At 35.7% G+C, this 72089-nt stretch overlaps 6 protein-coding genes across 7 annotated transcripts; 3 read left to right on the top strand and 3 right to left on the bottom strand.

Moving 5' to 3' along the window:
- Window positions 1–1981: 1981 nt before the first annotated feature.
- On the bottom strand, window positions 1982–15105 carry LOC132275148 (protein phosphatase 2C 70). The gene is made up of 13 exons (XM_059776557.1): window positions 14879–15105; window positions 10679–10868; window positions 10367–10552; window positions 10072–10247; window positions 9825–9983; window positions 9323–9466; window positions 9177–9238; window positions 8288–8423; window positions 5607–5701; window positions 2870–2985; window positions 2652–2781; window positions 2301–2355; window positions 1982–2207 (listed from the first exon to the last, which is right to left on the bottom strand). Exons 1-13 carry the CDS (start codon window positions 15014–15016, stop codon window positions 2052–2054), a joined length of 1743 nt encoding a protein of 580 aa, XP_059632540.1. The 5' UTR covers window positions 15017–15105; the 3' UTR covers window positions 1982–2051.
- Window positions 15106–22529: 7424 nt separating this feature from the next.
- On the top strand, window positions 22530–23841 carry LOC132275149 (protein FANTASTIC FOUR 3-like). Its single transcript, XM_059776558.1, has one exon. The coding sequence runs from the start codon at window positions 22819–22821 to the stop codon at window positions 23728–23730; it is 912 nt and encodes a 303-aa protein (XP_059632541.1). The 5' UTR covers window positions 22530–22818; the 3' UTR covers window positions 23731–23841.
- Window positions 23842–28682: 4841 nt separating this feature from the next.
- LOC132275152 (peroxisomal adenine nucleotide carrier 1-like) lies at window positions 28683–34342 on the top strand. Its single transcript, XM_059776562.1, has 5 exons — window positions 28683–29038; window positions 31730–31961; window positions 32746–32892; window positions 33197–33357; window positions 33639–34342. The coding sequence occupies exons 1-5, from the start codon at window positions 28896–28898 to the stop codon at window positions 33925–33927; spliced, it is 972 nt and encodes a 323-aa protein (XP_059632545.1). The 5' UTR covers window positions 28683–28895; the 3' UTR covers window positions 33928–34342.
- A 377-nt stretch (window positions 34343–34719) lies between these two features.
- Window positions 34720–37668, bottom strand: LOC132275154 (uncharacterized GPI-anchored protein At3g06035-like). Its single transcript, XM_059776563.1, has 2 exons — window positions 37512–37668; window positions 34720–35572 (listed from the first exon to the last, which is right to left on the bottom strand). Exons 1-2 carry the CDS (start codon window positions 37591–37593, stop codon window positions 35067–35069), a joined length of 588 nt encoding a protein of 195 aa, XP_059632546.1. The 5' UTR covers window positions 37594–37668; the 3' UTR covers window positions 34720–35066.
- Window positions 37669–41218: 3550 nt separating this feature from the next.
- Window positions 41219–47026, top strand: LOC132275150 (glucose-1-phosphate adenylyltransferase large subunit 3, chloroplastic/amyloplastic). The gene is made up of 15 exons (XM_059776559.1): window positions 41219–41568; window positions 41794–41907; window positions 42286–42459; window positions 42651–42743; window positions 43840–43923; window positions 44000–44055; window positions 44578–44671; window positions 44755–44867; window positions 45034–45106; window positions 45309–45389; window positions 45758–45844; window positions 45950–46054; window positions 46322–46428; window positions 46527–46587; window positions 46750–47026. Exons 1-15 carry the CDS (start codon window positions 41344–41346, stop codon window positions 46849–46851), a joined length of 1569 nt encoding a protein of 522 aa, XP_059632542.1. The 5' UTR covers window positions 41219–41343; the 3' UTR covers window positions 46852–47026.
- LOC132275151 (DEAD-box ATP-dependent RNA helicase 58, chloroplastic) lies at window positions 47011–53259 on the bottom strand. 2 transcript variants are annotated; one of them, XM_059776560.1, is made up of 10 exons: window positions 52909–53259; window positions 52021–52114; window positions 51299–51412; window positions 51054–51176; window positions 50196–50300; window positions 49581–49739; window positions 49411–49479; window positions 49129–49218; window positions 48039–48179; window positions 47011–47472 (listed from the first exon to the last, which is right to left on the bottom strand). In XM_059776560.1, exons 1-10 carry the CDS (start codon window positions 53178–53180, stop codon window positions 47209–47211), a joined length of 1431 nt encoding a protein of 476 aa, XP_059632543.1. In that variant the 5' UTR covers window positions 53181–53259; the 3' UTR covers window positions 47011–47208. The 2 variants fall into 2 exon arrangements, with proteins under 2 accessions (XP_059632543.1, XP_059632544.1); XM_059776561.1 differs by lacking the exon at window positions 52909–53259 and having other exon boundaries at window positions 51299–51408; window positions 52021–52116.
- Between the last annotated feature and the right edge of the window lie 18830 nt (window positions 53260–72089).

Genomic DNA, 72089 nt, shown 5'->3' on the forward strand with positions numbered 1-72089 from the left:
TGCTTGAAAATTGGATCACAGAGATGACAGAGATAAAGTTCGATAGTGACAACAAATGAAAAGTACCAAAGTCACTTTAAACTTATAAACGTAGATATCGATCACATCGAAATATCAGGGGTCAAAGCAATCATAATGTTTCATAAACCGAAGCACATTAACAAGGCTCGGCCGTACACATTCTTGCACGCCGTCACGTCTAATCATAACCCACGTCATCATCATTACTTATTAATCTCGCCCAAATCATTATGGCGAAATTAAAGGGGCAAGTGAAAGGTTGAGAAATGTCGATGGCCTAAGCCGGGCCAGATACAGCCCAATACATCCGACCGACTAGGTTCCTCACCAACCAAAAGGTCTAAATGTCAGGCCCAGTGCAGGGAGAGTCCAAAACAGTAAGAACAGACCTCCATATGAGCCACTATGTATAGGTGGATCGCCCCCACAAAGGAAGAAGGCCCATCAATCTTCAACTTAGAGAAAACATATAGAAAAATATAGTAAATGTAAACTTCTATAAATAGAAGTGAGAATAGCCGCACTCACTAATAAATAACATGTATGTCAGGAGAGCTTAACTATGTGTTCTTGAGTTGTAACTATGTGTATGTATTCCTCTTCCCGCTAAATACTAGTGTCACATTAAAGATAGCACACTATAGTGTGTATGCATGAGAGCTTAACTATTTGTTCTTGAGTTGTAACTGTGTGTATTGGGAGTATAATAATATATGGACCTTTGAAATCTGCATATGTCTATGTTTCTGATTTTATTTATTTTTTTCTGGAGTGAATTAAGTATGAGAATATCCTTTTAAAATATGACTCTTCAAATTTCTTTAAACCGAATAACTCGACGATTTCTTATTTTCTTCAATTTTAATTTCAAGACACTAATTTCATGTAACCAAACATAATGAATAATTTAAAAATTATTTGAAATGTTTATTTTTTAATATATTATTATTCATTATGATAAAATATATAACAAGGGCTATATGTGGTACTGTATTTTGTATGTTTTGTCGGGTAAAAAATGAAAAATAATGATGGTTTGAGTGTCCTCTATTCTCCACTTAAATTTTTAACTCAAATTATTCTTTTTAAGTGGTACTTAAATATTTAATATATTAAGAATTTAATAATACCAATTTGAGTTATTAACAATAGTCAGGAATAAAAAAAAAAAATAGCAATTAAACATATTAGTTATGTGATTATTTGAACAACTATGGCCCAAATATGACAAAGAAACAACCCCAAAAAAATCCACATACCATAAAATATGCATATTTTTTTTTTTTCCTTTTTTTCTTAATAACCTCAATTTTAGACAAGTAAATTTTAAATCAGATCTACCTCATGACACTTCTGATAAACTCTCTTTTAAATTACATTTGATAATATTTGTTATTGCCACAATTGGTTTGACTTTAGGAGGAACATAGAGAAAGGGAGGTTTGTTTTTTTTTAATTTATTTTTTTTTTTATTTTTTTTTCTGAAGATTCAGACAAATGTGACAATAGGATCAGAGGAAGGACTCAATTCTCTCGGTTAGTTCTCCCTTGCGCAGCAAATCGACTGGTAAATGTAACGGTAAGTTGGAGACTTTGTTTGATATCTGCTATTTTGCCTCAATATCATTGATAGCATCTGGTTATCCCGTGTATACACTTTGTTGGTCATTACAGTGAGTTCACCTGGTTTAGCTTTCAGGATTGGTATCCACATCTTCAGTAACTTTTACACCAGTTTCTGTGACTCGTAAGCATGATCCACTCCTTGTCATACCAAACTTATCCTGCAGCACTTGGCGTCCCTTCTACTCACCACTGTTCAAGGTTAGGTTTTCACAGTTACAATTAAGATTTGAAAAAGTCGCGTGACTTCAGAAGGTGTCAAGACTTCTGCATTGCTCGTAATGCACTCATCGGTTGGGTTGAAATCACTACTTGACGTGAGCATAAGACTAGCATATCAAACTAATTTCAAAATTAAAAAATAAATAAAACAATGAGAGATTGTAATATACACCTTGACACTTGTCCTAAGAATCAGGTTTACACGATATTCTACTTGTATCAAAATCTAAGAAAATTATAGAGGTGTTATCCTTTGTACGCTGTGATCTGGCCTCACTTAACAAAAAGTTAGCAATCTTTTCTGCCGTATTCTCTCTGCCTGTAGCATCTCTCTCCCTTGTCTGTGCAGTTCAAAATTAAGAAGCTTCAGGATGTGCTGGTGAGAAATTTCCAGAAATATTTGTAACCATAGACAAACAGTTGAGTGAAAATACCCGATGAACAAGATGAAATGCCTTCTTGAAGTTAACGACGTCCCAAAATCCATCACTGCATCTCAAGTCATTTCCACTATGTTAGAGATGAGAAATATGAAATGAAGTATGTGCACGAGACAAACTTTTAGTGCCTGTCATTTACAAACTATGTATCCTGGACTCTGCTAGTGCACACCCATCTAAAATAATTTTAACCAACTGTAATTCCTCAACTATGATTCATCATTAACCAGAGTATCAGGCATGAGATCAATCACAAACTAGAGAAAAATGAAAGAGCTATAAGGACAATTGGTGCTGAAAGACAGTCCAGGACATAACAAAGACATTAGTTGGAAGCAAGATCACCTCGCTAAAAGGGCAAAGCCCCTGCTTTCTTGATTTATGTACACAACTTGACTAATATAAGGCTCTGAACTGAAGCGAACATCCTGCTGTTTCAGAAATTTGTCTCCAAGCATTCGAGCAAGGTTCAAACCTGAAGAAGGGGAGCAAAGAAATGAAAGAATCATTACTGACATTCTGCAAAGCAAATCATAAATTAGATAAAGCAGTGTTTCCCTCACCGCATAGGCGTGTTTCCCCATCTTTTAAAGGTTCTCCTGTTTCTTGGATACGGAGTCTTTCAGAATAACTGGTTATTCTATGATCTTCTGTCATCTTAATCTGCTTCCCATCAATACTGCCACATCAGGATCATAAAACCAAGAGTGTAAAAAGATGATATCAGAAAAGGGCTATTTCAATTTGACTAAACCAAAACTTGTGGATTTTAATTTTAATACACACAAAAGAAGCTATAACAAAGTTCATATTACAGTTGTTGGTTTGTATCAAAATGGTAAATGGCTCATTACGTTCACCTTTGTTGGATAGTGATAACTGAATAATGCTAAAGTGACAATTGCTGTTATTAGCAGAGTTTACGGTTACACAATTCAATAACCAGTTAATTCTGCCCCACTACTTAGTTTTTTTTTTGGTAAGTATAACTTTTTATATATATATATATATATATATATATATATATATATTCCTAGTTGGTACTCTCACACGCGTCTCTTCTGAGACTTGAACCCCTAACCTCCATTTGAAAAGTAAGAGGCTGATACCGCTACCCCACTACTTAGTTTAAGAATTAACAACACAATTTCTTCCAAATTTTAAATATCAGATTTGGGAACAGAGAAGTAATAATAATTATTACACTTAAATTACAGCTAAGCATCCTTCTTCACTTGCTTGAGCACCAAAAACTCCAATATCATGAGCCACTATAATCTTCTTTCAAACAATAGGCGATAATTAGACAGGTGTTCCAATAGCAAGCACGGTAAGTAAAGATGACAAGAGAAAAGAAAATAATTGTGGGAGAGAGGGAAAGGTGGGCAACCATTTATATAATGGGAATCCACCCAATTCTAACCACTCAGCCAATAATTATTGAAAATGCTAGTAAAACTAGAACAGTTGACAGATCAAAACTATAGTCAACTAAGGACATTCAACAAATAACATGTTGTCAATTATCAGAATAAATAAATAGACAAATAACATGTTGCCCTAAAGAGCAAGCATGTATTGTTGTCACTGACCAGATTGAGGTTGATGAGGATGTTTCTGGTAAATCAAATTGAGATGGATTAAGCAAAAAAGAAAAGCATCTTAACAGTTGAGTGGGTGGTAAATACCAATAAAACAAAAGATAGTTTAACTAGACAGGTGAGGCCATCACAACGGGTCGGTGGCCTAGCGGTATCAGGCCCTTCCTTCCCAAAGGGAGGTCAAGGGTTCAAGCCGCATGTGTGTGTGAGTACCAACTATGAAAAAAAAAAAAAAATTAAATAAAATAAAAGAGACAGGTGAGGCCATCCATGCTTAATGCTGGGCAATCAAGATGCAGCAGCATAAAAGAAGCATCCAAATAATAGGTTTATTTTTAATAAGAATGTGAGATGGACAAGCATATAAAAATAATATTATAACGATGACGATGATGACGATCCTAGCATTAACAAGAAACTAAAAACGATTATAAGCAGCACCAATTGAAAATGAGATGAGAGAAAATTCATAATGGTTTGGTACTGTGTGGAACGATGAACAACTATGTATCAAAGAGGAAATTACAAAAGAAAGAGGCTGTAGAAAGTATATGGAATGCAAAAGAGAAAGTCAGTTGAGTCAGTAAAAAAGCTACAATCCCTAAATTTAACAGAAAGACATACTGGTCAAAAAAAAAAAAAAAATTAACAGAAAGACATGGTTTTGATTGAAGTAAAAATGGTGAGTTGTTAAACTAGCATATGTAGTTTAATTATATGGCATTATGGCCATATTAGGTTGAGAACATAATCCCAGCAGTATAGGTTTTACTGTCAGCACAGGAAAATTGTAGGTATTAATAATTCTCTTCTACAGAAATTGTTGGAGTGCAGGTATCTGTAAGAACACCATCTTCTTTGACCTCACACATAAAGATGGCAAATAACAACATCCAACTAAAGCAATATGATGTCAATTTGAAATAGTAAGATATGACCCACAGCTGAGATCCTATTTTACAACCCATGTCAGACCCACACTTAATTATGGGATGGAATGTCATTTACATATTTTGTTCAGCATGTAACTTACATATCCAATTATATATATAATAATAACTAACCAAAAAAATTTAAATAAAAGTCATTATATAATTGGACATAGAACTCTCTTATAATGCTACTCCGTATAGCACTGCATCATCATCATCCTTTCGTATCGTATTGCTTCAATATGTGTATAATGCTTCTTTCATACATAATATTCCATGAAAATATATGAACTTTCAAAAACGAATATCCAGTTGTGTTTCTGTGTCTTTCGTTTGAGGAATAAATCTGCCCTTTTAATATTCACCTACAACCTGTACACGTTTCCAAGTCCATGTAACATAGTTGAGCTCTGGGTACATAACATATGTGACCATTAAACATGAACATCTCAAATCTTCCAAGTGTTTAAACACATATGAACATACATACACACACACAAATAATATTCTGAGCAAATCAATTTATATATAGTGAACACAATATATTAAGGGATCATTGAAGGTATAGAGCATGTGTAGTAGCCTCTACTTAAATGTTTAGGAACAGCAGACGAAACGCCGTGAGGAAGTTGAGGTTGCTATATTTCTTCATGGACTTAACCTCAAAAATACAAAACAAGATGATATAAAGAAATTCAAGCTAAACATGTACAAATTCTGACAATTTATTTATAATAGTTCAAGAATGATAAAGCATGAGCACATACTTTATGACACAAGCTGAATCTCCAACATTTGCACATTGCGCAAAGAAATTTTCATGGCCATCAGCCCAAACCAGAAGCACTGTTGCAGTACAACCCTGAAAGATTTTGATTATTATAGCAGACACCATAACCTTAGCCTTCTCACAACCACCAATAACAAAATAAAGAACAAGATGACGTAACTGTTGTCATGGTCACAAATAAAATAATATAATACTCCAATTAAATTTAAATCTGAAGCAAAATATCGAAGCTTTTAACAAATCGGTGTGTCATTAAAAAATTACGTTCAATACAAAGCGTTAAATCAATTTATTCCCATGCTTAAACATTGAATCTTAACAACCACGTGAGAGGCTAGACATAGGACAGGCTACAGACAACAATAAGCACACAGGATACGTTCTTTTCTCCTTTTCAGGTGTATTTAAACATTACAAGCTAGGAAACCCCAGAAAGAATCTCATGATTCTAGGTTGTAATTTACCTTATCAAAGATTAACATACTGAAGTAACAGTCTTTCATTTGTTATAAATCAGTTCTATACATGAGAGAGAGCAATTTTTTTTTTTTTTCCCCTAAGAAAAAGATTTTTTCCCTCCCAAGTACATACAGATATTTTTAGTACAAATCAACTGTCTACGAAAGGAATGCATATAATGGCTGACCATTTCTTAATTCCTAAGGATGACTACAGTAGTTTGCAACTCCTTCCTGAGCACTTGTCTCTTGCTCATAATCTTTTACCATTATAATGTTGTCCTTTTTTATTTCGCTTGCTCATAATCTTTTACCATTATAATGTTGTCCTTTTTTATTTCGCTTGCTCAGTATCCCATATATATATTTTTAAATCATCTAAAATCTATGCTATTTGGACAAGTCTTAATTTCTATCCATATGTTTTCCTTTTGACACGTCAAGGATTCTGACATGAAAATGAAGAGAAGATCCAGGCCACACACTGTTCGGAAATCAGTACAGTGTTTGCTGACATAAGCACATACAGTGCCAATAATCAGCCATTTAGTAAATGTAAATTCTGAATCTACTCCATTGAATAATCTTGTGAAGTATGTTTAAAGGATTTAAGTCCCTATGTATAACCCGAAGTGCCGGTCGGTAACAATATTTTTTGTCCTTTTCTGTTGCGTATTCAGGTCACTCTCTGTATTGTAATTTCTATTTTTTCTTTCTGAGATGGGCGATGAAAGCAGCTGGTAGCAATTGTTTATTGGCACGTCTTTAACACATCATTACACTCCTCAAATCTAAATCCTGCCTTTCTACTTGCAAGGGCAGCAGGAAATACTTTTTCCTAGTTATGCCCATAGGAAATAGTGCCACTTATAACCAGGAGACTTGCATTCAAGATAAAATGAATGTTTTTCGCTCATAAAAATAGGTGAACGTCAGCAGTGACTCAGCACATCTACAACACACAGAATTACAACATTGAGAATTTAAAGAGAGTATCCCAAGTAGAGAGAATAATTACCCCATTCTCTTCCATAGTTCCCAAAGAGAAATTCTACTAAACTCCATATAGGGTCCCATGTTACTTCCATGTGATCAGGATTCCTCTTAACCTTCTGCCCTTCATTCTGTATTTCATTTCTAATTCACTTACAATAGGTTCCAGTAACAATGATCAACTCAACTCAAAAAAGCCTTTTCCAACCTACTTGGGATTGGCTACATGAATCCTATTTTTCCATTATGCTCTATATACGGCCATAACCTTGGTAAACCACATGTTACCATATCTTCCTTACTGTGTTAATTTTGGTCTCCAAATTTCCCTTAGCATTACCCTCAATGTGGACCTTGTAAATCTTTCTAAATGGCGCACTTATTCTCCAATATCAGAATAAGACGACAATTTCACAGAGAGCTCACAGACCAATAGTAAGAACTATAAAATCTGAAGCAGGAATCCATGTTTGCTGTTCTATAAACACATTTATCATACCATATACATCATATCCAGATAAATTATTGTATGCTTTCACCATAAAGCAAAATCGCTTATCCAAAATATACAATAATGCTATTACATGTTTTGAATCTTTTGATCACAGGAGAAGCAAATTAAATACATGATAAACAAAAAGTCACTGCTATCTTTTTTAACTGACTCGAACTCCCACTTTTGGTAGGTAAGTCACCACCACAAACAACCCACGCACACACATACCCACTGTGGCTCCTTTGAAGACTTGAGCCCTCAACCTCCCATGTGAGAGGAAGAGTTGATACCATTAAGCTAGAGTCTTGGAGGTAACAGTCACACTGCTATCTCATATGGCTGAAAAAAAGAATTTTTTATTTACTTATTTTTGGTAAGTGGCTGAATAGAATAATAAGACAAAGAAGACATAATACTAAATATTCACTATGATAGCATTCAGATATCCGGTACAAGTACACAAGCAAACAGATGAGAATTTAAAACAGACTATATATGAAAACAAGAACAATAACAAGTAACTTATGTATCAAAAAATAAAAAGATGAAAAAGAGAAAAAACCACAGAAAGGAAAAGGAAGTTACTGTGTTGAGCATTGATCGACAAACCGAACTACAGAAGCATAGACTGATTGTTTCAATTATACATCAACAAAACACATCCAGAAATGAAGACAAACAGTATAAGTATAACTATGCTGGATGAAAAACCTCATAGTAGTGATTCATGCGTGCTTCCGTTTGTAAAAATGCATCCCTAAGAACATCTGAAGCGTCACATTTTGACAAAACCCTTGTCCTTCTGCCCGTATCTGACAAGATACTTGCAACCATCTCAGGCAGTAATCTGGAAAGTAGAATTATTAAGAATAACCGAGAACATATGCAACAGCAATGAGGCACTGATACATCAACTCATAAGAAAGGATTAAAATTTTTGACAGGATACTAGTAGTAGGATGGAACATTAGCTTCTTGACACATAACGGATAAGCATCATAGAAGTGGATGCTCCTCAAAAGGCATCATCTACAAGGTCAGAAGGATTATAAAGGAAACACAAATATCAGGCATTCAATCTGCAGCCTGACTCAACTAGGTTTTCCACTGTCTACTGCAAATTCAATCAATTGCTGCTGTTTATTTGTTTATCTTCTATAGAAAATCAGTTTTTGCCGGTCAATTAGCAGGATAAGTATAAACAGGTCAGAAGATCCTGAAAATATAGTATATCAGCGTGCACACACACAAAAAAACAAAAAGAAAAAAAAAAAAGAAGCATGAATTAGGTAATCACTTTCTCATCCTGTCCAAACAGATTTAAGGCCATAATTAGCTGATCTATTTTCAAAGCTTCCCAACTGGCTTTGGAAATTGTTTAAATTAGTTGTTGTAAGTATTAGCATTCTATATAGGCAAGAGGGACTTTCTTACTTGTTCAAAAATCTCATAACAATTATAATATCATAGCTCAATAACAAGAGTATATTGAAATTGCGTCCTTATTGTTCAATGCAAAGTCATATGTTGTGGGAAACTTGGAAGGGAATTTAGCCACAAATGGAAATAGCACTTTTAAAGTTGGAAACGAAGCACTAACTTGCTTGCAGATGTGGCAGCACTTGCTCCACCATGTCCATCACATATACCAAACAATCCAAACTGCAAGTTCAGCAATTGCACAAGATTAGCCATTTTCAGAAAAGTGGATAAGACAGGCGGGATGAAATCCAAATAGCTCTAGACCTGATCAGTCCCAGGAATGGGCCACTGGTAATAGCAGACATCTTCCATAGGCAGCTTCTTTCCTCCTCGGCGCAAAGCCATGGGATCTGATGCAACAGCAACACCAAAAGGGATCTGGTATTCAGTTCGAGATGTGATGTGAACCTGTGACAATGAAAAGAAGTAGCAAATGCACATTGATTTTAGTTTACATGGCAACAAACAAGGGAAAAACACATTCTCTAGCCTCAGCAGAATAATGCCATAATTGGAAAATCCTATTATTATTGCAAATGTTCCTGATACCCTGAAACTTAGCATATATTACTCAATCTTCTCCAACTCTAGAGACTGCAAAGAGCTTAGCAGATTCTCAAAAACTACAAGAACTTCATGCTGCTATAAGAGTACTCGATGTGCTTAATCAGAGTTGAATTCTCTTGGTCTGAACATATTAAAAAATTGTATGATAGGAATCAATCACTTCTATATTGAAACATGACACAGGAGCAAATAGACGTACTAATATTTTTGAGGTGGTGCCAAGAGTTATCACGTCTCCATTTTCAAGTCCAGTTGGCTCACCCCAATGTCTACTCCCAGAATCAGGATAGTGGACTGTCTGGGAATTCAACAGTGTTCCATTTAGGCTACCCATGTCCACCAACTCCCATTTTGACTTCTGAAATCAACACATAAGATAAAAAAAAATTAGCGAACCACAAGAACATGCAAAACTCAAAGGTTCACCAGAATGCATATAAAATTACATTCAAATTCCAGTTTATCAGCGCATGCTTCCCTGAAACCTCTGAGTCCTTCAATAATAAATCACTTGGAGAAACTCTCCCAAGAGTAAGTGGAAGCCTAGAAGTATTTGTTGACTGCACAGAACAACGGAGCCCACGAGAAGGACCGGAGATAACCTCCAAGGTGAGGCAGCTTCCTGCACTTCTAACAGAAAGATATGATCAAGTGCTTTATAAATCAGCCAAATAGAAAGAGATATAACATTGGCCATTTTATATAAGTGAATAAAGGAGAAATCACTTTGATCTCCAGTACCTTTAGGCACAAATTCTCTAAAGCTATCATTCTCTGAACCAAATTTTGAATCATAACTTAAATCTTCCTCTCTGCCAGATTTCAGCTCTTCAGCGGAGTCGTTTGTCACCAGTGGAACCCTAAGCGTCTGACCAACTAGCGTCTGACCAACTACTATATCTTCTACATTTAGAACAAAACTACCACCTGGAACAGTATGATAGAAAATAAATTTCAGTACAGAAAAAAATATGAACTAAGATAAATAACACATTGATTTGAAGAGGTAAATAAACTATATACGAAAAAAAAAAAGAAGATAGCATTGAATACTTTGGGTCAACTGGGAAGCTTTAGATGGAATTCGTTGTTTATAACCGAGTCCATGTGCCCGGGACGAGCTGAAATTCCCTTCAGTTAAATGAGATGTCTCCTCTGCAGCATTATTTCTAGCAAAATCATTAATTGGGCTCCTGGTCAAATTTGGATCTTCTGAAACAAGAGGTCTCTCTAAGTCATCAACCTACAAAAGAAGTAATCATAAGGTGATAGCCACGTTGTAATTCTAAAAGATGAAAAAAAAAATAAAAAATAAAAAATAAAAAATAAAAAAAAGGAAGAAAAAGAAGAAGGAAAAGGGAGTGATAATAAAAATAGCAAAATGACGACGAATGAGAAAAACTATTAGATTTTTTTTTTTTTTTTTACCACATAATCATAAAATAGTTAGGGTAAATTACACTAACACCCCTTCAGGTTAGGTCAAATCTTACTTAAATGAACAATTTGGTTTTAACTTTCACTCATATTTGGAAGAGTAGATCCGGATTTCACTTAAACCCCAAATGTCATATTTTAGTGGTTTCAGAGTACTTTTTAGGTGTGAAATGACTATACTACCCTTTTGACTTTGTGTTGACTTTCATGTGTAAAATGACTTAACTACCCTAAGAGATTTATTTTAAATTACCAAAATATTCTAAAATTTAACCCTTCTCTCAATAAATGCGAATGTATATATTATACATATATATTTTTTATTTATAGATACATACATATAGTTGACCAATTGAAGAACCCCTAAAACCCCCACTCACCGTAATCCAGTACAGCAGTGGCGCCGAAGGCTACTACGGCCATACTCGCTCAACACCACACTTCCATCGCAAACAACTACATGAATCCGACCCAACTTTAATCACCATATTTTAACAAACACCCAATCGCAAATCCGACCCAACGGTTGTAAACATTAAAAGCCAACAACTATAGCCATCGATTTCACCGGAATCTGCCATTATCGGAATCTGCTCAAGCTATAATTGTTGCCAAAATCACAACCCTATAGTTTCCTAAGCCCCAAAATCACAAACCCCATCAGCTTTCTCCTAGGTTACTAACAGTCGATTATGGCAGCGGCGGCGCCACCACCACAATCTCCGCACTCAAAACCACCACCCCCCACTGCATATTCTGGCAAACGAACCCATAACAATGGTCGTCACCGGAAAGCTATCCTCAAGCACCACATACGTGGCGCTACAGCCACCATCCTCGCCCCGTAAAGCCACGAACACCATCCCCCCAGCCACATACGTAGCGCTACAGCCACCATCCTTGCCCCGTAAAGCCACAAACACCATCCCCCCAGCCACTGTATTCAGGCTTAAAAACCACGCCAAATATCTCACGTCCGGCCACGGCGAGGTTCAAGCGGCGGTATCGTCAGCACGGCCACGACGAGATTCAGGCGGCGGAAGCAACAATGTAGTTCACAGCATCGAGGGCGGCAAGGTTTAGGGAAGCGGCATCATTTGGAGAGTCAACTCAATCCAAAGTTGTTGAGGAGGAGGTCTCAGTAGGAGGAGGAGAGCCACCATCATTATCGCCGTCCTCACTCTCTCCTCCTTCAATTTATGGCTATCTGGCCATTTGGGCTTCTTTGCAGGAACAGATCTGCAAATTTTAGCTTTCTATATATGTATATATATACACACATACATATTAGAGAGATAAAGTAATGGTTTGTTGAAATAATTAAGGGCAATTTTGTCTTTTAAGAAATTTAATATTTTTTTATTAAAATAGATTAAATAAGTAAGGGTACAAATGACATTTTACATTTTTGTTGGATGGAAACCTGACATGGGGTCTAAGTGAAAGTTAAAACCAAAACATATAGGTGAGATTTGATCTTACCTGAAGGGGTGTCAGTGTATTTTATCCAAATAGTTAAGGTAAAAACAAAAAACTATCCAATTTTATACAATTGAACAAAATGTGATGCAGCTTAATATGGTGACAAGGTGATTTAATCTATAAAGCAAACAGCCACTCACGCAGAAACAAACTATTTAAACACATCATTAAGTATTGTTTGCCCAGCAAAAAAAGCCAAAGTACATCAAGTCATCAAGACACTCAGAAATTATATGTGAAGCAGAAGATACAAATGGTACAAAGTATGGAACATGCATTAACCTTAGGTTATCATTTATCACTTAATGAATACTATGGCAGCGCTGAAGAAAGTCACCGGTAAATAAGTCCTTGCAAACTTGCTTCCAATATAATGGTTTTGATCAAGAAGATCCTATGTGAACATGATACATTGCACTAAGTAGACTTTTTGTCATCAGATATGGACAACCTGCTAGGCTAGTCAACTTAATCCTTACAAATGTTGAATTCGAGCATGTGCATGTTTATCAATATTTAAGATAGGAAATCAAGGTTACTTCATGGAGATGTCAGACAAGGATGCCCCAAAATCCCTCGGGTCCAGATGTCATAAAGCCAAGGAATTTGTAATATCTGCTTGAAGTGTGAAATTATGAACTTGAACCCCACCTCGTGCCAAATAAAGTAAGAAAACTGACCCAGAATCAAAGGGAAAAATAAAACTACAGACATTTGAAAGCAAAATTGGCGAACAACCGTTTAGCTAAAACCATTAGCTTGGTTTGTCAAGTAAGTCCGTCCTCAGCGATTCAAAGTGCTTCTGAGGTTTATGAATTGAAACTTAAGCACATAGAGTTGAATGTTTCGAGTTTTCCACCTATAGTATGAGGCAAGCAACAACTTGAAGTTCGACCTCAGGTCTATAGAAAATTCTTCCCTTGTTACATGCAAGTTTTCCGCCCTATAAATGAAAAATCAAAATAAAATTTTCCTGTAACAACATTTTATAAACATTCATAAAACCTCTTACTTATTTTGAAAGAAGATTATGAATCATATTTGGTAGGATGTGTTAGATTTTTTTATTTAATATGTTACGAATAGTTTAGATATTTATTGTCGGGAAAAAAAAAAAAAAAAAAAAAAAATTAGATATTTATTGTCTTCAGGATTTGGCAAGTACCCTTTTGAGATGCTCTCTCTCTCTCTCTCTCTCTCTCTCTCTCTCTCTCTCTCGATCTTGAGATGCTTAGGTTACGTGCACCTATAAATTAGATGACTTGATAGTTTCCTAATAATTAAGAGTCGGTCAATCTCAACCAACCTTCTTAGGTTGATCCTAACTTGGCCAAATCAATCAGTTGATCTGATGTTTGTGCAAGGACCTTGGATGCTGCATCAAAAAACGCCCCTTTAAAAGCAAATGAAAAAAATAAAAATAAAATAAAAAAAATAAAAAAGATTCATCTGGAGAATATTTTAGAGGAATAAATTACTATCACCAATAAAATCATTATTCATATTCATATCTTAAATTGATTAGACAGGAGTAAGATTAGTTCATAAATGATGACAGATGTTATATGGTAAGGCATCCGACTTTCCTTTAAGAATATAAGATGCAAGGTGTTTTACATTATAAGTACTAAAAGATTTAAGTTTGTTGGAACCTTGAACCCATAAAAAACATCTTCTATTAAAACAAATCAATAGACTAACATAAATAAATTTGGCCTGAGGCAAATGATGGTTCTTCGAAATCCCTAATTACAAATCTTATTGGCAATGTCAAAGCACAAAAATTATAATCAAAATTGGAGAGCGCATAAATCTTTGCCATTTTGGACAGCACACAATCCCCAATTCTAAGATGCAAAGTGGACTGCATTGAACAGTCTATTATTTCGGGCATATGATTATCAATTGAACCCAAATTTTCAATTGGACCTAGTTCAACAACAGCAAGTAGATAGAATAATAAGTTCGCGCATCGTGCAAACATTTTAACAGCACTCGGCTCTAATATACACAATACATTAGAAGTTAAAACCCTCATGATTTTGCGCAAAAGAAAACCACATAAAAAACCAATGCAGCACATTCAACATCACGCAATTACCAACCCAAGTGGTGAAACGATATCTGAAGCAAATATTGGGGACAAATGCATGCTCGAAACCCTAAAATCGAAAGCAATGGAGAAAGAAATATACACATACATGCAAATATATATATAGATAGACAGATAGATAGAGAGGAGAAAAAAAAATTAAAAAATAAATAAATAAATAATAATAATAATAATACATAGGTGTAATGAATGTTGTGGGAATGAAGGATATGGTACGGTACCTTGATCGTGCGGGTGCGAGAGGATCTGGAGAAATATCGCCATGGCTTGCAGGCAAGGAGGATGAGGAGGAGGATCAGAAGTAGCATAAGGAGGAAAACACCACCTACCACAATGATCTCTACCATCGCCTTCGCCATCGGTCCGTGGGATGAGAGAGAAACTTTGGTTCCCCTATTGCGAGAAGGTCGCTTTGAAATGGTCGCATTTTTATTTTCTTGCTTTTTCCGTCCAACACATATGGTACGTACATGTATGTATGTATACATTATATTGCATTTATACACATACATACTGTTTTATTACAGCACATATTATGTCTACCATAATACCATTACAGAAATTATTACATATCAAACTCATTCTTGTAATAATTTTTTCTAGACTTTCCGAATTTTTTTAAAAAAAATTTCGTAGTATTCTTAATATTAAATATAAAAATTTAGTTTGGTTTTTCTTTTTTATCTAAATTATTATAAATGTAAATTTACAGATCAGACCATGATAAATATTGTTTTTGCCTTCTAAAACTTTATATTATTATTTTTATTTAACCACAATATATTTTAAAATTTATCTGGAACCTGTTTTGAAAGAAAAAAATTAATAATAATAATTGAAAATTTATTCCTATCTTAGAGTGATTCAAACCCATCATCAACATCCTCGTTGTCATGTTCAATTACAAAGTTAAAATTTTAGATTACATAATATTTCTATACTCTGCATTCTTAACCGGGGGAAAAAAAAAAAAATTAAAGATAAAGAAAGGGTATATATTTATAGATAGATGTCACAGAAACATGGAAGCATAATATAGTTAAGGGTAAAGTACAATAACACCCCCTGAAGTTTGATATAAGGACACCCAGATACAAGTTAGCCTGTTTTTGGACAATGACACTCCCTATCAAAAATTCTAGCCAAACAGCCCCTAAAAAGTTAGTAAAAGACGAAATTGCCCTTCAACATTTAATTGATAAAATATTTGAAAACTTAAATGACATAATTGCCCTTAATGCATTACTAAGCAATACCTCCCTCCTTCAGCTCTCTTCTCACCACCCACATATGCGCCACCATCACCGTAATCGGTGACAGCCACCACTGCCATACTCATACCACAACCGGTGACAGCCACCGCCACCGCCACCACCATACTCATCCTACAACCACCAACACACCCTTGCTATTGCCATCACCACCACAGCAGGAGACACCACTACTGACCCCCAAATCAAAACCCCACATCAACGTATTAAACCCAACACACATATGCACTCTTGCAGATTCCTAATCGATCGGTATCACCATTATCACTTATTATAATTGAAACCCAACACCACCACCATGCAATACCGATTGCAAAGCCTTAATCAAACCCACCACACCTCCATTGCCAACAACGATTGTAAAGCCCTTATCGGACCCAACACCACCACCATCACTGATTCATTCGGCTTGTTTGTTGAATCGGGTCAGTATGCTTCACCGGACTGAAGCAAAAGTGGAACTAAAACTTTTGGGTCTCGCGCGGATTAGTTCACAAACCATATTCTGCTACAGACGGTGGCTCGAAGCAGTAGTGATTACGGTGGTAGGCTTTCGACAATGGTGGCGGCGCCACCGCCGACCTGATCCAGGCCCGTCCGCCTCCGCAGACCTAATTAAAGCCCCTTCTGCCTCCGCGAATCTGATCCAGGCCCCTTTTGCCTTCGCCTCTGCAGACCTGTACCTTCCGCTTCAACACAGTTGATCCGGCCAGTCACTCCGCCTCAGAGCTTGACCATGTCGTTGCGGTGAACTACAGCTGGGGGAAACGTGGACATAGGCATGCCTTCCTCTTTTATTTCCTTATCCCACTCCTACCTCTCCATCCACCATCCCAACCCACTCTGTTCCGTTTATGAAGTACTATGAGCTTTCATGGTGAGTCCGAATATACCAACCAAGTTCAGACCGCGGCTACGATTTGGGTTGGAGAGAATAACCAATATGGGGTTTCTACCTTATTTCACCAAATGACCTAAGCCTAAACTGAATTTCCTTTGAATGAAGCCCATTAAAGTCCCTAATACCCTGATTGTTGAGCATTGAAATTGGTTTGTGGAGAATTTTTGTGATTAATTTGGGGAAGGTTTCGGGTAGTGTAGGAGTAGATTAAATTGTAATTATATGTGTACGTATATGTGTATAATATATGTATATATACTATAAAAGAGAGAATGAAGAGATAAAAGAAATGGTGGTGGTGGTGGCGGCGGTAGCTTTGTGGGTATGTGGTTGAGATAAAGAGGTTATTTTGGACAATTTAGAATGGGTAAATTGGTAATTTTATAATGTAAAAATGTCATTTGACAAGTCAAAGGGCATTTAGGTCATTTTATCACATGTTAGAGCAATAAGGGGTGTCTTCGTCAAAGGAAGTAAACTTGAGGGGATGTCATTGTCCAAAAATAGGCTAACTTGTATCTAAGCATCTTTATGGCAAACATCAAGGGGTGTTATTGTACTTTACCCTATAGTTAAAGTCACACATTTATATTGTTTGTATAATATACCATGCTATAACATTATATACAATTTCATATTGTACATAGTATACATACTGACTTGCATGAATGTATACGTATATTTGATACTCAATACAGTGTGTGGTATTAAATTATTTTATTAACTAGTTCCTGTATGTGGTAACATGGACTTCTAATTTTTTATACAGGGCAAATGGCATAAAAAAATAAAAAATAAAAAATAAACCAACCAACCAACCTGAATTATCGGATTGTTGCGTGATGTTATAATTACAAAAATGTCTCTTAATATAAATATAAAAAAATTTAGAGTTTGCTTGATTTGTAGTTCTGAAAATAATTGTCAATCAGAAAACAAAAACTGTTATCAGAGAACAATTTTTTTTTTTTTTTATAATTTTCTGAAAACAGATTTTTTTATAACTGAGTTTTCATAAAACAAATCAAGCAGAAATTTTTGTATTGTTTTCTATTTCCAATTTTCTAAAATCATAAAATTATTTTCATAATTACAAACCAAACAGAACTTTAGGTTTTCTTTAAAATAATTTTCATTTTAGTTTTTTATAACCATTTTTTAATTTTTTAAAAATAAAACTTTAAGAAAATTTTAAAAATTACACACCATTAAAATGATTTTATAAGAACAGGAATACCCCTAAAAAAATATATATATTTTTTAAAAATAGGTTTTGTTCAAGATTATTCTCATTTTTTGTTATATTTCCCCTTTCATAGATGCAAATCATGCAACATTATTTCTTTTCTTGAAAATAATTTTTAACAACACTATGCCGAATGGTGTTTCTTAATATAAGATTAAAATTAATACAAATAACTCATTCGGCATAGTGTTTTTAAAAATTATTTTCAGGAAAATAAATAATGTTGCATCTATGGAAAAAAAAAATTGGAACAATTTTTAAAAATTTTGTATTTTTTTTAAATAAAAAGAGAAAGATAACCAAAAATGATAATAATCTTAAACAAAACCTATATATATTTTCTTTCTAAAAAATTATATCAAGAGTATTTTGGTCATTATAATATTACTTTGTTACAATAGAATAGTTGGGGGTAGGTCAAATATTTTTCAGAGGATTTAAAAGGTAAACGATGAGATTAGGTGTGGTGTGGTGTGGTGTGGGTTCGAGAACTTGGACTTTCTGAACAGATGAGAGATTGGGTGTGGCGTGGGTTCGAGAACTTGGACTTGAGTAGTAATGTTGTCGAACAACCCATACATTAAGAATTCCCAAAGAGCAAAAAAGTTGGGCCTGGGCCGTGGAAAACACCAACAGGCTCTTTATGGACTGTGAGCACTTTTCAAATATAATAATAAAGTAATAGAGGTAGTAGTGGAAAGGAGATGGGGCACTAACATGGTCAGCAAAAGGCAACAGTAGGGAGATGTGCTTTTGTTTATATGTTTGGGTAAGCCATGAATTGAATTGGATTCTCTTGTCCCTTTTAATCAAATCCAATAATAATAATAATAATAAACTATTAAATAAAGTAAAATATCTTAGAAGGTCAACTTTTGGATTCACTTAAAGAAAATGATAATAATAATAATATTTTTAGTCAAAAAAAAAATTATGATACAAAATTCAAAAGTTAGAAAATAGTTGTATTACAATTTACAATCTCGAAAGTAGGACAAATTTTATTGAGAATGACATATAATGACACAATTTTTCACTCGCATAAAATAATCAGATATGGTCTAAATAATTATAACATAAGTATTTGATATAGAAAAATTATTACATGATTCGGACCAATCACATCCTACCACGTAACTAAAAAAAATTGAATAAAACCATCACATGTACTTGCATTGAAATCAAGTAATTCCGATTATATAAAAATTTATAGATGCTTATCCCTTTGTGGGCTCATATATTGTTGTTAAGAAAGAAGCTTTTTGTAGCAGAAAGTAAAAGATCGAAAAGCATGCTCTTTTTGGGGCACCAAACGCTAATAATTAAGCTAATAATTAAGCTAATAATTTCTTTTGGTTCATTATGTGTGTGCGCGTTTGAAGCGCACATCATCTCCTACCTGCAACAACCAACTTTAAAAAGCAGAATATATATTAAAAGCACAATATGCATTAAATTGGTTGTTGATTTTATGGAACAAGAATATATATTGTGATGCTCACTGACGTCAGCGGCTTTTCCAAAATTTCCTCTTCCTAGGTTGAGACCGACTTAGCATTTAGGGATTTTTATACATAAGTGACTATAATTAAAGTATATTATCATTTGGTGAGCGTAATTTTAATATTTACAAATACAAGAACCAATTTCTATTTAAGCCTCTCTGGTAAGTTGATTTTGTATTTCCACCCCTTAGGCTTATTTTATGCACAACTTATCCAAAGAATAACTTTTAGAAATTCTAAAATTTTGCCAAATAGCACTAAGAAACTGTTACACTTCATTAGAAACCGATAATACAACACATAACTTTCGTCGAAGAATAAATGAACTTAGATCTAGAATTATTCTTATACAGAATATTCTAGAAGTTAGATGACAAAGATTTTAATTAGGTTTATGAGTAGAATAAAATTTAATAACTCAGATAACTCTATAAAATGACTAGGAGAAAATCTAGATTACATTAAAAACCAAATAGGCCAGAATTCTAGTCCAAATAATCTAGACAACAAAATAATATTAGTCGCAATTAAAGACATAAACAGTGATATTAAAAATATTATAGAAAATAAAAAAAATAATTGTAGATTATTTAAAATATTTGAAAACAGATATCCAGAGGTTATTACAATAGTTTTATGAGTACTAGTAATCCTGATTATCTAGCAGCTTTAGCTGAACTTTTTAAAATTGACAAAGACCCTGTAGGATTTACAAGTTTTAAGACCGACGTACAATCAACTAATATAAATATTAGACAAAATAACTTTTTAATCCAGTTATTACTCTAGTTATCTGAAAAAGTTAACAAACTTGAAGAAAAATTGGAACTAATATAAGAAAGTATTCCTAGAGAATCCTGTAGAAAATTATCTGAACTATCAGATAAAATAAAAGATTTAAGTTATCAACTAATTCCTTCCGGACTAAAACCAAGCGTGTAAATCTTTTAAAACCACATAGAGAATGTCCATTGTTCTTAGAAAAGTCAAAGAAATAATGAGGGTATAAGATTTATATGATAATGAGCACGATGCTCAAAAATATATCAAAAAAGGAATGAAGAAAGTATCCAATAAACTTCATTTTCCTTAGTTAGTATTTTCAGTACTTTCGGGTAAAAGATTTTAGTAGACAAAAAATCAAATATATAGATTTTATTTAGCCAGATAGTGTAGATCCTAGAATTTTCCTGAATTCAACCAGTGCAAGCAGCCTTAGTTTTAATTTAACAATTTATTCTGTGAATTGACTCGAACTGTTAACTTGTTGGCCTATTTTTGATGGTGTTGTTCAGGCCTTTTTTTTACAGGGCGTTATCAGAGTGTTATTAGGTTCAGCAGTCATTTCTGTGATTTAATTATTAATTTTATCTCTATGGTATTTGCATGCTTCTATCCGATTTGATTGAATTTAATTTTTGCTATCAGAGCCTATACTGTTTCGTTAAATTTAATTTATATATAAGATCTTTTGTCTAAAGAAGTCTATAAGTCCATATTAAGTTATTGTGAAATTTTAATTTATTGTGAAAAACTTAAAAAATATTTTAAAAATATTAAATAATTTATTCAAGGATCTTTTAGTAAGTTTATTTCATATTCTAAGGTTTTTATGATATAATAGTAGTTGTTTTGGGTCATTATAGCAATATAGTTTGTTGTGTGATAAAAAATAAAAAGTAGAATTCATTTTATAGATATAGTTTAGTGGTTCATCCAATTATTAAAACTTCGTGACTTTGACCGCATCATCATGTAATATACACCTATTAAGTCCATGTATTAATAGTTTACCCTAACATTATTTATAAATTTATTAGGGTGCTTGACGACAACGGGGTGACTGACATATAGTGGGGCTCGTGATTCACTAAAACAGCTACATGTTAATTAATATTAATTTAACATTAATTGTAGCATGAAAAGATCGTGCCATAAAAAAAAAAAAATATCAGGGTTATTTCATGTGAGACCACACATGACTCTTTCATTTACTCAAAGAAAAACTTTAAACAGTCTCACAGGATGTGGTGGAATTTATGTTTGAAGAGTCGACAGCATCGGTGTGGGGATGTATGTCATAAATCTTATTCAATTGATCGCAAATCATATTAGTAGTCACTGTGGCATATTTTCTCTAAGCAAGAAATTCATGCTTGCATCTTTTTCTCCAAAACCTAACAAGAATTTCGGACACACCTTTGACATTTGCCCTAGCTAGTCGCCCTTCTATAACTGCATGTTGCATTTATTTTATTCATCATCATTTCTTATAATTGTTCTGAAATATTAAGAAAATGGTGGGTGGTTTGGTCAATAATGTGCATATAAATAACTTAAAACTTCCTAGACATTTCAAAGGGTGTGGGCTGAGATGTGTTCTTTCTGCGTTCCCTTGGATCGCAAATGAGCATAGATTTTGACTCCAAAGACACATAATTCAGCAGATCATACATGAAGAGTCAATTGTTTTAAAATAAAAGTCTAAAAATGGGGGAGGAAATTAAAATATCAATCACTGCAAGAAAATTTGGGAGAATTATATTTCTGTTGGTTGCTGGCTTTTTGTTGGCTTTCTTTTTGAAGTACGAAAAAATAATAAAAATAAATTTTATTTGGTTGAATGTTATTGCCTCGTTTCTCCTTTTTTACAACACTAATGACAGAAATGACATTCCCATTTTCCTACCTAGATGAGATATGGAGAAGGACGTGTATATTTATTTGTATAATATATATATATATATATATATATATATATATATAATGAATGTGTGTGTGTGTGTTTGTTCAATTTTGTGTCTGTGTGTGTGTGTGTTTGTTTAATTTTGTGTATGTGTGTGTGTGTGTTTGTTCAATTTTGTGCGTGTGTGTTTGTTTTTTTGTAGTGTGTGGCAAAATTGCAACTGCCTATTTCAAGTGGTGGAAGAAGGCCCCTCCAATTGTCTCTCCAAGTAGACCACCATGACACTTTTGTGGACTACAAATTCACATCCACCTCCTCACTTATCATCATCTCTTCATTCTCCTCTAACCTCCCCACTCTTTCTTTCTCTCCAACCATACCCTTTCCTTTCCTTTCCTTTCCATTCAGTCCAAGAGTACCTAACTCTTCAGTCTTTCTTTTGCCTAGGTTCATCTATATATAGGTGGAGATTTGATATACAATTTACTTGTATAAAACCATTGTTCTAAGTTTCTCAACATTTTTTCATCAGTGCGTGTCTATACTATTGCTATGTCAACAGTTGTGTGCCAACGATTACAGTCGTGTCTCGAGTCTCAGCTTGTTGAGACAAGGACACTGAGGCTCATAGTGGCTTCTCCAAAAGTACCACACTTGGAGAAGACTCAGACTCTATGTGTTGGTCATGATGACAAATACACATCCTCCTCAAATTCTGACTTTGGTGGTTGGAGTTCCCTCCAAACTCTCTACAATACCTCCCAAAGTCCCAAACAAGATTTGGACAGAGAGAGTTCCTATGTCCCTCCTTTGCAGCTCAATCAACCTTCATTCAAGCTTAGCGATAAGAGCTTGGATATGTGTACTGAAAATTTGGGCAGCGAGACAGGCACTGACATAGCTGAAAGCAGCAGCTTTTCGCTCTCTGAATCCGATGAGGAGAGCAGAAATTCTCCAGCAAGGGAGCAGCTGAAGTCGCGGCAACAACAACATGTTGAATCTTCCAAGAAAGTGATCAATTCTCGCAAATTTCCACCTCCCTTGACAACGATGAGCGGTCTCCAAGTTAGGTCTCATCGTGAAGGCGGCAGGCTTGTTATTGAAGCCGTGGAGACTCCATCGAGACCTTCTTGTTTTCAAGCTGAAAGAAGCCATGGCCGTCTTCGACTGTGCTTCTTGAAAGATTGTAGTGCTACTGCTACTTCTTACTTGGAAGTGGCCACTGAAGAAAATGATGAAAGTGGTATTGAAGAACAAGTTGAAGAAGAATTTGAAGAGCAAGAAGGTGAAGCAGAAAGCGATGCATATGTACTTAGGGAGGACATGGATGGCAGTAGTTTCGATGTTGGGGTTGAAAAGGGTATCAAAAAGTTTCAATGGCCAAGCAGGTGCAAGGAAGGTGGACGTGGTCTTAGCACTGGAAGATTATGTAATTGGGAGCCTTTATGTGTGGCTACTCCCTAGACTAAAGTTCCATTTTTGATCTCTTCCTGTTCAAATTCCACAATCTTTTGTTGATTTGTTTATATATTGTCCCCTTTTTTATTATAAATTCTCTCTTTGTTGATTTGAAAATCACTTTACTTTGTGGTTGCTCCTTTGTTTTTTTTTATCTCAACCTTGACAGAAAATTCACGCACTTACTACAATTATAGAGGATTATAAGGTTGACGAGAACATTACAATAACCTTTTTTTTTATTGTAATGTTATCTTCAACCTTTTGCTTTGGAAGATGAGAACATTACAATAACCTTGAATTTGTGGTTACTCTTTGAACTTTTGGTTTCTTATGCCATATGTGTTTCACTCTCTCTTGATTCGGCAATAACTAAAACAAGATGTTGGTTAGGCAATTATTTTTCCATTTTGAACTGAAAATGACCAGATATTATTGTGTCCTGTCAAATTTAGCCAAAGAAGCTCATTCTATTATGAGTATATTTTATTCTTTGATCTTTCTTTGACAAGAGATTAGATCTTAATTTATCTTGATGTAGGAATGCCAATAAAGGGTGGTCACATATACTAGAACTCTCCGACCACCCTAATACTGTGATAAACATATATAAACTATGATTTCAGCCACGTATATTTTAAGAAGGGAGTGGAATATACTCAAACATACTAAAATGTCTTTACTCTTTAATTTAATGGTATAATCTCTCCATCTTCAAAGATGAGAAGAGGAATTCGAATCCGAGCGTGGGCAAAAGTGTGTGTGAGTAGATATTGATAAATATATATATATATATACTCAAACCTTTGACAGATATATATTTATATACAGATAAATAAATATAGACAAAACGTCTTAATATTCTTGGAAATGTATCTGAACTCCAATCCATATTTGACAGAGACAAGAAGCATCCAATATCTAAAGCAAGAATCATGTCTTTAATAACGAATAATGGTTCAAGATTCCCTACATCACTGTCATGTTTAACATAGTGTTTGAAAACTTTTATTATTTAAGAATTAAATTGCAGGATCAAATACTACTGATATAATATGGTTTATGGCACAAAACCAAAAAGAAAGGAGAAAGTTAGGCACGTTGAATGTGTATTATATAAATCATAAAAATAAGAAACAAGCCACTGGCTTTCGCAAACATGTTGGTTCATCAATTTAAGTCAAATCAGGATTAAATTAAAGAAGAAAAAAAAGTCAATAATATGTTGCACATGGTGATTGGACAGCATGATTGGGCAAGCACTTTCAGAGCATATACATAAATGAAAAAAAAATATAACAAAGTCTCCGCACGTGAAAGTAAAATTGTGTACATCTAATTTTTCTCTAGTATCTTGAAATGTCGAGACGAGTCAGTCTCATAGAGGCATATCCCCTTCAAAAGCAATGAACATTAAAAAGAAGACAGAGTAAAAAGGAGGGCAATAAAGCTGGTTAGGACATTCTTTTGTTTTTGTGGATGAAAGAGGGCCTTATCACTTTTGAGATATACAAACTATACTATTGGGCAAGCACTTTCAGAGCATATACATAAATGAAAAAAAAATATAACAAAGTCTCCGCACGTGAAAGTAAAATTGTGTACATCTAATTTTTCTCTAGTATCTTGAAATGTCGAGACGAGTCAGTCTCATAGAGGTATATCCCCTTCAAAAGCAATGAACATTAAAAAGAAGACAGAGTAAAAAGGAGGGCAATAAAGCTGGTTAGGACATTCTTTTGTTTTTGTGGAAGAAAGAGGGCCTTATCACTTTTGAGATATACAAACTATACTCCATGTGATCATATCAGCAAGGTGTATCTAACAGCGAGGATTTGTACTAGCACCGTACACAATTGGGACCAACAGATTTGGCCATTCTTAGAAAATCTTAAAAAGTTAACTAGAAAAACAAACACAACAAAGAGGGCATGTAGACATTGGGGAGTTTTAAGTGCAAGTTGGGGTGTACCATTCCATTCATCGGTTGCAGTCACATGTAGGGATGTGCCCATCTGGGGTAGGTCAAAATTAATTGCTGATACACACACACACACACACACCATGATTTTCTTTCCCTTATTATCTAAAGCATTTTTCTTTTCAATTCCTAGATATCCATCAATGGCTCACAAGTCACATTCATCGTGGAGATAAGCATCTACTCCATTCAACAAGCACATGTTGGAAAATTAATATATATTTTCAGGCATCCTATTACACAAAGAGGGAAGGACTAATTTTAGTACTATGATATTTGAGAGGTTTTAGTACTAATGCGATTGCATACAACTAATTCAAAGTTACACAAACCTCATTTCCAACTTTTTATTTATTTATTTATGTTATATATATATCTTTCTTTTGAATAATTATATTATAATTGATTTTCCAAGCTGTGCTGTATAGCTCTCTTTCACCTCGTCAAATGAATAAATTTCCTTCAACAACATTCCTTGTCTAGAAAAATAAGTGTAAATAGTATTACTCCTTCACAAATAAGACTACATCTATTTGGTTCCTCTATTAAAACTCAACCTTCTACTTCATCTGAGAAGGAGAGATTACGGATACTTATACTATTGTCACTTTTTAAAGTTTTATAAGTTCATAAAATTGTCCGGCTATAATTTTTTTAAAAGTTCAAGCAAATACACATATATCATAAATTTTTATTCTCACTACGAATCAAACACTCAACTTCTTTAAAAGATGAGAATTTATATAATCTAAACTAGAGTGCAATGATTGAATCGACTTATTGTCACATAAATACTTGCTACTAACTTCTCTTTATCTCTCTCAAACTGAAAAATTATTATATGGTTCGATCAATTAATTACAAATTTTTGTGTAACTAAAATACTAAATCAAACCGACACACTTAGTTGTGTAGAAGTTTGTGAGGGACATGTATGCAAGTGTCGGCCAACTAATAATTTCTCAGACGCCCACCACTCTATAGTCTATAGACCTAAGCTCGGAGACAAGTAAAACCAACCTAAAAAAGGGGGCGCGCAAACCTGACTTTTATTCCTTCTTTGGTTCTGGATAGCATTTTGTAGCCCCCACCTCTCTGTCTCTGTGTGGCTATGGCAAGGACACAATTACTAAAAATGATATTGGTAAGAGTGTTTGTTTTTGCAAATGGCAAGTATGTAAATTCACAGCTAATAATACAAGAATGGTGACTCTGAAAGTCCCTTTTGCAGACGTCATAAAAAAAAAAAAATTTTCCTTTTAGAAAACATATTTTGTGCAATTTTGGAAGTTCTGCTATACAACTCCACATAAAAACAAACCAAGCTTATTACGTGTAAACCTTTTATAGAAGTGACTTGTTCGAGTAAGAAAAATGTCTTTCTAACCAACCAAGCAAGTCGATCGAGAGAGAGAGAGAGAGACACTGATATTCTTTTTTCTCTCTGCCCTAATCCAACCCTTTCCCTTCATAAAAAAACATACATTTGGTCCTTTTCCTTTGTACTTTAAAGTAGACTTCCATTATTAAAAAACATACTTTTCTCTCTCTTTCTTTGGAATATTCACCTTTGTTTGGAACCAATTTTTTTTTAACTTAGAACTAGAATTGGATTATAATAACAATTATTTGCAGTCTAGAATAAATTGCAATTTGAATATATATATTTGGTATCATTTTGGATAAGTGACGTAAAAGATATGAAATAGATATATGGTAAAACATGAGAAGTGAAAGAAGATTGTACTAGTTGTGGAGTATAATTTTGAAAAGTTTTTTTTATTTTTATTTTTTGGACAAAGATTAAACACAACCAGGGATGGAGCTAGGATGTAAGGTAAGTGGGGGCAAAAATAAATTTTGGGAAGCAATAGTGCATTTTTAAAGTAATTTTAGTAGGGGTAAATGTAATATTTCATAGGTATATTACAGAAAATGAACAAATTATAAAGATAAAATACTAAAAAAAAAAAAAAAACCTCAGTGGGGGCAATTGCCCCCACACCCTTCAATGTGGATCCGTCCATGAACACAACCAGAAAGATCAACATCAATGGAAGACGGAGCCAAGAGGACCACATTTCCCATTCATATTGATAAGTATTTATTTTGATAAGTTAAGTAGTTAGTTATAAAATCCTTTCAAATTTTTCTAAATTTCTTATTCACAATAGTCCATTTAAATCTCATCAAATACCATTTCCTTTTAAAATCCCATAATTCCAAACAAATCAAAATTCTTTTGAAATTCAATTCTCGTCAAATCTTGAGATTCTAAACACAGTGTTAGGAAACGTGCAACCACTCTTCTCCCTAGCCCAATTCGAAGACTCTAACATCCTTTTTGAAGAGGAGAAATTATATTATTTAGACTAATGCTCATTGATGAAGGTAAAAACAAATTCAAAATAATATTTTCTTCCAAGCAATGCTCATGAAGTATAATAAATCTAAGTTATCTAACACTCTTTGTCCTCGCCAGCCCACTCAATAAATTTGGTAGTGGAATCCATCACATTCTTTGGAAACAAAACAGATGAATTAGGTCCATTTAATTGAAATGAGCCTTTTTAATCCCATGGCATTGTCATAAAATGTGAGCACAATGAAAACTTAACCAAACAAAAAGATGAATAGACATGATGAAGTCTCATTCCATCACCCCATTTCTCTCTTTCGTCTACGCTTCCTTTCCTCTTGCCGAAGAGTATTATTTTCTCTTGCCGAAGAGTATTGGAGAAGTCAATTGGACATATGATAAATAATTTGGATGTTGATGGGCAAGAGCAAACCCTTATCCGCTAAAGCCAATAATTGACTGCTCCAAGGCCCGTGGAGAGATAAGCCCACGTTTTTCAAAAGTGAAGAGCCCAAACCCGTGATAAACGACGCGGTTTGACGGGTCAACCCACACCGTCCAAACAAAGACAAAAAGAGGGGTATAGGAAAGCCCACGCTCACGTTCCGAATCCCAATATATTGATCGCTCAGTTTGTATTCGTCTACGTCAGATTCAGTTCCTTTCTCTCTATACAACTACAACAACTAAGCTTTCTCTCCCCTCCTCAACCAAATCAAACCAAGAAATACTCATTCAATTTCCTAATTCTTTACCCTCTGGATTCGAGAATTTCTTTTTCTTTATTTCCCTATAATTTTCAGTTATTTTAAATAGATTTGACAGATTATTATGGCATTTGATCTGGAATCGTTAACAGAGGCAACATCAGGTGCCATTGGAGCACTAGTGAGCACAACCCTGTTGTACCCATTAGATACCTGCAAGACTAAGTACCAAGCCGAAGTTCGAGCTCAGAATCAGCAGAAATACAGGTTAGATAAGATATTATTAATCTTGTGGGTCTCACATGTGCGCGTTTCATAAGATATATATATATATATATATATATTTTTGCGTTTCATAATTTATTTCTTTCTCATATCTTTTCATTTCATGGGATTTAATTGTGCTCTTCGATCTGTTTGTAAAAATTCATGCTTTGTTCAACTAGTCTAATAAACCCTTGTTAGCAAATTTATTGAAATGCGAACTTTTAGAAGCTGATGAATTCATGCTTGTGCTTTCGGGACATCAAAATTGTTAACATAAGTATTGAATTTTAATCAACGGCTGATAAATTAGTAAGCATTGTATGTAGGGAATTGTCAATTCTATATAATTTTTTAGCCACTCTTTAACCTTTGATTATAGGGGTTTGCCCGAACACGACACATTTAATATGGTGGTTTAGCAGTCATATTTCTTAATTGCATCCCATGGGGAGAGTTCTTGTATCTTGGTCTGTGAGGCCTCTGGACTTAACCCATTTTGGTTCAAGCCAGAATTATTAAGTGAAGATACACTGCATCTGTTGAGACATTTTTTTGAGGCACTGGCAAGAGTGGTAGCAATGCAGACATAAAAGGGTTTATAACCATTTTATTAGCATTTTCCATTTCAATTCCCTTTTTCTAATCAACATGAAAACATGAAAACACTTGATGCATGTAGTATGAATTATTTTCTTGTTAGTATATTATAGACATTATTTTCTGTAATAATAATGGTATAATCACACATTTGGGCTGAGCTGGCCCAGTTGGAAGAGGCACTCCCTGAGTCGTGTGGGAGTCCAGGTTCGACTCACCCCATCCTCCCCCCTCCTTGCTAGGTTAAAAATAAAGAAAATTAAAAATTAAAAAAACATTCGACACCTCTTACATATTTGTCACCTAATTGCTATCCAAATCCACCTCTCCTCTCTCTCTTTCTCTCTCGCGCGCGCGCACACACACACACACACACAGACAAGTGATTGCATGCAACACACACACGTGCAAGCACTTGTGCGCATTCAGACTTCTCTTTCATGCCAATTTCAGACTCAGTAACCTTCTCTTGACCTAACCCCAAGGGGATTTCGAATCTGCTTGGAGCCATCGCCAGTGAATTTTCCAATAATTACCCGGTGCATGTGGGACGGGGAACTGTGTGTGCCCGGTGGTAGATTACGGGGTGCTGTAAGAGACCCGACACCACAATTGTTGGCTGAAAATAAAAAACCATATTCACTCTCTCAGTTGATGCAACAGTGTTGCCTCTTGTCTTCTTTTCAATATACAACTAAGGTATTGTGATACCATTGCTTGCATGTCTTCAGTTTCCATACACCATGCATCTCTTTTGGTACATCCCACTCGTTACTAATATTCTTCACTGACCAGTTCTATGAATCCAATATTTAATTATCCTACAAGGTTAAATAGTGAGCCAGAGAATTAAGCATTCAAATATTTGGTTGTTTGAATTCAAGCCTTTCTGCACATGCTTGTATGTGGTCACAACTTGCACATGTGCTGCAGTGACCATCTTGACGTCATAGACTATCTCAATTTGAATTTATTGATGGGATTATATATATCTACAAAGAAGGAAATATGAGATTTTAGCAAGAAACAAATTTCTTGATGTTCAAGAAGCCGTCATTTTTGCAGTTCGCATAGTTACTTTTTGTTCTTATTGTGATCTAGCGAAGGGAAAGCACCAATCCTTGAAAGAGCTACCACAACACTACTTAATCTATGCTGCTTAGTGAATTGAAGAAAGTCACTCCCGTAGGGTGAATTCAATTACTCACATAGAGGAAATGAAAAACTTAATTAGTCCTAAGTTTAAACTTTAAGAAGAAATGAAAGACTCTGGATCCCAGCTGAGCTCACGGAAGGCTTGAAGAATTAGGCATATTGGGATATCAGCGCTTATCTCCTTGATTGAATGGCCGCTGAAGAGTGAACAGAGTTAAATCAATGTGTATGCTGTTGGAGTTACCTTGGGCCACTCCTGACTTGAAAAGAAAACCGGGGGGCAATCTTGAATCAGTGAATTAGCTTAGCCATGAATGCTCGATCCGGACAAGAGGGCATGAGCTGGTCCTCTGTGAAATTTTATATGGCATCAGTTCTGTATTTTGTTGTATTTTATTTTATTTTTATTTTTGGGTCCTAGCAAAGTACTCACTCACCTACTTTGCTCCTATAGGGACTTGAACCCTCAATCTACCACTCTGGGAAGTAGAGGAAATACCTAGGATACAACACTTGGCGCAAAGCTGTTGATTTGGTCAAGGCTCATTTGAGATGCAACGCCTCTTATATTGTTGCCTTAACATGAATCTTGGTATGGCGGAAGTGAAATAACCCCCATTTGTCATCCTCAATGTGCTTTTCTCAAACTTGCATTTTGTTCTGTTTGAACACAAAAGGTTTCACTACACCTTATGTTGAATTGATTGAACTCCTAAATGAAAAAGGAATGGAAGAATCGGGAATCCTCTTAGAAGTTTTGACATGATTTTCTATGCACAATGCTTCATATATTTACAACTGGTCATATGATGATCTTCTACTGAATGGCTTATGTGATATTACCTAATACTTGAAGCCAAACTTACTTTGAGAGCCCAGGCAAGAAAAAAAATAAAATTTCAGAAAGGATTATCTAATTTAACCCTTTGGCTTATGCAGGAACATTTCTGATGTTCTCTGGGAAGCAATATCTACCGGTCAGGTTATTTCGTTGTACCAAGGTCTTGGGACAAAGAACCTGCAGTCTTTTATTTCACAGTTTATATACTTCTATGGATACAACTTCTTTAAAAGGGTGTACTTGGAGAAAAGCGGATCCAAATCTATGGGAACAAAAGCTAACCTGCTTATTGCTGCTGCCGCTGGGGCTTGTACTGTCATAGTGACCCAGGTGAGTTTTTCATTTCCTTCTTTTTCCGTTCTTTTTGTGGCTTCTTGTTCTGCTTCTGATCAGGATACATCTGCCACTTCTGAACTATGTTAAACACTCGTACTCTTCTTTCATATCAAATTATGATTGAACTGTGTTGGCTAAACAACTGAACATTTAGCTTATGAGATTCTTGTATAATTAGCATTGAATCCAATCTGATAGTTTAGGCTTAATTTGCATAGATTTGCATAGATGGCATTTGCACAGCATCTGAGGGGAATTATTGCATTGTACTTTCCAAAGAATTTGGGACAAAAAAAGGACATTATCAGTTCTTGTTATGCTACAACAGGGTCTTGGGAGGGAGGACTTGAGACGAACTTAACATTTTGTATCTCACAAAATGACTACTCTAAGGCCCAAACTAGCCCTCAATCGTTAAACTGATGAAACAAGCAACGGCCCTCTGTTTCCAAGAGAATTCGATAAGATAAATTTGTTCACGTTGCCTTGAAGGCATCGAGAAAGTCATCACAAAAATGATGATAAAAATTGAATGGCTAAACTTTTCTGAAAGTTTAATGAATTAATGTGAGAAAATCTAGTTGTTTGATCTATACACACAATGATAATCATTGAATGCTTTCAAGAAATAGATGAACGCATTTTGAGTGTTACAAAGGGACTTTTTAATGTCTCTCCTTATTATGTCGTTTCTACATTCCACCTCGTTACTCCGTTACAGTTCCCAATAACTACTTCAAGTCTTGATGTTAGATATCTAATTTTTTTGTGTGTTCAGCCTCTAGATACAGTATCATCAAGGATGCAAACAATTGAATTTGGGAAATCCAAAGGACTCATGGAAACCCTATCGGAGGGGACTTGGAGTGAGTCCTTCGATGGTCTTGGCATATCTCTGCTTCTGACGGCAAATCCCTCTATCCAGGTACTTGACTGTGCTTTCTAGTGTGAAGTTTTTACTGTCGTCTATATGCAGAATGTCATTGGTCTGATGTCCAAGTACTCCAAGAGTTTCTAAAAGTTATTTTAACAGTAGCATTACGTTGTAAGTTTTGTTTATTTTTATTTTCTTGATAAAGATGGTGGATTGTGAAATCTCATCCAAGTCATATCACAGTTGAAGATTGTAATCACCAACTCAATTTCTCACTAAAAATTTTCGCATTGTATATTTGCTAAGCCATATTTGATGAATCAAACTGAAACAAGAACTATATTGCTGTGTGCAGTATACCTTCTTTGATCAGCTGAAACAAAGACTTCTGAAGGGCCAGCTGAATAGCAGAAAAGGTACAGTGTCATCTCCAGAGGCCCTTTCTGCTCTTTCTGCTTTCATGTTGGGTGCAGTCTCTAAGTGTATTGCCACCTGCTTAACATACCCAGCTATAAGGTGGATTGTCTTATTTACTCATTCTTCCTCATCAATTCTTTTACACTTCCCTATGCATTTCCTGACTGCTATTTTCCTGGGGGGACTTCAGGTGCCTTGTGGAAATTACGTTAATTATATTGCTTTCGTCAAATTTGATTTTAAAAAATCATTGTTTAGATGGGAAGGCTTTTTAAAAATATTTGGAATATTAATTAAAAAAAAATCCCTTTCATTTATGTAAAGGTTCTCACAATTTTGTTGATATGAATTAGTTATGAATTATCTATGAATTTCGATAGGTGTAAGGTGATGATTCAGGCCGCCGAATCAGATCAAGATGAGAATAATGAAGCTCAACCAAAAATGCCACGAACGCGAAAAACGGTGTCAGGTGCACTCTATACCATTTGGAAAAAGGAAGGCTTACTTGGTTTCTTTAAAGGATTAAAGGCCCAGATACTGAAGACTGTGCTAAGCTCAGCATTGCTTTTGATGATAAAGGAGAAGATCACAAAAGTCACATGGGTTCTAATTCTTGCACTTCAAAGATATCTGGTTCTATCTCGGACCAGATTAAAGAGCACTTGAAAGATGATGATGATAAAAAGTTTTGCAAGGTTTCCTTGTAAATAAAGATGCTCCAACCACCTTGATGGGTTTTGTACCAAATGCAATAAGTGTGATGGACAGTGGAGCCAATTTTCATTTATAAGGAGAATTTGAATTGTAGTAGAGATGTCTTCTTTAGTTCTATTCCGTGTTGGGTAAAGTTTTGATTTGAATAAGAGTGTCATAGTTTAGGCCTTAAGGATTATTAAAAACTAACTTATTTGTAACCATTGTGCTTCATTTGAACCTGTACTATCTAGCTCTACCGTTGAAACTAGGCTATGCTTCCCATTGTACTAGTGAGGACGTTTATGCTAAGGCCACGGGCAAATGTTGAGGCAATGAAAAGGGTATCCTCAAAAGCCCTTGAATTTGGGGCTGCCTTAGAATTTCATGAGCCTTGTGAGGCTGGGTTGTTTCTCTTCTGGCCATTGTTACATGGGAAATCCCGAAAGCTGAATGATCCTTACAATTACATGTGCATAAACACTTTTGTTTGCAACTGGTTTTACCTTTGTCCGATTTGGGTGTTTAGGTTTTACCTTTGTCCGATTTGGGTCTAAACACCCAAACTCTAGGTCAAGGTTAGAGAGAATGCAAGACCTTAATGAATTCCTAGTTCAAGGGAAAAAAGATGAGGACAATAATCTAATGATAATATTTGTTAGCGATGATTATATGTGATTTCACTTGGAAGGGCCAAACAAAATTTCAGGATCCAAGTAAACAAGAGAAATACAAGGTAAAGAACACCAGAGTGAACAAGACAGGTAACGAAAAAATATGCATTGAAGCGAAAGTCATTGAATCAATTTTCTCCCCCTTTATCTCATAAAAATCCAGAAAATAGAAAATGACAACGAATACAAGAAAAGAACATCAACTCACAGGTTATGCTCCTCGTGGGTATGCCTCACTGAAATACTTAACCAGTTACATGTAGGGAACAGATGTTATTAGAACTTTCACCAACAAACAATATGGTGATAACTTAAGCCTTTCCATCATTACAATGATGGTCACCCCCCTCTGTATCTGTATGGTACACTGTCTGTCATATAGGCAATTTCAATGAAAAAAGCAATCAAACTAATAAATGCTCAAACATCCTCTTTAGCTCATATAAATATGAGGAAACCCATCAGTAAAACAGGCAAGTAGTGGATCGGACCAAGCTTGGAAGCTGAACTGCCTGAATTGGCAGCCTCAACAAAGCTTCCCCCAGGAGTGTTTGTGGTCAAAACGACAACGATCCAATTATCTTCACTACCAATCCCTGCTCCTGTATACTTGGAGTCATTGAGAAAATTGGAGTATTGGGACTGTGTGAAGTTAGTGAGGACAAGACTTGGAACCCGGTTGGGAACGCAAGCAGGCATTATGGTTCCGTCCCTCGTGCTGGTGACATTCAAATCGCACTTGGCTAGAAGGATTGGGTAGTTGGCAAACTGAGGTTCAGTGCCTGGTACAGTGTTGGAACCTGTGGTATTTGTACAGGGTTGATTTTGGAATTGGTCTGCCATTTTCTCAGCAAGGCACTCCGCTTTCTCGTTCTTTGTCAGAGCTGTCAAGTTTAAGGATGCTCGATAAATGTTAATGCCTTGTAGAAGATTTTCTTCCTCGTCTGCATGAAAATGGAGATGAAAAATCCAAGTGTTAAGATATTGATCAATAATTAACACACAAACAGAGGGAGTAGAGTGTCTTTGATAAGCTACAGTACCATCCTTCAAACTTCAAAGTTGCTATAGTGCACTAATCAGCATGCTACCACAGCAAGATAAGGCATAGAGATAACTTCTTTAAGCCACACGCAAGCAGAAACTTTAACATAACCAATTATTAAACAGTTCATGAACCAAGCCATAGAACAAAAAAACCAGTTGGTCCAGTTCTTAGTAAGTTTTGGATTTAATAACAAAATTTCTCAGCTTAGTTGGCAGGATAGGATTAGGTTATTATATTTGGTCAGAAAAATTGCCATCCCCAGAGGAAGATGCCAGCTAACTTAGCTGGTAGCCTGGTAAGACATCTTTATCCTGCAACTCCTTGACTGTCCAAAAAAAAGGGGAACAAAAAAGATAAAAAAGAAAAGAAAAAAGGATTGATTGTTAAACAAATATATCATATAAAGACTGAGTCGACTGACAGTTACACTAAACCTGTCAGCCCGAACAATCAATTTGTTAGTCTAAAAGTTTCATCTATCTCAGATTAAGTAAAAAAATTATTTAGATGTCATCAACTAGCTCCTGACTGAGTGATAAAAGGAGATCATTTATGGTATGTACTCACAACCAAGACAAAACGAATTAATCACGCAGGCACTGGATCGGATACATATTCCCGAAGTGTTGAGCCAAAGCTTGATGAGGTATTTTAAAATGCCAATTATGAGAAGAAAAAAAAAAAAAAAGGTATTTGAAAATGTGCATGGGCCAACTTGTAAGTTGCAAAAATGAACTTCTAACATGTTCTGTAAACTATATATTGCGTCAATTGCAACAACTAACTACCATCAATAATGCTTTTAAAAAAGTTCCACTTAATAAGCATACAAAGATTGGTTGAAGGATATATAATCACCCTATTAAAGTAGAAATGGGACAAGAAATCCCAAAAACCAAGCTCAAGGCCAGAAATTTCAATGCAAAACTGATTATTGGCCCTATTAGACCATGATTTACTATTGTGAAATGGATCTAGACCATACTATTTTTTCCACCGTGTTTTGCAGTTTCAGACTTGCATCAACCATCAGATTAGCCCTCAAACTGTTCCCAAAAAAGCTGAACTTGAGATCAAACATTTGTTCTCTGAAGAAAATTAGCTCTATGGATATAGCACAGGATTGCAAGGGAGGACAACTCAAAACTGACCCGAAATAGTAATGATAATCAATTTTGTATGAAAAAATTCAGATCAAGATTCTGGTTAGTATTATAAGCACAAAACATCCAATATATATCACATTTTGGAAAAATTTTCTTTCTTTCTGTTAGATCTGTATTTGGATAAAACAATAGTATCACAAATTACAAACCTCCTTTGATCTCTTATGCAAGTACCCGCAATATTTTGCAAAACTAATTATAAGATATGCACACAATTTGGACTCAGAAAAACAAGATAATCAGAAGCATCAAACATTAAAACAGCATAAGTGAAAAAATATGTCTACACAAATACATACATACACATATCGAACCAGTATGTTTGAAAAAATTGGCACATACCCAGTTCAAATCACTTGGATTCAGATCTGCCCTCGATTTTGTTTCTTACAAACATTTCAAAATTAGTGATACCAAGTAGCAGAGTGAACTCAGCAGTATAAACACATACATATACACACACATCGATGCAAAATAAAATTAAGAACCATTTAAGAGAAAATACAGTAGAGTATCAGAAGTTTTTCACATATTAACACAGAAAAATCATCAAAACAAGAACTCGAAAGTGGAATGCACAATTAAAAGGTAGCTGTAAAGATTGAAACAAGAATTTATAGAAATTTATGAGATCAAGAAATGAAATAATGTGAGTATAATGTATATTACCATCGCATTTGACCGTGTGGTTGATGAAGAGAATGGACTGAAGAAGCAGAGAGAGGAGGATACAGAGTCTTAGAGACGCCATTGCTGCTGTTGGGACCAAATGGCCGGTGAAGAGTATTATATATAGGTGGAAACGCGGCGATCTGATTTGTACGACGCCGTCTAGGTAGAATATCATTTTCAGTATATTAGTTTTGATTTTATTAAGGCTTCGTTTGGATACGGAGGAGAGAAAAGAAAAGAAAGGATTAGAAGAGAAAAGAAAAGAAAGGGAAAGAAAGGAAATGATAGCTATAATGTTTGGATAAATAGGAGAGAAAAGAAAGGAAAACATAATATACTTGTTTGGATAAAACAGAGGAGAGAAAAGAAAAGAAAGGATAATAATGAAATTACTATATTACCCTTTTATATATTTTGATAAATAATCATTCATAACTTGATAGCATACTGATTTTTTTTTTTCTCTCCCTCAGTTTCATTGGAAACTAAAATTAATAATAACTAAAAAAACAAGATAACTTGATAGCATACTAGTGTTGTTGTTTTTTTTTTTTTTTAATAAGTAACTTGATAATATACATATAACTTGATAGCATACTTCGAAGATAGATAGATATGGGTGTAAGATTTTTATACCACATTTTCTCATCTCTTCATAAACTTTAGGGTTTTTTTTTTTTTTTTGGATAATTAAAATAATACTAAATAATTAATACCAACTAAAAGTTAGTATATTCTTTATATACATATATATGGTTCTTCTATACCTGTAACACCACAAATATGTAGCCACACCCCTAATTCCCTGTGTTTAGATCAATATTTGCTTGTCCCTTACATAGGTAAACAAATTTTTTTAAAAGAAGAAGTAATATATATAAGTAAAAAATCACTTCTCAAACACTTCTCAATTGAAGACAGAATAGGCTCAATTCACAAAAAGTAAAATTATAACAAAACGACACAACAAATCACTTCTCAATTGAACACAATATAGCCTCAATTCACATCCAAGCTACATTCACACGCCTAGTATAACATAGTACACAGACTTTAATCCATTATAGTTTTTTGTTTCTACATTCACACGCCTACTCAGGAATTCATCAAGACCTTAAAAAAAAACATATGCCATCTTCAACACACCATACGAAGTTCTATAGAGCTTATATACCAAAAGCTCCATAACAAAAAAAATAAAATAAAATAAAATAGATAAAAAAAAATACATAATTAAACTTAGACATAATACCAAGTTCTACTAATTGTTCCAAAATATTACCAACTTAAAAGACATTGTCAAAAGTTAGTATAACCGAAACCATTATCAACGTCAAGAATCATTGGACATCAGTTCCTCCAGGAGCATCTTGCGAAGCACAGGTGGGCAACCAATAAATTGTGTCATTCTCTCAGGATGGTCACGCTTAGTCAGAAAAATAAAGGCCTTAACAGCTGCATGCCCCTCTAATCCAATTTCCGCCAAAATCTTAAAGAGTTCTTCTTCATATTTTCCCTTTTGGTTGCACTTCTCATAAATATGGTTGAATGTTTTGTGAATATCATTTCCCTCTTTTAGAGAAGCAGCCACACCTCTCACTATTTCAATTATTTCATTATCTCCATCAACAGTCGAATAATTCCTTTTTCTCTTTCCTTTTGAAGAAGTGGAATGGGAAGGTGCACTTGAAGGTGTTTCAGGAGACATCATATTCATATTCTCAAACTCATGATCCATAAAAAATGTATTATCCAAACTTACTTCATTCCGGGACACCATGTGATCAATAGCATCAATGCTCTCCATTAGATCATCATTAGGACTTGACTCCCTTTCATTTAAGGGTTGACAAAATATGGGTTTTTTTTTTTTTTTTTTTTCCTCTATTTTTCTTTTAATTTTTTTTTTATAGCATTTTCAACATATTAATTTTGATTTTTATTAAGGGTTGAATTTTTTTTTTTTTTGCTCTATTCCTTCCTTTTTTTTATTTTTTATGTAAAGATCTGTATGTTATGTTTAGAGCACCGAATTAGTACATTGAACTAAAATTTAAGAAAATTGAGTTTAAATTTTAAATTAATTTTTTTATAATTCTAAATTCAAGAATTTCAATACTTTCAAACATAACATTAATTTATTTTAAAGCAAGCTAATTTTTATACCACATTACTATAAAAAATGATTATAGTAATGTGGTATAAAATTGATATTTGTTCTTTTGTCCGGTTTAAATTTTATACTTTTTAGATTAAAATTTTGTACTTACCCGGTTCCATCCAAAAGTGAATTTGGGTTTTTGTTTGTTACTACTTACAGTGTGAGGTAATGGAAAAATCAAAATGAGTAAATGTGCTGATTATGATTAGTTTATTTGTATTTGTACATCCAGGTCTAATTTGTTGAACCTAATTGCAAGAAAAATTATTAAAAAAAATTATATGAAAAAATTCTGTTAAGAGGTGAGGTTAAAAGAAGCAAACGGTAGTTGGATACACAAATATTATTACTATTCAAAATTGTAGTTGTCTTCCTTTTCATTTGGTTTTCTTGAAGAACCAACATTGTTCGTTAAAATTATTGATTAGTTTACACATGTTTGGTCAAAGCGAGAGTGACTCTTTATCAGAAATAGGAAAAAGAGGTATAAAATGGTGTGATATATATATATACAATTATATATACATTGAAGTTCATTGTGTGGCGCCCAAAACTTAGGTGTTCGAGGTACATCATCATTATAAACCATCTATGATAAAGACACATGGCCTAGAACTACAAGTCTAACAAATTTGAAAGGTGTCATTACTAAATTAATTACTTTTCCAGAGATGATTTATTAATAAATTAATATGCCCAGCATTAGCACATACACATGCAGAAAGAATCTTTCCCAAACTACTAATGATGCTTGGGCATAAAGGACAGACCTAAAACAAATCTCTTGGCACCATTGGATGTTAGCAAACAGACAAGTTTGGTTCCATTTAAACAATTATGTTCATGAATTCATTAATACATATCTGATGTTTTACAAGGATATATATATATATATAAAATCGTGCTCTAAAGAATTTCATTGATTAATTACTTGATAGCATTCCAAATCTAATTGGTCCCATGAATCAGTATTTAGTTCTCTAAAAATATTTTTTTAAAAAGAAAACTGAAAACATAAATTGGTTTCATATAAATTGAATAGAGTGTCATCACTTATCAGTATAAAAATATAAAAAATAAAAATCTTTTAATTGACAAATAATCTATAAATTTCAGATACCATTTTTCAAAAACTTACCTACTGAATAAAATTTTGAAATGTTATCTATTTGTTATTTTACAATATATATATTCTAATACACTGAATTAAATGGGTTCATCATGGTTTCTCTTTGCAGGCACGAGTCATATAAACACGGCTTCTCTTCCTGTGTAATTCAGAAACTCTCACTTTATTGTAAAAATGGGTAAAATAGAATAATTATAAATCAATTTTGTCCATTTATAGAGTGACTATTTTACCCTGGATTAAAAATCTAGGGGAGTGGTAGCAACCTGGGAATATTCCTCCATTAGTAAATATAAAAAAAGTATGAGGAGTTTTCTGTAATTTCATATGTTGCCAACCCAAAAATGTTAGTGGATGCAATTGATCATTTTGGATAACGTGGCTCAACCCTCCTATGGCATGCATTCCATGTAAGCAATTCTCAAGCTTGACCCTGCTTTCACCTTCCTCTCTATTGCTCTTACATATATGCTACAAGCATTGTGTATACATAACTATATATATCTAAATTCCATTTTTTTCCTCGAATTTCGGAGAAAATGGCAGTATCGGCCAATGGCCGGGTTGCCCTGCCATCTTCCGGCAGGTTAGGTGGCACTGCTGGATTGGCAGGGAGGAACTGGAGGCTTGTGAAGTTCTGCAATGGGCAGTTGATGGGAGACAAGCTGAAGCTAACACAACTTCATCAGAGTACTAATACAAAAACTGGAAGGCCACATGTGTGCATGACCCTCACTACTAATGTTGTAGCAGGTGAGGCTAAGGTGAGTTCTAGCTCTCTCTGTGTTGCTGCTAATTGAGTTATAAACATTTTTACATATGGACTAGACCTCATTTTGCTCCTCTAAACACCATCATGAGCACTTGGCTTAATATGCTGTACGATTTTTCAAATGCTGAAATTGCAATGACATTCATAATTAATGCATTCACATAATACATAAATTGATCAGATGAGTTTCGTGTTTCGATTAATGCATTGTGTGCAGTTGAGGGACCTAGAGATGGAGAAAAGAGATCCAAGGACGGTTGTGGCAATAATACTGGGAGGTGGAGCTGGTACTCGTCTTTTCCCTCTCACTAAGCGTCGAGCAAAACCTGCAGTAAGTTTCATTTTATACTCATCTAATGATATCAATGTTTCAGCAACTGTTGCTTGCTAGATTTGGACAACCATGCCTAGCTAGTAGCTTTCATGATCAATGAATTATATAGAAGTCCATTTCTATAACCCCTACAAACAAAAAATGGACAGTGCTATGCTCAATTAATCAGCAGACTGTTTGACATTATAGAAAATGGATATGGAATACTTATTACTTATACATGGATATGAACTCAATATTCTCTGCATACTAGTTTAGAATCCTTTAATTTTTTGTAATTAGTGATTTAGAACTGATCAATTAGGGGTAATTAGCAGTAATTAACTCTCTCTCTCTCTCTTTCTATATATATATATATGTTACTTCCATTTACAGGTTCCTATTGGAGGAGCATATCGACTGATTGATGTGCCAATGAGTAACTGCATCAACAGTGGCATCAACAAAGTTTACATTCTCACCCAGTTCAACTCAGCATCACTCAACAGACATCTTGCACGCGCGTACAACTTTGGCAGTAGTGTCAACTTTGGAGATGGCTATGTTGAGGTATATCATTAAACTTCTCATAATGCATAATTTGCAGCTACTCTGCAGGTAAGTTTCTTCGAAAATAGTTCAAAGACTATTAATTTGTTTTTTTGCTTGTTACAAGTGGTAAAAAAGAAATATTTGTAATAGAATCTTCTGTTAATCAGTGAATCACTAAATATCATTTATTTCTTTTGGTTCTATGTCAGGTTCTAGCGGCCACTCAAACTCCAGGCGAGGCAGGTAAACAGTGGTTCCAGGGTACTGCAGATGCTGTGCGGCAATTCCATTGGCTTTTTGAGGTACAGAAAATGACTATCAATTTCTTCATTGAATTAAGGAACTTGTGAATGACTATGAAAGTAAACAAATTGTCAAAATTGAGTCAATCTGATTATTAGTTAGTTGTTTCATTTTCCACCAGTAAATTGCACTACATTCACCAAATGATTAGTTTATCTCTAAATCATTCTATAATGTATTTAAAAACCATTTCATCTATTCCTCAATTGTAAGGTTAAGCTATTGGATAAACACATTAAAGAACACACACAGCAATGATATGCCAAGAATTCTAAGTTTCAGCGAACAATTCAATCACAAGAAAAATAGTAAACCAAGTAACCAAGCACCTAGAAGACCAAACCGGATAAAGAATGTCAAGATTTCAGCAAACAATCCAGTCAATAAATCAATGATAAAACAAGTAATCAAGTACTAAAAAGAACGTCAAGCTTCGGGTGGAAAACCCTTACAACAGAGAGGGAAAAACCACCGGACACAACCAATTGTGATCCACTATCTAAAAATGAAGAATCCAAGGTGTCCCAGAAGTTGTGTTCAAACCTGAGTCATGACAATATTTGCCAAAGTAGAAAGATTACTTAATCTAGGATTGAAAAATACTACAGAATTTCCTCACTCCAAATCACACCTTCTAAACAATATGAAGAAGAACCATAAAACGAAGATTCCAAGCTCTAACAGATTTAACTACAGTGATGGTAGAACCATAATCATCCAAAAACTTGTTTTTGAGCATCATAATCATCTTTCACAGCACCCGAACTTTCTCTTTCTCTATCTTGTTTTGCAGAACCCCTGAAATTCTCTAATAGCATTGTGGGCTACTGCCTACACAATTTGCCCTTCAAAATAGGCTTATAATTGCACAAATGACTTTTTTTAAGCATTATATATAATACATTGCATAAAATGTCGACGGTTAGGTTGAGTCTGTTTTCAAATATTCTTTTCTAGGTCCTCCCAGCACTGCCTTTAAGCAGATCATATATTGGGTAATGCACATATAATACCCCACTTTGAGGAGTAATTCAAAGGTGAAAACCTAATTTTAGCCACACATGATGATTACTATGTGCTTTTTCCATTCTTTAGGATGCAAGAAGTAAGGATATTGAGGATGTTCTCATTCTTTCTGGAGATCACTTGTACCGAATGGATTACATGGACTTTGTTCAGGTAATTGATTCCCGAGATATGCTCATAAACCCACCACTATTTCTCAGATATTGAGACTTCTGTTTTTCATTTCCAGGGTCACCGACAAAGTGGAGCAGATATCACAATTTCTAGTCTGCCAATGGATGATAGGTATGTTATTGTTTTCTCACATGCTTTGCTTCTCAAGTGGTTTCAACTCTGAAATCATATATTAACTTCGAGAGAACTTTATAAGCATAACTAGAGGTTCTTGGTAATTTCTTCTGTGAAATTGACAAATGCGTGTTGATAACAATTTTTACCTGCCTATGCACCAACTTCAGCTTAATCAAGCAGCCAAATTTATCGAGACATACATATTTGATATTTAAGAAATCCAAAAGAGTTGCTGAAACTGAAAAGAAAAATGGAATCCGGTAGTAGACCTCTGTGGCAGTCATAAAAGTTTTGAACTATATCTAAAATTGGATTCTCATAAATGGTTGGATAGAATGTTCTGATTTGCTACAATTTTTCTGTGTAGGCTTTTGAGATTTCACCTTTTTTTAAAAAAATTACTCTATTGGCATTCTCTTTTTCTTTATAACATAATATTTAGTTTATCCCTTTTGAGATTCACTTGCTAGAATCATAAATTTGCCCTTTTGAGTCGTTCTGTTTGTTTTATGATAGCCGTGCTTCAGACTTTGGTTTGATGAAGATAGATGGCAAAGGAAGGGTCCTTTCGTTCAGTGAAAAGCCTAAAGGAGATGATTTGAAGGCAATGGTAATGCGCAAATTTATGATAAATCTCTAAAAAAATCAATGACAGTTCTGAAATGGCAGCACTTATTTTACTGCATACTTTAGGCAGTAGATACAACAGTTCTGGGACTGTCACGAGAAGAAGCAGAAAAGAAACCATATATCGCTTCCATGGGCGTATATGTCTTCAAGAAGGAGATACTTCTGAATCTCTTAAGGTACTGACAATCTTTAGTTCATCAAGAGCCTGTACTATTATATCAAGTGTAGGAACCATTTGTCTGTGGAGGTGGCCAACCACTTGGTTATGCTCTCAAAAGAGTAGTTTGCAGGCCAGGTCAAACATGAGGAAATATTAAGTATTATGCATTGTTGTTGAGTCAGATGGCGTTTTCCGACTGCAAATGACTTTGGCTCGGAGATAATTCCCGCCTCAGCCAAAGAATTCTTCATAAAGGTTTGCATCAAATCCTTTCACTGGTGTTAAATAAAAACCCCATTTCATTAAAATCTGGTATCAACAACAAAGTGAAATAATTTAACATTCCTTATAAAGGATCCAATATGGTATTTATAATATCACTACACATGCATACAGACTATATGCATTTTTTTGTTTCTGGACCGAAAAGCTATCTTCACATCTTTGGCTTTTACAGGCTTATCTGTTTAATAATTACTGGGAAGACATTGGTACGATCAGGTCTTTCTTTGAAGCAAACCTTGCCCTGACAGCACATGTAAGTAGTAGAAAACATGTACTTTTAGTATAAACGCTTTTCAGCTAGGTTCATGTAAGTTGTGACCGGTATAGGCAGGGGAATGCAGCCTGCAACAAACTAAGAATCTGATGATTTAGTCCGGGGTGTTAAATAATTCTATTGTGATATTACCCAGTGGCGCTAAATTTTTCATCTTTCTTAGTCTGATTATATTGTGAATTATATCAAATTGTTTTGATTTATATAACTCAAGACAATCATTGATTAATGGGATAATTAAAGCCTATAAGAGGTGGTGTTTTGCAACACCATCTCAAAATTTATATCAAGTTCTTTACAAAAGCTACTCATTCTGGTTTGAATTGTATCACTCTTTGTGCTTGCAGCCACCAAGATTTAGTTTCTATGATGCAACAAAGCCAATGTTCACATCAAGAAGAAACTTACCACCATCTAAATTTGACAATAGCAAGGTCAGAAATCTCAATGTCTTCTGTATACTTCATTTCGTTAGGTCTGAAATTTTATTCCCATTTTTTAAGATATAAACATAATTTGTTTTCCGTATTCTTGTTCAGATTGTTGATTCAATCATATCACACGGTAGCTTCTTAACTAACTGCTTTATAGAGCACAGCGTTGTTGGCATCCGATCCCGGATAAACACCAACGTTCACTTGAAGGTTTGTTTATAAATTCCAGGCTTTCATGTACCATCTTACTCTGAAACATTAGGTTGTGGCTTACTTGCATTGCACTTGATTTTATCTAGGACTGAATATTTATTTTTTCTTATAGCTTCCGAAATGAATTAAATTTCTTAATGCATAAAATATCATCCTTAAATTAATCTAGGTTATTAGCAATAAGTTGGGCTATGAAGGAGAAGTGTTCTTGGCAATATGTTCACTTGTTTTTTTCAAAACCTGCAATATGCTTGATACATGCAGGATACAGTGATGCTCGGTGCTGACTACTATGAAACTGATGCCGAAATTTCGTCACTGTTAGCTGAAGGAAGAGTTCCCATTGGTATCGGAGAAAATACAAAAATCAAGTACAAACAACTCGAACATATCTTCACTTCCATTTCTATTTTTCCATATCCATCCCCTTCTCTAAACTCTTATGGTCTCTTTTTGTAATGTTATCCAGAGAATGCATCATTGACAAGAATGCCAGAATCGGGAAGAATGTTGTTATTGCAAACTCAGAGGTACATTTCTTTACAAACATTTATTGTGGAATATTTGGGTTATATGAGAAAGATTTGAAGTCTTGAACTGAGTGATGATCACCAATGTAACAAGATTTTGATATGCTTTAGGCCTACGCTGGTTGTTGTCGAACTTATGATTTGCAACGGATGGTTTTGCAGGGCATACAAGAAGCTGACAGATCTTTAGAAGGGTTTTACATACGTTCGGGGATTACTGTCATATTGAAAAACTCAACAATCAAAGATGGGTTTGTGATATGATGAGCATTCCTCCTACGCTTTCCTCTTTTTTGTTGATTACGATGAGAAACGAGTAAAAGAATTCTGAGATACGTGCATTTCCGTCAATGACAGGAAGAATATAAATGAACTTGAAACAGATCAAGTTGTATTCACTATTTGAATTTTGAGTAATGCAAATTTTTGTTTATATCAATGTGTTTCAAAATTTATTCATTAAAAAGCACATCATTTATTGTTTCATGTCCAGAAAGAACAAAATCCTTCTCTTGAAAATGGAAGGATTCAATTGTCATTTTACTGTCATGATCATATGGAAATAGAATGAACTGCAACACAGAGAGGAGACCTAACTTGTATAACAGCAAAATGATTGAATTACAAAAACAACTCTTCGCAATGAAACATCAATTCATTTTCAAATCTCTGCAACACAAACCTCTCCTCCGATGTCATAATGCTCGTAACAGTGCATTTATTGTCTGAGAATGGTTTCCTGCCCGTTCTCCCAGCTCGGTGAAGATAATCTACTGCAGTTCTAGGTAGATCAAAGTTGTATATGTGGGTTGTTTCAGGTAAATCAACTCCTCTGGCTGCTATATCTGTTGCCACAAGAAGATAGCTTCCACCTTGTCTCACTTCCTGCATTCAACAACCAGTTACAATAAATTATGTGAGAGAGTTTGTCAATGGAAAATCAGGAGACAGTTTGTCAATGAAAAATCAGGAACTCAACAGGAAGCTTCTTTTTAGTGTGCCTCTTCATGATAAGGTATATGAAAGATATCACACACGCACAAAGAAACTCAATCAAATATAAACAAGACAACTGGTTTTCGATCATATTTACTTCTAGGGTTTGTGAAATATGACATATTGACACCTTAAATCAATGTCAATTTAAAATCTTTATCGCCTTAACATGCTAAAAGGAAGCACGTGCTATTAAGCCTATCAAATACATTATTCTACTTGATAATAACATAAAAAGGGGTACTCTTTTCCAGGTCTGGACTCTGGATAATATCACGAGTATATGTAAAAGATGGCTTTATCTTTTCTAACCTCCACCCTTATATTATATATATATATATATATATATATATATATATATATATATTTGATAAGTAACCTCCACCTTTTTACTTTAAACATAAAGAGGAGATCTCCCGTATTTAACTGATAACTGGGAAGTTAACGGTACTCACAGATAAGGAAGCTGTCCTTGAGTTGAAATTCATGTCTTCCTCCAAAAGAAGAATGTCTGAACATCCTGTATGCGAAGTCTTCAAGAAATCAACTAAAAGAGTTGTTGCTGGAGCATTTCCAGCTTTCTTTGATTTTTCTGACTGCATTAAGATTTGGAAGATAAATGTTAATCCACTGGACTTGCCATTTTCCCCCTTCAATAATTTATAATAAACAAACAAATTATGATTTCATCAGCCAGATCTCAGATATTTTATTTATTTATTTTATCTTGGCAAGAAACACACTCACACACCCACTTTGCCCCTATGGGGACTTGAACCCTCGACCTTCTACTTTAGAAGGCAAGGAAGTACCACTAGGCTGCAATCTTTAGTAGATCTCAGATAATAGAAAGTTAGGATATTAGTGCTAGCCTGATGTTTTAATCCCCCCTTACCTTCACTCCCTCCACCCCCCACCACCAGGGATTAATTTCCAAATGCCTTTTGGGCATCCCTACTATGATGAACATACTATTATAGTTTATTGTTTCTCCAAGGAGAAACAATCAACAAAAGGAAGGGGGAAAAAAGAGAGAAAGCAAGAAACAAAAAACAAAAAAACAAAAAACAAAAACAAGATGAAAAGGAGTAATGGCAGATAAGACACAGGGAAGAATGAGGCGATCAAGAAAGACAGGGAGCGCTACCATTAACCTCCTCCCTCCGATAGTCATCAGTCTAATGCGAATTAATAGCTTCCATTTCTTGGTCTTATAACAGAGAGAAGGCAAAGTTATCTGATAGCCAAAATACTAGGGAGCTCAACACCTGATGTTCAGCTTGAAAATCAGAAACTCTTCCCATGCGAACGAGAGAGCAATACTAAAACCTAATGTTTTGATAGAGCACAGACAAAATGTGCTGATGGTTTGAGAAAAAGAAATCAATAGATTAGATGGTTGCAATATTCGATCAAGGATGAGACTGGAATAGTCCAAAAATGACCTTTGAAAACACCACTGGATATTTAATAAGAAGACCTAACGTTTGATGGCTAGTTTAGTCTAAAGGAACTGACATACTGAGAATAATGTGCAGCACAAACCTGTTCACCAACAAATATTATGGCAGACATAGGTGAATCAGACTGCAATAAGGATAGCAAGGTTGCGTGCCTTGATTTCTTGCTACATATCTGTCAAGCAGCAATTTGCATCAGAACTTCAAAAAAGAAAATCCCTCAAGTACAATAAAACCATGAAAAATGTCACATAAGAAAAGAATTGTTGTTGAAAATGTGATCTAATGCATACAGATAAATGATATGCAACAATGTAAGAGTAGAAGAAAAATAATAGAAAAATATTACTGTTTAGACATGACCCACCACAAATCTGTGATGCAGGCGCGATGGCATTGGTTCAACTGGATTTACATGGATATGAACAACGTCACCCTGTAATAATTATTGAACTGAATAACTTAATTTTAAAATCAGTAACAGATTTTATCAAATCTAATGAAGATAACATGGAAACAAAAACTACATCAGCAAACCTTGGTCCACTTCTGTTGTATGCAGTCATATAGGAATCGTCTATGCTGGGGGATGGATGCACTAGCAAACACAGTCTGATGACTATTGCTTAACGAGAATGTTGTCAAAAGCTTTCGAAGAGAACTGACTTGGTTTGAAGAATTGAACATGAAGTCAACCTAACAAAATAGTAGTTATATCATGTCAATTTCTTCAATGAAAATATTGCAGGAAAGGCTCTTAAATTCATGAATTATTCCTTATGATAGCGAAAGTCATACATGCCTTATACATAAGAAATTTGCTGGTTGATGTCATTGCAGACAATCTGATTTCTTGAAGTGAACAAATGTTCAGTCATCTACTGTAAACTTTCTAAGGGAAAATTCATACAATCCCACAGTACAAATTTTATCCAAGCCTAAGGCAGCAATTTAGGTCTAAAATGTAAAGCTTTATAAGAAAAGACCTTTCTAAAATGATCTTACAGAGTTTACAAGTGCATGCCAATTCTTTACAAATGATAAAAAACCTCAGAGATATACTATTGATCACAGAAGCAAAATACTAATATTCATTCCAAATGAGAGGGTCTGCTACATGAAGATGAACAAACAACATTGTGATTCAATTACCTCATCAATTACCAGCACCCGCATTGATTCTAGCTTAAGAAGTCGTTTCTCAAGCATTAGGCACAAACTCCCCAAAGTTGCAACCACAATAGTAGGGGGCTCCGCCTGAAAATACAAGCACTTCAGACATGAATACATCTTTTTACAATACATACTTGGAAAAACTATTTGCAGGAACTAGTTACAGGACAAAATGGAAGACTAAGGATATCTTGATCAATCTCAAGTACAAATATGAAAATTATTGCATTGCAGTTGCAAATGACGGGTGTGAGTATTGGGAGTAGTAGTAAGTATATAATACGAATTTCAGCACAGAAGTGAAATTCCCTAGTACTGTTACTACTGTTTTTTATATATGTCTTATTAGGGAAATTAGTGGGTGCACTTTCAGAATACTTCGGCACGATTTCTATAAATTCTACGTGTTCGAGAAATAAACTTTTCTGGTAACTTTGGTATATAATGCCAATTTTTAATATCCAACTTGCTTTTTTTGAGTCGAATTCTTGAGGCAACATCTAATCATGTGTCGTTTTATAGTGGCAACAGTACACATGCTATCTGAATAATGGGAATGGGAGCAAAAAAAAAAAAAATAGTTAATCAACCTGAGAAAGTTCAATAATAATAATAATAGTAATAATAATAACTGGTATATTTATCATAAAGAAGTTCTTTTGTATGTAATCGAGTTTTTACATGTCTAAGTTTTATTGGCCTTGAAAATGTTCATAATTCAATTAAATGACGAACATATTAGACAATGTGATAACATTTTTAGGCAAACACACAAGTATTTAACCAGATGTGGGTTAGTTTTGGGTAATATGACATAGATCAGAGTCAATGTTATACTTTTAACCAACTCTTGTGCCTTCTCAACATTCCTCCATCTAAAAGGGCCATAACAGTGCATGACTTCTGCTCCAATCCAAGTTCTGCAGGCTTTGCAGCCAGAATACGGGCAACTTTTGTAACCTTGTTTGCCAAAAAATAACATTATCAGAAAAACACATATTCGAGTGCTAATCTTGTCCATTAGTATAGACACTTCGTACTGATATGAAAAATTGTGAAATATCCTTCATCAGAATTCTTACTTGCATGCCAAGTTCTCTAGTAGGCACCACAATCAGTGCTTGCACCGCTGATCTTTGTGTGTTTATAGCTGAAAATATTAATAACAGGTACGCCAGGGTCTTTCCGGAACCTGTCTAGAGGAGCAAAAAGTAAAACAAGAATATGCAACAACAGAAAACCTACATAAGCTTTGTTAGGCACTGCAGCATTTCACATTTAAGAAATCCCACATAAATGATAAAACCATATTGTAGGTTGAGAGTTTCACAAGAAAATTTGAACCAACATACCATGCACCAAATGTACTCAACCAAACTAAAACCACTCCATCACAAAACAATCATGCACAAGCAGAAACATTATTAAGCCAAATACACCTTGTGTGCACATAGTTCTGTTCTTTCATCAATAGATAATTGAGAGAAGACATACGTCTAGGGAGTAACTAAACGATTGGAAATGATGTGATAAATACATTTTGTTTCTTTGTCGTTTTTTGATATGTGATCCAATGCATCAAAGAAAGGGATATTTACAATGACGGGAGACCATGAGGTCCATGACTATAGTAGGAGTAAAAGCCAATCACTTATTTCAATAGCTAGGACAGTTGGTAGATATATCTTGATTAAAATATTTTCTTTTCATTACTTTCACCAAATAGAATTTTGCCAGACACAATTATTAATGAAGTGAAAAACACCAAAAAAAAAAAAAAATCAACGTGAAAGCAAAAATTAACCTGAGCATGAAGTATGCAATCACGTCCAGAAAGCAAAACTGGCAAAGCTTTATGCTGTACATCTGTTGGCATAACAAATCCAATCTCTTCCATTCTGCAGCATTTTAAAGAAACTCTACCATGATCAAATTATTCAATCAAAATGTACATGCTATTAATCAGAATTTTCAATATAAGACACATTAAAAGTATTGTATCACACACAACTATCTGATTTTATGAATCCCCCAAAAAATGAAAACCATAGCCTTAGAGAAATTTCGGGCATTCAATTATCACGAAGTTCACCTACTAATATCAAAAGGCTTACAAACCGAAACTGATCACAATTAATTGGCGCACTCATAATTCAATCGGAAATTGTCACGATATAAAATTGAATTCTCAGCTATCAATTATATAATTCAACAAATTGAAGGGAACGATTTTTTTTTTTTTTTTTCTTTCTTTTTAAATTATAAGTTTTATAACTTAGCTACATAATTCTTTTTTTTCCTAGTTGGGACACACACACTGCTTCCACAGCCTTGTACCGCTAGGCCACATGCTTGTTGGTAAATTAGCTACGTAATTCACACACTCAAAAATCAAAATTTTTTTATCGACCCCAAATAATGAAATCAATTGCTTGTTAATTAGCAATATGCAGAGGAAAAATTACTCTACAATTACTATGCCTCCGTTTGGTTTCCAAGAAACAGCACATTGTTTTGGTGAATATTCACCTCTACTGAGTGACTTAACTGGGGTGAGTGAAGTCGAGTTTTAATTTACAAAGTGAGTAATCACCAGAAAATTGTAAAGACTGCATCTTTTTATTTTCCATTCTATATTTTCTGAGCAACCAAACAGGGACTTGAAAAAAGGGGAAAATGAAGACAAACTCGCCTGCGCAATACATGTTCGGGCACATGACCTTCGCAGAGTTGTCGGAGAGTACAAGCCCCATCTGTAATACTATCTTCATTTGTTAGACATGAAGAGTTCAGAGAGGCTCGTGAAGGCCTGTGATGGGATACAGAGCTCAGCCTGAGAGTCCAATCTGTACAATTTATCGATAACGAGCTCGTACAGTTAGGCTTTTGTTGTCTGAACAGCAAACGATGAGGATTGGGAGTCCATGAAAGAGGATGAAGCTGAGTAACAGAGAAACAAGACATGGATTAGAAAACTCCGAAGGGGGGAGAACTAAGAAGAGCAGAGAGAGATGAAATCGTAGCAGTGTATGTATGCGAAGGCTATACGGACCCACTCTAAGAATCGCTTTGATCAGTTGGAGAGCTGGCGGTTGAGAAGCGTTGAGGAAAGTGGACGGTCAGGATGAAAAGAGGGTGTACAGATTCATTAACGTGGGGCTTAGGCGGTGAGTTGACTTGGAAAAATTGAAAAATTCAATCATCGCAAGATTCAATCATCGCAAGCTTTAATTGGTTTGATATCCCCTGATTTTGTGCGCGGACTTGATTAACCTGTGTTTCGAAATTAGGGAGTATTACAGTTGGTATCAGAGCACTCCAGGTTCAAGTGTCCCTAGGGTGTCTTTCGTTATGTGAATTCCGCTTTGTGTACTCGTTTCTTTAGAGCTTAAGTTTAGGATACATTGTATTCCTTTACGGTCCGTTAAAATCGTACTGATGTCTGTCGTTCTATGTTAACAGCATGGTTAACACTGGAAGAGGACAGAATCTGAATCGTCGACAGAGGAGAGCTGCATGTAGGCAGCAAGAACACCTGCAACGTCAGCAAATGGAGGAAGAGCAGCAACGACTTGGGTTTCAGGATGAGGGTCAGCTTCAGGAGGAGCAAGAGGAAGTTCCGGCTCCGGCTCAAGGCAGGGATCCAGAGTATCCTCCACACATCAATGACCTCATTGCTCGGGCTATAGAAGCTGGGGTAGCAGCTGTACTTCGGAATCAGCCTCAGGTACAGCCGGCACCGTTACCAGCACCGGTTGTTCAGACTGATACTTGGGAGAAGGCCAGGAGTTCTTTCACAAAAGGGAGTCCACCTGAGTTCACGGGCTCCACGGATGCGAGAGCAGCTCACCAGTGGAAACAAGACATTGAGCGACATCTTCGCTTGGTTCAGTGCACGGAGGTTCAGAAGCAGATGCTTGCTGCCTTCAAGCTAGTTGGGGATGCACTGCAGTGGTGGGAGTCAGTTACCACCATAGAGGAGAGGATGGCATTGACTTATGATGAGTTCAGTGCACGCTTTGAAGAAAAGTATTTCCCTTATGCAGTTAGGGCAGCCATAAAGACTGAATTTCTTAATCTGCAGCAAGGGAACATGACAGTGGCGGAGTATGAACAGCAGTTCACACGCTTATCTCTCTTTGCACCGGAGGAGGTGGATACAGAGGAGAAGAAGCGCAACAGTTTTGTCAAGGGACTGATGTGGTCTACCAAGAGAGCTATTACTGGTAGTCCAGCCTACACTACTTATGCTCAAGTGGTGGACGCAGCTTTATCAGCTGAATGAGGATTTCAGACAGACTAGGGCTGAGAAGCGGGGTGGCAAAGATTTTGCTAATCAGCCAGCTGCGAAAGTGAATGATAATGGGAACCGACAGAATGACAAGGGCAGATTCCAGGGCCAGCAGCCTTGGAAGAAGCACGAGGGTAATTCAGAAGTTCAGAGAGAGGGAGTTTCCACTCAGCAGACTGGAGCACCTCAGACTAGACTGGGACAGCTACAGGGTAATCACCAGGAGGGGCAGTCAAGTATATTTAGGGGTCATTGCTATAAGTGTCAGCCAAACGGTGTCCTGGGTTGGCTCAGAAACAGCATGGGCAACAGGGACAGTGGCAACCATTACCTACTCCACAGATTCCACGTGTGCAGGCTCAGACATTTTCGGCCTTACCAGCACCACCGCCACCACAGGGACAGCCTATACAGCAGTTGCATCAAGGTATGGTGTACAATGCCACACCTTGCAATGCATGGGTACCTCAGAAGAATTGAGGTATGTTTTTTTTTATTTCAAGGGAGATGTAGAAATGACTTAGTAGATATAAGTGCATCATGTTCATTAGTATCTGGATGGTTTTGGCTTATGATGGTGATATATATTTATACATATATATACAAATCATTGACTGTTAGTATATTACACCACTAAGTGTTTAAGTAATTTACACAATTGTGAGCATTTTATTATAGATATTTACATATTAAATATCTTACATGGCAAACAGTGGAATAAGGGAAAATGAAAGTTTGGGACAAATAATCAAAATTTCATTTCAAGGATTCGTGAATTCCGAGGACGAAATTCATTTTATTAGGGGGGAAGAATGTAATACCCCGATATTGTAAAAAGGATTTATTAATTAAATTAATTTATATTATATTATTATTATTATTTTTAAGTGATTTGTTTTATTTAATTAGGTGCTTGATAGTTGTGATTTGTTTTATTTAATTAAGTGCGTAGGTAAATTGTATTGTTTTAATTAAATTATATATTTTGTAATTTTATTTGTTAAATTTATACAGTGTTTGATTTGTGGAATGCTAGTTAGTGAAGTGTTTATTTGATTTGCGTGATTTTATGTTGGTGTACCTTTATTGTTAATTATTGGTAGCTATTAAATTTAATTTCATTATTTTAGGTATTTAAGTTATTTGTATTGGGATTAAAGGAAGTTGGACCAACGGATGTGGTATTGGGCTTGAAGGAAGCCTTGTTGGGTTAATTGGTAAAGGCCCGTGGTTGTGAGGATATTTAATAATTATCTTTGCATAATTATACCTATATAATTACATGTGTATATTAATTCATTATTAAATCATGTGGAGGGGTATATATGTCAATATAATTATATATTGATATATATAGGTATATATAATTTATTTAACTAATGGTTATATATGGAAGGTAATATATATATGTTTATAGTAAAATATATGTATGTATATATATTATTTAAAAGATAAATATTATTTATTTTATATGATAATCCTAATGGGAAAAGGATTTAGTTTTTGTATGTATATAAATAGACACATAAGACTTTAGGGTTAGGAGTTTTTCCACGTTAGAAAAATAAGAGAATTAGAGAGAGAAGAAGAAGGGCTAACGAAAAGGAGGCCGGATCAAAGAACGTAAGAGGAGACCGGATTTGGAAAAGAAAAGGCGAGTTCCTCTCTACTTCTCCTCTTAGAACTCATAAACTTATCACCTTGATTATCGAAATTATAATTTTATTTTATTAAATTAAATTATTATTCAGATTGGAGGAGCATATTTATTCTTTACAAAATTATAGAATTAAACATGTGAATATATGTATGCATTGTTCTGATAATTTAGATCTTGTAGGTGAGGTTAGGTTAATTAAATTTTATTTTTCTAAAATTTTTATATTTTGCGTTAACCTTGTATAGCACGATTAATTAAATTAAATAGATTTTAATTTAATTGTATATGTTCATTTATGCCCAAAATAATAAATAGAGCTTTTGGGATTTTTCTGAGATTTTCTGAACAATTTCTGAAATTAATTTATATTTTTAATGTTAATTTAGAAATTGTTATATATATATATATATATGTTAAATTGTTTAACAAACACACTAGAGGCGGCTAGTATTTGCGCATCAATAGGATTTTTATCCAGTGTGGTCGCGTACGTAGGAAAAGGGTGCACTCGTTGATCTAGGCCATAGGATTAATTTTATTTAGTTGGATTAATCTGGTGTGATGCGGTCCATTGTAAGTTGATACACATGCGGCATCAATGGTTAGATGTAGTTGATTAAGGGAGAGGATCCAGTGCATCGCGGCTTACCAAGAGCACCAAACAACAACCAATTAGGAGCTGCCAACACGCGCCGAGAGTGGCTCAGGCGCGTGAGGGCGCGTGCAGGCGCGTGGATGCGCCTGCCGGTAAGGGGAAGCGCGTGGAGGCGCGTGGGAGTAGTCTAGGGGCATGTGGCGGCGCGTGAAGGCGCGTGGGGATGCGTGTGAGGTCCTGGAAAGTTGCTTGAGACTCCGGTGAAGTTCCAGTATTTATCTTAAGCTTGTTAGGGTTAAAATTAATCATTAGAGGGTGTGTTCTTGATATTTTGAGAGCCTCAGAGTGTTACTAAGATACCTAGTAGCATTTAGTGGTATAAATATAATTAATTAAATATTTTTGCAATGAAAGGAGGTGTATATATGTGTATATATATGTAGATATGATTTTAAATAGTCAACGATTGGTATGGAATGTATGATACACACATATATATATATATATATATTATAAAATATATGTGTATATATATATTATTTAAGATTATTAAATATTATAAATCTTGTTTGGTATGACTTGATTCGTGTATGGTATGGTTGATTTAAAATCGTAATAGATACACGGTTATTAAATTAAGGACATGCTTATTATATGCATGTGAAGTCTATGTATAATTATACCTAGAGTTAAGTTTAAAATTAATACATGGTTGAATTGTAGGCATGGATGAGTTGCCAAAGGCTTTGATATACTGCCTTATTGGTTATGAATAAATTTCATATATGGGAAGCATGGTTGAATTGCTAATTAATTGTAAAAGTAAATATATTGAAGGAAGCATGGTTGAATTGCTAGTATATAAATAAATATATTTATAAATGGTATGGTTGATTTGCCGGTGCATATTTAAATTGCTATATGTGTAGATGACTAAATTACTGTTTAGGATGGAGTTAAGGTGAGTGGGGTTTACTTTATGAGAAAATTATAAAAGGGGGGGCTTGGTCTAGGTATGACTAATAATTAATTATTGGTGAGTGGTTTTGACAATTTAATGCCCTATTAACTGGTAGGATTCTTGCACTATATATATAAGTATTTATATATATTTGTAGCATCGTATATTAAAGTTAAAGCTTAATTAGGGATGGTTTTGGTAAAGATGATCTGTTTATTGGTTTTCAGAGGCTTGGTAGAGAGAACTTGCTCGTAGGGTTTAACCCGCGATTTATTTTTCAGGTTGTAGAAGGTCAAGTCTCAAGGTTGAGGATCCGCAGCTGGAGGACTTATCCATTCCTTCTATTTACTTAAAAGTAGGATATTAGTTTTGTTTCAGTTGATATTAGTACTTAATTGGTTGAAATTCTAAATAGTAACTTTTGGTTAAGGGGTCCTTGAGTTACGGGATTCCCGAGTTGTAACCATTTGGAAGTTATTAATGGATTTACTATTAATTGGATTTCTTCAGCATTTTATTTTATTCTTTATTTCATTTTGTAATCCGTGCTTGTTTAAATACTTTAATTGATTTGATATCCCCTGATTTTGTGCGCGGACTTGATCAACCCGTGTTCCGAAATTAGGGGGTATTACAGTTGGTATCAAAGCACTCCAGGTTCAAGTGTCCCTAGGGTGTCTTTCGTTATGTGAATTCCGCTTTGTATACTCGTTTCTTTAGAGCTTAAGTTTAGGATACATTGTATTCCTTTACGGTCCGTTAAAATCGTACTGATGTCTGTCGTTCTATGTTAACAGCATGGTTAACACTGGAAGAGGACAGAATCTGAACCGTCGACAGAGGAGAGCTGCACGTAGGCAGCAAGAACACCTGCAACGTCAGCAAATGGAGGAAGAGCAGCAACGACTTGGGTTTCAGGATGAGGGTCAGCTTCAGGAGGAGCAAGAGGAAGTTCAGGCTCCGGCTCAGGGCAGGGATCCAGAGTATCCTCCACACATCAATGACCTCATTGCTCGGGCTATAGAAGCTAGGGTAGCAGCTGTACTTCGGAATCAGCCTCAGGTACAGCCGGCACCGTTACCAGCACCGGTTGTTCAGACTGATACTTGGGAGAAGGCCAGGAGTTCTTTCACAAAAGGGAGTCCACCTGAGTTCACGGGCTCCACGGATGCGAGAGCAGCTCACCAGTGGAAACAGGACATTGAGCGACATCTTCGCTTGGTTCAGTGCACGGAGGTTCAGAAGCAGATGCTTGCTGCCTTCAAGCTAGTTGGGGATGTACTGCAGTGGTGGGAGTCAGTTACCACCATAGAGGAGAGGATGGCATTGACTTATGATGAGTTCAGTGCACGCTTTGAAGAAAAGTATTTCCCTTATGCAGTTAGGGCAGCCATGAAGACTGAATTTCTTAATCTGCAGCAAGGGAACATGACAGTGGCGGAGTATGAACAGCAGTTCACACGCTTATCTCTCTTTGCACCGGAGGAGGTGGATACAGAGGAGAAGAAGCGCAACAGTTTTGTCAAGGGACTAATGTGGTCTATCAAGAGAGCTATTACTGGTAGTCCAACCTACACTACTTATGCTCAAGTGGTGGACGCAGCTTTATCAGCTGAATGAGGATTTCAGACAGACTAGGGCTGAGAAGCGAGGTGGCAAAGATTTTGCTAATCAGCCAGCTGCGAAAGTGAATGATAATGGGAACCGACAGAATGACAAGGGCAGATTCCAGGGCCAACAGCCTTGGAAGAAGCACAAGGGTAATTCAGAAGTTCAGAGAGAGGGAGTTTCCACTCAGCAGACTGGAGCACCTCAGACTGGACAGGGACAGCTACAGGGTAATCACCAGGAGGGGCAGTCAAGTATATTTAGGGGTCATTGCTATAAGTGTGGAGATTATGGGCATTCAGCCAAACGGTGTCCTGGGTTGGCTCAGAAACAGCATGGGCAACAGGGACAGTGACAACCATTACCTATTCCACAGATTCCACGTGTGCAGGCTCAGACATTTTCGGCCTTACCAGCATCATCGCCACCACAGGGACAGCCTATACAGCAGTTGCATCAGGGTATGGTGTACAATGCCACACCTTGCAATGCATGGGTACCTCAGAAGAATTGAGGTATGTTTTTTTTTATTTCAAGGGAGATGTAGAAATGACTTAGTAGATATAAGTGCATCATGTTCATTAGTATCTGGATGGTTTTGACTTATGATGGTGATATATATTTATACATATATATACAAATCATTGACTGTTAGTATATTACACCACTAAGTGTTTAAGTAATTTACACAATTGTGAGCATTTTATTATAGATATTTACATATTAAATATCTTACATGGCAAACAGTGGAATAAGGGAAAATGAAAGTTTGGGACAAATAATCAAAATTTCATTTCAAGGATTCGTGAATTCCGAGGACGAAATTCATTTTATTAGGGGGGAAGAATGTAATACCCCGATATTGTAAAAAGGATTTATTAATTAAATTAATTTATATTATATTATTATTATTATTTTTAAGTGATTTGTTTTATTTAATTAGGTGCTTGATAGTTGTGATTTGTTTTATTTAATTAAGTGCGTAGGTAAATTGTATTGTTTTAATTAAATTATATATTTTGTAATTTTATTTGTTAAATTTATACGGTGTTTGATTTTTGGAATGCTAGTTAGTGAAGTGTTTATTTGATTTGCGTGATTTTATATTGGTGTACCTTTATTGTTAATTATTGGTAGCTATTAAATTTAATTTCATTATTTTAGGTATTTAAGTTATTTGTATTGGGATTAAAGGAAGTTGGACCAACGGATGTGGTATTGGGCTTGAAGGAAGCCTTGTTGGATTAATTGGTAAAGGCCCGTGGTTGTGAGGATATTTAATAATTATCTTTGCATAATTATACCTATATAATTACATGTGTATATTAATTCATTATTAAATCATGTGGAGGGGTATATATGTCAATATAATTATATATTGATATATATAGGTATATATAATTTATTTAACTAATGGTTATATATGGAAGGTAATATATATATGTTTATAGTAAAATATATGTATGTATATATATTATTTAAAAGATAAATATTATTTATTTTATATGATAATCCTAATGGGAAAAGGATTTAGTTTTTGTATGTATATAAATAGACACATAAGACTTTAGGGTTAGGAGTTTTTCCACGTTAGAAAAATAAGAGAATTAGAGAGAGAAGAAGAAGGGCTAACGAAGAGGAGGCCGGATCAAAGAACGTAAGAGGAGACCGGATTTGGAAAAGAAAAGGCGAGTTCCTCTCTACTTCTCCTCTTAGAACTCATAAACTTATCACCTTGATTATCGAAATTATAATTTTATTTTATTAAATTAAATTATTATTCAGATTGGAGGAGCATATTTATTCTTTACAAAATTATAGAATTAAATATGTGAATATATGTATGCATTGTTCTGATAATTTAGATCTTGTAGGTGAGGTTAGGTTAATTAAATTTTATTTTTCTAAAATTTTTATATTTTGCGTTAACCTTGTGTAGCACGATTAATTAAATTAAATGGATTTTAATTTAATTGTATATGTTCATTTATGCCCAAAATAATAAATAGAACTTTTGGGATTTTTCTGAGATTTTCTGAACAATTTCTGAAATTAATTTATATTTTTAATGTTAATTTAGAAATTGTTATATATATATATGTTAAATTGTTTAACAAACACACTAGAGGCGGCTAGTATTTGCGCATCAATAGGATTTTTATCCAGTGTGGTCGCGTACGTAGGAAAAGGGTGCACTCGTTGATCTAGGCCATAGGATTAATTTTATTTAGTTGGATTGATCTGGTGTGATGCGGTCCATTGTAAGTTGATACACATGCGGCATCAATGGTTAGATGTAGTTGATTAAGGGAGAGGATCCAGTGCATCGCGGCTTACCAAGAGCACTAAACAACAACCAATTAGGAGCTGCCAACACGCGCCGAGAGTGGCTCAGGCGCGTGAGGGCGCGTGCAGGCGCGTGGACGCGCCTGGCGGTAAGGGGAAGCGCGTGGAGGCGCGTGGGAGTAGTCTAGGGGCATGTGGCGGCGCGTGAAGGTGCGTGGGGATGCGTGTGAGGTCCTGGAAAGTTGCTTGAGACTCCGGTGAAGTTCCAGTATTTATCTTAAGCTTTGTTAGGGTTAAAATTAATCATTAGAGGGTGTGTTCTTGATATTTTGAGAGCCTCAGAGTGTTACTAAGATACCTAATAGCATTTAGTGGTATAAATATAATTAATTAAATATTTTTGTAATGAAAGGAGGTGTATATATGTGTATATATATGTAGATATGATTTTAATTAGTCAACGATTGGTATGAAATGTATGATACACACACATATATATATATTATAAAATATATGTGTATATATATATTATTTAAGATTATTAAATATTATAAATCTTGTTTGGTATGACTTGATTCGTGTATGGTATGGTTGATTTAAAATCGTAATAGATACACGGTTATTAAATTAAGGACATGCTTATTATATGCATGTGAAGTCTATGTATAATTATACCTAGAGTTAAGTTTAAAGTTAATACATGGTTGAATTGTAGGCATGGATGAGTTGCCAAAGGCTTTGATATACTGCCTTATTGGTTATGAATAAATTTCATATATGGGAAGCATGATTGAATTGCTAATTAATTGTAAAAGTAGATATATTGAAGGAAGCATGGTTGAATTGCTAGTATATAAATAAATTTATTTATAGATGGTATGGCTGATTTGCCGGTGCATATTTAAATTGCTATATGTGTAGATGACTAAATTACTGTTTAGGATGGAATTAAGGTGAGTGGGGTTTACTTTATGAGAAAATTATAAAAGGGGGGGCTTGGTCTAGGTATGACTAATAATTAATTATTGGTGAGTGGTTTTGACAATTTAATGCCCTATTAACTGGTAGGATTCTTGCACTATATATATAAGTATTTATATATATTTGTAGTATCGTATATTAAAGTTAAAGCTTAATTAGGGATGGTTTTGGTAAAGATGATCTGTTTATTGGTTTTCAGAGGCTTGGTAGAGAGAACTTGCTCGTAGGGTTTAACCCGCGATTTATTTTTCAGGTTGTAGAAGGTCAAGTCTCAAGGTTGAGGATCCGCAGCTGGAGGACTTATCCATTCCTTCTATTTACTTAAAAGTAGGATATTAGTTTTGTTTCAGTTGATATTAGTACTTAATTGGTTGAAATTCTAAATAGTAACTTTTGGTTAAGGGGTCCTTGAGTTACGGGATTCCCGAGTTGTAACCATTTGGAAGTTATTAATGGATTTACTATTAATTGGATTTCTTCAGCGTTTTATTTTATTCTTTATTTCATTTTGTAATCCGTGCTTGTTTAAATACTTTAATTGGTTTGATATCCCCTGATTTTGTGCGCGGACTTGATCAACCCGTGTTCCGAAATTAGGGGGTATTACAGATCGCCTTGCTTCAACAGCAGAATAACACTCTGCAAACGGCGATGGTTCAGTTGGCACCACCGCCACCAATGGGTGACGCAGCAGCACCCCTTAATCAGAATATTCCTCCGATTACCGGGCTTCCACATAATGGGGCATGACCCAATGAGGCTCAGCCAAATGAGGTTCAGCAACAACAGAGGGCAAGATCCGAGGCTGTGGCTTCAGACAACTTCCCTCGTCGCACACATGATGAACAAGTCGAATCCAGCCATAAGCTCACGGTGTGGTCCAATGGAATTCCAGATGGTGCAGGTGTTCAGGATGCCTTTGATGAGAAAAAAATCCTGAAGATTCAGACACCTGCTGAGATGGCTAGAGAACACGAAAATTCCTTGGTCAAAACTCCTTTCATTGACGATGTGTATCTGGTTGAGAGGCCCAAGAAATTTACCATGCCTTCTTTCACCCAGTTTGATGGAACGGGGGATCCTTCTCGACACCTAGATCATTACGCTCAAAAGATGGCTTTGGATGATCGTAATGACCCTTGGATGTGTATAGTTTTTCCAACTAGCTTGACAGGAATAGCACTAGAGTGGTTCAGGAATAGACCGCATAAGTCCATCCCGGATTATGTAACTCTGTGCACCATGTTTCTGTCACAGTATTACGGAAATAAGAAGCAAAAGAAGAGTATTGCCAGCCTCTTCACCGTAAGGCAAAAGAAGGGGGAAACATTGCAGGATTTTCTATCAAGATTCAACATGGAAGCCTCAGAAATAGCATATTGTCATCCCGCGACTGCTATAGCATATTGTCATCCCGCGACTGCTATAGGATTTTCTATCAAGATTCAACATGGAAGCCTCAGAGGACGAAGTTCCACACTTCCTTGGTCAAATATTCTCCTCCCGACTTGCAGACTCTCAATGCCAGGGCCCAGATCTACATTCGGCTCGAGGAAAATATAGCCCACCGAGCGCAGCACGCCACCCTCGTGACGGTAGAGAACAAGCCTCGAGAAAGAGTTCCAAATTCAAAGATTCAGAAAAGCCAACGTACCTCAACGCCGATCACCCAGGCACCTGAGAAGAGACAAAGGGTAGATGAAGGATTTACACCTCTCCGAACTACCTTGGCTTGGCTCTTCTAAGAGAATAAGATGAAGTTCACAACCCCGCAGCCAATAAAGTAACCCCTGGAGCAAAGGGACAAAAGCAAACATTGCGTTTATCATCGTGATTATGGGCATTCAACCAATGATTGCAGATCCTTTAGGCGACAGGTGGAGAATATGATCACCAGAGGTGAGTTGGCGAACTACCTCATGACAAAGGAGTATGCAAAGCCCCGCGAGGTCTATCCTCGCAAGGTGGAAGGTACGCAAGTAAAAGTCATTCATGCAATACATGGCAGGTCTGAAGATGATCAAGAGTCCGAGGTGGTATACAGGTCCAGATTGAAGGCAGCCCACAAGCTCAAGTAGATATCCTCGGTCAATGCTATCGCTTCGAATAACATCAGTATTAGATTCGGAGATGGCGACCTATCCAGAGTTCACCTCCGCCACGAGGATCCATTTGTCATCAGTCTTTTAGTGGCCAATTGTATGATCAAGAGGGTTTTGATAGATCCAGGAAGTAGCGCCAACATCATCACAAAGACAGTCTTTGAGCAGTTAGAGATCCCGTCATCATCTATTCGACCTACCTCCAGCCCGTTGATGGGATTCGATGGCACAAGAGTAGATCCCCTTGGAATAATAGACTTGTCTGTAACTGTGGCGAAGAGGACTCTGAAGGAGAACTTTATTTTAACGGAGATCCATCCTTCTTATAATCTTATCATGGGAAGAGGCTGGATACACCGAATAAGAGGAGTTTCGTCCACCCTTCACCAGGTGATGCGGTGCTTATCTCCTGACGGAAAAGAAGTGATTAATCTATGGGGCGATCAAGTCGCTGCGAAGAAATACTATATGTTAACACAAGTTGAAGCAAAGAAGGTGTCTACTCAGCAGCAACCAAGTGTGACTTCCAAAAATATACCCAAATAGCAATTACAGAGCCCTATTCCCAAGTATCTTAAGGTAGAGGAAGAAGAGGAAATTGCGAATCCCACCAAGAAAACCCTGGAAGCCGTAGAAGTTATCCTCGGCGACCCTCAGAAGGTCACTCATTTAGGCTCTTCCTCCACGTCCAAAGAAAAGGAGGTGTTAATTGATGTTATTCGGAGCGATGCAGATGCTTTTGCATAGGATCACTCGGACATGGTAGGAATCGATCCTTTAGTTTCCTGCCATAACCTGAGGGTAGATCCGGGGTTCAAACCGGTTAAGCAGAAACACCGAAGGTTTGCCCCCGAACGCAATCGCATTATAGCTGAAGAAGTGAACAAGTTGTTGCAAGTAGGTTTCATTCGAGAAGTGCAATATCCACAGTGGCTATCAAACGTGGTGGTCGTACAAAAGAAGAATGGAAAGTGGAGGGTTTGTGTAGATTATACCAACCTTAACAAAGCCTGCCCTAAAGATAGCTTCCCTCTGCCCAAGATAGATCAGATGGTTGATGCTACCACCGGCTACGAGAGGCTAACATTCCTTGATGCATACTCGGGATACAATCAAATTCCTATGAACCCTGAAGATGAAGAAAAAATGGCTTTCATTATAGAAAAAGGGACTTATTGTTACAGGGTCATGCCCTTCGGACTGAAGAACGCTGGGGCTACTTATCAACGTTTTGTCAATAAGAAGAATGGAAAGTGGAGGGTTTGTGTAGATTATACCAACCTTAACAAAGCCTGCCCTAAAGATAGCTTCTCTCTGCCCAAGATAGATCAGATGGTTGATGCTACCACCGGCTATGAGAGGCTAACATTCCTTGATGCATACTCAGGATACAATCAAATTCCTATGAACCCTGAAGATGAAGAAAAAATGGCTTTCATTATAGAAAAAGAGACTTATTGTTATAGGGTCATGCCCTTCGGACTGAAGAACGCTGGGGCTACTTATCAACGTTTTGTCAATAAGATCTTTGATAATTTGTTAGGAAAGACAGTTGAAACATATATAGATGACATGGTGGTCAAAAGTGTGAAGAAGGAAGACCATTCGAAGCACCTCCAGGAAGTTTTCAATACCTTGAAGAAGTACAACATGAAGTTGAATCCATCCAAGTGCTCCTTTGCGGTATCATCAGGTCAATTCCTCGGCCACATAGTGAATAAAAGAAGGATAGAGGTAAGTCCGGCTCAGGCAAAGGCCCTCATCTAGAATCAGGAACCAAAAAATCGCAGGGAGGTACAAGTTCTTACTGGTCGGATCGCAGTCCTCAGCCGGTTTATATCCCGATTGTCAGATAAGTGCAAACCATTCTTCGATGCTATAAGATCTAAGAATAAAGATATATGGGGACCCCAGCAGCAGGAGGCCCTTAATCAGTTGAAAGGTTACATGGCTGAACCGCCAATTCTATCCGCTCCAAAACCCGGAGAGGTTCTTATTATGCATTTGGCAATTTCTAGTATAACGACAAGTGCAGCATTGATTAGAACGGAAGGAAAGAGGCAATATCCAGTCTTCTACACAAGTAAGACAATGACAAATACGGAGACACGGTATAGCAAAACAGAGAAAATCATCTTACCCTTGGTCTATGCCAAGAGGAAGCTTCGGCATTATTTTGAATCTCACAGCATTGTGGTACTCACCAACTATCCTATATGGGGTATACTCTCTAAGCCCGATCTATCTGGGAGAATTACCAAATGAGCTATTGAGCTCAGTTCTTTCGACAGAACTTATGAGCCGAAGGTGTCACGACAAGCCGCAGCAGACTTTTTTTTCTAGAATATGAAGACACTCCCGAAGAGCCAGAACCCCCTGAACCACAGTGGGAGCTTCGGATCGATGGCTCCTCGAATCAAGCAAGTGCAGGGGTATGGGTTGTTATGTCAACACCCGAAGGCACCAAGTTGCAGCAGTCTATTTGCTTGAAATTCTCTGCTACGAACAATGAGGCCGAATATGAGGCGTTACTTGCTGGTCTTCGATTGGCCAGCAGCCTTCAGGTACATTGTTTAAAGGTTTTTAGTGACTTACAGCTTGTTATAAATCAAGTGACAAGTTAGTACCATCCCAAAGAGGAAAGAATGAATGCATATAAAGAAGCTGTGGAGAATGTTACACGGGGATTCGATCAAATCGAATTCTGTCAGGTACTTCATATTGAGAATGCTGAAGCAAATCAATTGGGTACAGCAGCGTCATCCTCAAATGAAGATCTGACTCAGATTATGCCGATTGACGTCTTGGACCCAGCATTAACCCTCGGCAAGAAGTAATGGTGATTCCAGTTATTCCTAGAGAATCATGCTGGATTGATCCATTGGAAGCCTACCTCAAGCATGGAATTCTTCCAAACCAGAAGCCTGAAGCACAAAAGCTCCGACTCACCGCAACTAAATATGCCATTATTAACAACTAGTTGTATCGGAATTCATTTTCAGGTCTTTACCTGAAATGTTTAAGCCCTACTGAGGCTCTTGTGGTGTTGAAACAAATCTATAATGGAGATTGAGGCAACCATTCTGGGGGTAGATCCCTTGCACATAAAGTTCTAACTCAAGGCTACTTCTGGCCGTACTTGGCCCGGAATGCAGAAGAGTATACTCGGAGATGTGACAAATGTCAACGCCACGGTCCAATGAAGCATCAACCTGCCGAAGTTTTGCATGCAATGGCAAATCCATGGCCATTCGCACAATGGGGGATTGATATGGTGGGCTCTTTATCCAAGACCGTGCAGCAAAAAGAGTACGTGCTACTGGCTACATATTACTTTACTAAATGGGTAGAAGCCGAGGCTTATTCAAGTGTGACCCATAAGCAGGTAAAAAGTTTCCTTTGGAACAACATCATTTGTCGGTTTGGGGTTCCAAAAGTCATCATGATGGATAATGGTAAGAACCTCGACAATAAAAGTACAAGAAAATTCTTCGCTGAGCATGGAATTGTACAAAAGCTAACTGCAGTCAGTCATCCACAAGGGAATGGACAGGCTGAAATAACTAACCGAACCATTTTCAGTTGTTTAAAGAAGAAGCTGGAGAAACTCAAAAGAAAATGGTACGAGAATCTCTCTCAGGTGCTTTGGGCGTACTGAACCACTCCACGGCGGCCCACGGGGGAAAGTCCTTTCGCTATGGCTTATGGATTCGAGGCTGTGATCCCAACCGAAGTTGCAGTTCTAACCCTTCGGACATTCTTGTTGCTTGAGGAAAATAATAGTCAGCAGCTCGAACATAGTCTCGATCTCCTGGACGAAAAAAGGGATACTGCAGCAATTAGGCTTGCTTCATATCAACAACAGTTGCGTAACAGTTATAACAAACGCGTCAGATTCAGGAGCTTTGTGGTAGGCGATTGGGTTCTGAAGCAAGAGACAGCTCATGTAAAGAAACTGGAACCTAATTGGACGGGACCCTACAGGGTTACCGAAGTAGTGGGGAAGGGAGCATATCGTTTGGCCGAAGCTGACGGACGTCCCATTGCGCGTCCTTGGAATGCAATACACCTTAAAAGGTATTTCCATCAGATAAGTTTGTCAATTTTGTTAAGAATTCTTCACAAATAAAGCTGCGTATGCTCATAGTCAGCCAAGCTTTTCTTTATTTTGCTTCTATCATATTCAGTACAATTTTACTCCATTTGTTTCTTTCCATAAAAATGGGGGCCATACCACTCTATGATTATGCAACTTTGCGTCGCATTATGCAATTTTTATGCTCTATGATTATGCAACTTTGCGTCGCATTATGTAATTTTTATGCAAAAAAATTTTTATGCAACTTTTATGCATGCCAGTCGCACATTATGCAATTTTTATGCAAAGAAATTTTTATGCACGCCTGTGATACCCCTCGATTCTAGAGCCACGGGTGATCAAGTCCGAACACAGATCCGAGGGATACCAAACAAATAATATGTAAACAAGTAGAAATAAAAACTGAATTAAGAATAAATTAATAATACGCTGAAAGAAATCTAAAATAAGAATCCTCAAACTTGAAATAATAAATATAATTTAAAACCGTACAACTTGGGAATCCACCTAGTGGACCCCTAATCCCAAATCCTTAAATAAATTTACAGAATTAAAATCCAAAATAAAAATAGAAAGAAAATCCTATGTAACCAGAAGAGTGAGTGTCTGTATCTGCATCAACACGATCAAGCTCTAAGCCAGATACTATTGAACACCTGAAAAATAATAGAGTGGGTCAGGCCTACATGCAAGTCCTGATCTACTACGATCCAAACAGGAATCCGATACGCAGATACATCTTAGATAGACTCAACAATATCTAGAGTAGTCCATATATGTATATATTACACACTATAGGACGCTCACTAGTCCAATAGGTATGTCTCAGCCCGAGTAGAGATACCATGCAAATCGTACGTAATGTGGTCATGTGTATCTAGACCTACCAGGGAACAAAACCACTGTCCAGTTATCCATCCTAGGCGATATACGCACCCTAACCATGGTCCTGAGACTCAAGCTCATACCATGGCACCGTAACATAAATATATAAAATCCGTACTCCTAATACAAAATATCATCCATCTGTAGAGTGGTCTGATATATGTATAACAAATCCATTCTGAAACCAAAATAGGTCATTCAATTTATTTGATTGACATGATACAAGTAGGTGATGGACTTAACATTTATGGTTAATCCATATCTTAATCCAAATTAGGTAGGATTTAGTGTTTTGAACTAATCCATTCCCAATATAGGTAGGTCTTAGTGTTTTGAACTAAGCCATCCCTAATATGACACCATCCCATACCGGTTCATATATATCCATATAAGTAGGACTTAACCTTTTTATGGTTAATCTAACTCATTCCAAATTAGGTAGGATTTAGTGCTTGAACTAATCCATACCTAGTATGTCACCGTCCCATACTGGTACATACAATCCTCCAAATAGCATAGTTTACAAATAACACTACGTATACAACAACCATTCTCCAAAATATGCATCATTATAATCTAATACATATATATCAATATTAAGCATTCATTATAAGGCCTAACAATAACATTTCAATAATGTAAACTGCTAAAATAATCTAAGCATTTACATTCTTCAACTTGTCCATAAATCGATGCAGTTCCGTAGCAAGGTGTATATAAATTTGGTCCAACATAAGTATAGTTAAACATGGGTGTAACTAAGTCATGCCTCCACTGAAAGATTTAGAACCCAAGTTTCAGTCCATTAAGTTTAATAAAACATGTTTATGAAACTTACTTCTCCAAACAGTACTATAATTGATACATTTATGTACAGACTTAAACATCAGTCTATTCCAACTAAGCATACACATTATTAAATAGCAACATGCTTATAACAGAGCTGCAAAACATGATTCCAAACCTAAGAACATGCAAAGGCATCAAATCTCCTCTAAACAGTGTTGTAACAAATGAGATATATAACAGATTAAAATTTTCAATCAATCCCAACAAAGCATACATGTATTTAAATAACATAATGCTCATAACTCAACTATAGAACATGATTAAAACTTAAGATCATGCAAAGAAATCAAATTGCAAATCAGTCTGCAACATACGTCAATTGTTCACTTATCCACATACCGACCTTCGATTAAACTTATGTTAACTCTGTCCTAAATTCTGACTATAAACTTGCTTCTCAACTATTTTATAAGTCTTACACCATGTATTAAGTCACCCAAAAGCTTTTAAACAATTTTAAGAACCACGGTGCCAGCTAAACAGAACCTAGAAACTCAGTTTTATGCAATTCCAAGAGAAAGAGAAGGCTCTGAGTTTCAAAGAGCCTTCTCCAAAAAAGGAGAGCCGGCTCCCCTTCATTGGGAGCCGGCTCTAGATGGTTGAGAGCCGACTCTCAACCTTAGAGAGCCAACTCTTGTGTTTTGGGAGCAGGCTCCCTCCATTTTTGGAGCTTGCTCTCACTTCTAAGAGCCGTGCCTGTTTTTTTGTTGTCCTCTCCGACTCCTGTGGTTTTCAGTCTTTCAATTATGTTCTATTACGTGTTTTAAGTACCTATCCTCCTCCCAAATTGATCACGAAGCAAAGTTATACATCTATGAATTTAATTACAGATCAATGTTTTAAGCAACGATAAACATATAAAAACTGAAACTTATAAAAACTGAGAAACAGAATATAATCCAGTGATGTTAGAAACTGATTTAACATGTTTAAACAATGTGATTAACACTTAGTTTAATTCCTGGAGTCCAACTAAGCATGCACAGAACATAAATTCTTGGGAAAGAGAAGAACAGAACTTGCCTTTGAAACTTTGAATAAAAACTCCACCTGTTGTCTCTATCTTCTCCGGCAATGTGGGTTGTGTTAAACCACCCTTGCTACTCCTATTGCAGTCCAATAACACACACCAAACTTCCTTCCTTGACTCAGCTTTGTGAACCACCCAAATTCCCACTCCGGTTCTCTCTGTATCTCTCTGGTTTTTACTACAAGATTAGAGCTCTGTTTGTGGTTTACAGAACGTACGTTTATTTTTCCTAAACCCTAAACCACCGTATTGCTTATACTTATAGGTGAAAGCAATAACCTTAATTCACGTGTATTCAGAGACTAAGCCCTAACTCTAATCCTAGTCGGCCCATGAAACCCTCTAAGTTGTAAAATACGACGGCTTACTATGCAACCTTCTTAACCCTACTGTTTAACTAACGTATTGTTTTAAAACAATTCATTCACTTAATTTCCATAATTAAATAACTACATCAAATAACTTAAGTCAAATAAAACGAAGATGCAACTAAACCAAAATGAAGCCAATTAATTCAAATAAAACA

Source organism: Cornus florida, unplaced genomic scaffold (genome assembly GCF_030987335.1).
Source record: "Cornus florida cultivar Cherokee Brave unplaced genomic scaffold, ASM3098733v1 CherokeeBrave_3.0.0_Hap2_Chr09, whole genome shotgun sequence".
Lineage (NCBI taxonomy): Eukaryota > Viridiplantae > Streptophyta > Magnoliopsida > Cornales > Cornaceae > Cornus > Cornus florida.

Coding starts and splice junctions, on each gene's coding strand:
- LOC132275148 (XM_059776557.1), bottom strand. CDS start 15,016: ATGGCGAAGGCGATGGTAGAGATCATTGTGGTAGGTGGTGTTTTCCTC. Junction 5,702..8,287: donor GCATGAATCACTACTATGAG/GTTTTTCATCCA, acceptor AAAATCTTTCAG/GGTTGTACTGCAACAGTGCT. Junction 2,986..5,606: donor GATTCAGCTTGTGTCATAAA/GTATGTGCTCAT, acceptor CTGATGTGGCAG/TATTGATGGGAAGCAGATTA.
- LOC132275149 (XM_059776558.1), top strand. CDS start 22,819: ATGTCAACAGTTGTGTGCCAACGATTACAGTCGTGTCTCGAGTCTCAG.
- LOC132275152 (XM_059776562.1), top strand. CDS start 28,896: ATGGCATTTGATCTGGAATCGTTAACAGAGGCAACATCAGGTGCCATT. Junction 32,893..33,196: donor CGGCAAATCCCTCTATCCAG/GTACTTGACTGT, acceptor TGCTGTGTGCAG/TATACCTTCTTTGATCAGCT. Junction 33,358..33,638: donor TTAACATACCCAGCTATAAG/GTGGATTGTCTT, acceptor GAATTTCGATAG/GTGTAAGGTGATGATTCAGG.
- LOC132275154 (XM_059776563.1), bottom strand. CDS start 37,593: ATGGCGTCTCTAAGACTCTGTATCCTCCTCTCTCTGCTTCTTCAGTCC. Junction 35,573..37,511: donor CCACACGGTCAAATGCGATG/GTAATATACATT, acceptor ATTTTCATGCAG/ACGAGGAAGAAAATCTTCTA.
- LOC132275150 (XM_059776559.1), top strand. CDS start 41,344: ATGGCAGTATCGGCCAATGGCCGGGTTGCCCTGCCATCTTCCGGCAGG. Junction 44,672..44,754: donor GAGATGATTTGAAGGCAATG/GTAATGCGCAAA, acceptor TGCATACTTTAG/GCAGTAGATACAACAGTTCT. Junction 45,390..45,757: donor ACCTTGCCCTGACAGCACAT/GTAAGTAGTAGA, acceptor TTGTGCTTGCAG/CCACCAAGATTTAGTTTCTA.
- LOC132275151 (XM_059776560.1), bottom strand. CDS start 53,180: ATGTCTTGTTTCTCTGTTACTCAGCTTCATCCTCTTTCATGGACTCCC. Junction 51,177..51,298: donor CTAGAGAACTTGGCATGCAA/GTAAGAATTCTG, acceptor TTGGCAAACAAG/GTTACAAAAGTTGCCCGTAT. Junction 47,473..48,038: donor CAAGGACAGCTTCCTTATCT/GTGAGTACCGTT, acceptor TGTTGAATGCAG/GAAGTGAGACAAGGTGGAAG.